The sequence below is a fragment of the Humulus lupulus genome, chromosome 2 (assembly GCF_963169125.1).
Source record: "Humulus lupulus chromosome 2, drHumLupu1.1, whole genome shotgun sequence".
Classification (NCBI taxonomy): Eukaryota; Viridiplantae; Streptophyta; class Magnoliopsida; order Rosales; family Cannabaceae; genus Humulus; species Humulus lupulus.
The window spans coordinates 285,097,068-285,169,156 of record NC_084794.1 but is presented as its reverse complement, the minus strand read 5'-3'; the positions used below and the strand labels follow the sequence as shown (position 1 = coordinate 285,169,156).

At 40.6% G+C, this 72,089-nt stretch overlaps 3 protein-coding genes across 3 annotated transcripts; 1 reads left to right on the top strand and 2 right to left on the bottom strand.

Moving 5' to 3' along the window:
- Positions 1 to 42,924: 42,924 nt before the first annotated feature.
- On the top strand, positions 42,925 to 46,272 carry LOC133815617 (uncharacterized). The gene is made up of 4 exons (XM_062248433.1): positions 42,925 to 42,961; positions 43,816 to 44,554; positions 45,041 to 45,562; positions 46,182 to 46,272. The coding sequence occupies exons 1-4, from the start codon at positions 42,958 to 42,960 to the stop codon at positions 46,270 to 46,272; spliced, it is 1,356 nt and encodes a 451-aa protein (XP_062104417.1). The 5' UTR covers positions 42,925 to 42,957.
- Positions 46,273 to 52,920: 6,648 nt separating this feature from the next.
- On the bottom strand, positions 52,921 to 54,308 carry LOC133819609 (ADP-ribosylation factor 1). Its single transcript, XM_062252899.1, has 6 exons — positions 54,133 to 54,308; positions 53,947 to 54,017; positions 53,695 to 53,814; positions 53,483 to 53,601; positions 53,300 to 53,381; positions 52,921 to 53,193 (listed from the first exon to the last, which is right to left on the bottom strand). The coding sequence occupies exons 1-6, from the start codon at positions 54,278 to 54,280 to the stop codon at positions 53,188 to 53,190; spliced, it is 546 nt and encodes a 181-aa protein (XP_062108883.1). The 5' UTR covers positions 54,281 to 54,308; the 3' UTR covers positions 52,921 to 53,187.
- A 193-nt stretch (positions 54,309 to 54,501) lies between these two features.
- LOC133819608 (uncharacterized) lies at positions 54,502 to 56,187 on the bottom strand. Its single transcript, XM_062252898.1, has 5 exons — positions 55,883 to 56,187; positions 55,420 to 55,807; positions 55,124 to 55,320; positions 54,735 to 55,045; positions 54,502 to 54,611 (listed from the first exon to the last, which is right to left on the bottom strand). Exons 1-5 carry the CDS (start codon positions 55,951 to 55,953, stop codon positions 54,583 to 54,585), a joined length of 996 nt encoding a protein of 331 aa, XP_062108882.1. The 5' UTR covers positions 55,954 to 56,187; the 3' UTR covers positions 54,502 to 54,582.
- Between the last annotated feature and the right edge of the window lie 15,902 nt (positions 56,188 to 72,089).

Genomic DNA, 72,089 nt, shown 5'->3' with positions numbered 1-72,089 from the left:
GGCTGGGTGAGCAAGCTCTCCACTCAAGGCTAGGTGAGCTTTTCTTTCCCTTTACTTGCACCACATAGCACCCATAAGCCAAAGCCCAGCAAGAAAACACAATATTGCATGAATATAATATCAACGATGATCGTAATAATCATTCAGGACTTTCAGTCCAAAATAGAGGAGTGACAGTTGTAAAAGTCACTAAGGATCACTAGCTTATCAAGATAGGTGTTTTATGAACTAGTCACCAACATAACCTACCGCATGACCATAGAGTCACAACCATGGGATTCCGCTCCTTAGCCACGTGACAAAACAGTCACCTAGGCCTTAGGCCCTGGCTCTGAGTAACTAGTCTTAGACTTGTCAAGCGCTTATAATTTTTATTGACCTTAGGGTCGGTTCAGCATTAATGCTCCTAGAGTCATTCAACGCTGATATTGATTAGATTTAATCTTTTATCAGCTCTGCATTCCTGATGCTTATGTCGTTCCTGACTCCCAGGTCAGTAATACACGACCAGTGTCGATTCTGAATAGTCAGTGTCATACACAAGTAAGCAAGATTTGCTAAGCATTTAATATGCAATCAACGTCCACATTTAACATGCCTCAATAATAACCACGCATATCATATGTAGGGTGCAGTTTTTTCTTACCTCTTGTTCAAGCGAGAAATAGAACAAGAACGACCCCTGAGAACGATCGACCTTTTGATTCCTTAGCAGTTACCTAATCATAACCAATTATAACCTCCATTAATGAAAATCAACAATAATAGGATCTTAACCCAAACCCCACTCTCGGGACCCCGAAACGTACCCACATGGTGAGTAGATTCGATCCCGGACCTTAAGGATTGAAACCAAGAGCCAAAACCCCTTAAAAACACTCAAAACGGGATTCTGAAGGAACAGAGTAGCGCCCCAGCTGTAGAGTCCAAGAACTTTACTTAGCTAGTTAGATAGTAGTAATAACAGTAATAGCTAGTAGTAGTTATAGTATGTTTTATGACTGTGGATTTTGGTTCAAGCCGTGACTTAGTTGGACACTCGTATCAACACTTGTAGATTTTATAAGTTTAACCTATAGTTTAAGAATATTAATTATAACCTAAGGTTTGATTAATATGACTGATTATGAAGATGATATTTATTATACTATAAGGTTTAGATAGACCCAATAAGATAATGACACTTGTCATATGCATGTTTAAGGAGAAATTAAGTATTTTTGAGGAATAGTTTATTAAGAGTAATATTTGAAAATCCCAGAGTCTGCCAGTAGCTTTGAAATCGTTATTAGACTTAGTCAAAGTTGTTTACTCAATTCAAATTAGGCTTAAAAAGTGCAATTACGTGTATAATATTTCAGCGTATGCCGATATATCACAGCTCTAGGGGCGATATATCGCCACACGAGGATACGAAAAACACGTAACTTCGCACGACCACTATGACGAGCCTCAGGAATATCAGCTCAGGCGATATATCACCTAGCATGGGTGATATATCGGCTCTAGGGCATGAATTTTGAATAATTTTGAAACCGAGCTCATTTTAATCCTTAACCTCTTGATAAGTCCAAAATCTTTTTGACCGAGTCTTAAGCCTCTGCTGAACGAATATTCAAATGATTTTCAATTAAAAGTCATTATTTTTATTCAAGCTAAATGAAGATCTTTTCATTCTTGAACTCTATAAATAGGACCTAGTACCCAACCATTTCTTTCATTCTTCAAGCTGAGTTCAGAGCCTTCAAGCTGTTAGTTTACTTTAGAGTGTTAAACACTTGGGTTGGGGTTATAAGCTTTATATCTTAAGCTTATTAAACACTTGAGAAGTAAGGTTCATAGTGTGTATTTCGATTTTGAGGTGTAGTTCAGTCATAGTGCATTCAAGGTATTCCTATTTCTAGTTCCTTTCTGTATTGTTTCATCAGTTTTTATAGTTTTTCTCTACTCAATTCCTAACTCGCTGTTTTCATTCGTGGTTAGGCATCTAAGTTCTTTGAACTTGAGGTTCTTGTCGGTAAGTACCTTCTTGGTGGTTTAGTTCATTCCTTTTCATCTCTTTCTTTTAGAATACTCACCTTTCTATTACTGGTTTTTAGGAGTGTTCCAAAATCCCGTCCTTGTTCTCAAATCCCAGTTTTTGGTAAGGAAAATAGGATAGTATTATATGCTTATATGATTATGCTATAGTATGTTTTTATAAGTTATGTATGTTTTGGGGCTTATAGTTGCTTAAATAGCAAACCCCAACACTTTTTATGCTTTTGGGGCTTATAGTTGCTTAGCTAGCAAACCCCATTGTAGTATGAGGCTTATAGTTTCTTAGTTAGCAAACCCCAATAGTTACCATGTACATGAGTTAGAATTATGATATCTGTTTATAGTATATGTTATATGTTTATAGCTTATGTTTATGTATATGCCTCATGCTTGTAGTAGATTTTCCTTGGTGGGCATTAGGCTCATTCCTTTGTTTTATATGTGTAAGAAAATAGTATGGCGGCGGGAAGATTCTTGGCGGCTTGGGATTGTGTATTGTGGGAGAATGGATTCGGTGGACTACGCGAACGATTCGAGGACGAAGTTGCTTAAGTCTTTTAATTATGATTTCTATGTATTTTTCCGCACTTGATCTTGTAACGAATTTATTTACAATTTAAGTTATGTTTTATTTTCAAAACAATGGGATCCCATATCCTACCTTGAATTTTATGTATTTTAACCTTGGTATTGCAGTTTTTAATAAAATTATGACTATTTGGTATGTAATTTTTCTTAAGAATAGTATCTATGTATAAGTAGTTTTAATGGTCCAAAGTCTAGAATAAGTTGGGTCATTACACTAGCACTACTCACTAGCGCCCCAGTGCTCATCTTAGAACCAAAACCGCCCAAAACCAACCCTGGGTAGTGCTGTAGCGCCCCCTTGTGGGCGCTATAGCGCTACACCCAGCATGAAATGCCCCTGAACCTTTCTCCTTCGACTCCTTCATTTCCAACTTGATTCCAATGCTTCCAAACATCAAATTAAGTGCCAAATGAACCCAAAAACCATCACCACATGTGCTAGGCATCACAACCCCAAGAACCCTTGCCAAAAACCCAAGCAAAACCAATCAACCAACTTAGAAATCTCAACTAAAATCCATAACAAAAACAGAGCAAACCAGAGATTTAATGTCTAGAATCTTACCTCAAGCTCAGGTTATGATGCTCTTCAATGGTGGAACATACTCCCAAGCCCTCAAGACTTATTTCCCAAGCTTGGTTCCTCAAATTAAGCTAAAAAATCCAAGAAGAAAAGGAGAGAAAATAGGTACAGGAGAAGTGTAATTAATGCTCTGTTTTTCTTCAAACTTCCACAGCCTTCATGGCTTAAATCAATCCTAGGGGTGAAAAGACTAAAGTACCCCTAGGTTAAATAAAGGTTTCTAAAGACTCCCAAGGGCAAAATTAACCTTTTCCACCTATTTCGTTAATCATAATTAACACCCTCCAATTCCCGCTATTCTTGATATTCTCAAATACCAATAATTCATATCCCATTACCCTTTAATTCCCGGCAACGCTCTAATCATTAAAATCACCTTGAGACTCGCCCCGAGCCCCGAACTTAAACCCGTTATGACTAAACCGCTAATTTTCACTCAAAGATCATCTCATGTCGAATAGCTCGAACAAATCCACATTATAATGTGGCCTCAACAAAAGATCACCAACATGCATACAAATATACAATTACGCCCTCAATGGGTCAAATTACCAAAACACCCCTATAATGAAATGTGGACCTACATGCATGCATTTAAAATCATATTATAATATAATTCACATAAACATGCATATAATCATTTAATGACATAATAAAGCAATTATGGCCCTCCCAGCCTACTAATCCAGCCATTAAACCACATTAGGGATTTCAGGGCATTACAATCAGAGCTCGGATGCTCGCTTCTCAAATTAGGGAGAAAAGTTATGCTGATCTGAAATGCATGAACATGGAGTTCTAAGTGGGAGACTATGTCTTCCTTAGAGTCTCACCATGGTAAGGGGTTAGGAGATTTGGGATGAAGGGGAAAGAGAAGCCCAAGAATTGTGAGACCATATGAGATCCTGGAGGGGATCGGTTAGGAGGCCTATAGATTGGCCTTACCTCCGCCATTGTCGGCTGTACACAATGTACTTTATGTTTTGACACCTCGGAAGTATGTATCAGACGTGACTCATGTATCGAGTTACTAAGGTCTGGAGCTTGAGGCAAATCCCTCCTATGAGGAACAGCCAGTCCAGAAACTAGACAGGAAGGACAAGGTCCTGATAAACGAAACCATACCTTTAGTTAAGGTATTATGGAAGAACAACAAGGTCGAGGAGACGACTTGGGAGTGAGAATCCAATGGGCGGGATTAATATCCCGAGCTGTTCAGGTAAAATTTTGACGATGAAATTCTTGTAAGGAAGGGATAATTGTAACGCCCCAATTTCCCTAATATGGCTTAGTGCTTGAATTAGGGGGCTGGGAGGCAATAATTGAATTAATTAGATGCTTATGTGTTATGAGCATGTTATTATGTGAATTATATTTTGATATGATTATGCTTGCATGCTTAAGTATATTAAATATGCATGTGAGCCTGTTTCTTATTAGAAGGGCATTATTGTAATTTTTACTCGTTGAGGGTATAATTATAAATATGTGTGATATATGATTGCGACCACATTATTATGTGGATATATTTAAGTTACTCGGCACAAGGCAATCCTAAGGAGCTAGTTAGCAAAAAAGTCACAACGGGGTAAGATATTCGGCTCGGAGTGAGCTTAGGGGTATTTTGGTAAATTACCAGGAAATATAGAGTAACAAGAATTAATTGATGAACATTGGATTGTTAGATTATTTGAGAAAATTTGAGATTATCGGGAATTTTGCTAAATGATAATTTTGCCCTTGGAGGTAACCTTTGAGGTTAAATGGGGCAAGGGGAATTGTGGTCATTTGACCACATGGGTCAATTAACCAAGCCAGCATATGAGCTTAGGCACATTCACATACAAGGTATTCTTTGAGCCTTGGGAGCACTTCACCTTGAATAACACAAGGCACTCCAAGGATTAATCAAGTTGGAATTTTGGAGATCTGGAGCCATTTCTTGAGGGATTGCAACTGTTGTTTGGGGCTACAACTTCTTAGGTCATCACCACTTCAAAAGTTCAAAATTCTGAGGTGAGATTCCTCTGTTTTGATATTCAAGTGGTGTTCTTGGGTTTCTATGGTTTTGATTTCCTAGTTGGGTTGTATGTGGTGTTTGGGGTGGTTTGATTAGTAGGTTTTGTTGCCTAGGCTTAGTATATAGTTTCTGTGGCTGGAATTATGTTAAAAACACTTGGATGGGTTAGATTTGAGGTATGTAATTGGCTAGAAATCGCAGAGTTGCAATTTGGGGAAGAACACTTGTGTTATGGGCATATTTTTTGAGTTCTGCTGACCCAGCGCGACTGTGTTAGTGTCCCAGAAAGGGGGAAATCAAGTTCCAATTGGGGGGCTCGAGTTGAGGGGTGCGACCGTGCCAGGGACCCGAAATGATGAAATGCTTATTTTTTTAGGGCTAAGCCTCGGGGCTCGAGGAATCTGACTTGGGAGGCCGCTTGAGGGCTCGAGGGACATTTGTAGCTCCCCATTAACTGGGAACCATGGTCTTAAGAGTTAGAGTCCGATTTGGAACTCGGGTTCTGGGGTTAATGTAATGCCCTGAATTCTCCGATGTGGTTTAATTGCGGGATTAGTAGGCCGGGAGGGCCATACTTGCTTAATTACGCCATTAGTTGATAAATGCATGTATATGTTAATTATATTATAATATGATGTTAAATGCATGCATGTGGGTCCACATTAGCGCTGTAGCGCTACTCTGTTCCTTCAAAGTCCCGTTTTGAGTGTTTTTAAGGGTTTTTTACTTGGGGTTTCAATCCTTAAGGCCTGGGATTGAATATACTCATCGTGTGGGCATGTTTTAGGGTACCGAGAGTGGTGCTTAGGTTAAGACCCTTTCAATGTTTATTTTCATTAATGGAGGTTATAATTGGTTGTGATTAGGTAACCGCTAAGGAACCAAAAGATCGATCGTTCTCAGGAGTCGTTCTTAATATATTTCTCGCTCGAACCGGAGGTAAGAAAACTGCACCCTGTGTATGTGACATGCAGGATTGCTGTTGAGGCATGTTGGTTGATAAATGTGAGCATTGATTGCATATTAAATGCTAGCGAATATTGTTTACTTGTATATGGCACTGACTAGTCAGGGACACTGACCTAAGAGTCACAAATGACATAAGCGTCCTGAACGCAGGGCCGAATGAAGATTAGATCTAATCGATATCAGCATTGAATGGCTCTAAGGCATTAATGCTGGACCGACCCTAAGGTCGACGAAACTTATAAGCGCTTGGCTAGTCTAAGACTAGTTACTGAGAGCTAGGGCCAGAGGCCTAGGTGATCGTTTGTCACGTGGCAAGGGAACGATGTTCCAGAGTTATGACTCTATGGTCATGAGGAAGGTTATGTTGGTGACCAGTCACCATGCACCTATCCTGCTTAAGCTAGTGAAAGGTTCACTTATCTGTTAAGCCCGATGACCCTATCGTCACAAGGCTAGAGGAAGCTATACCCAATCTAGTGACTTTTGTGACTGTCACTTATTTGTTTTGGACTGATAGTCCTGAATTATTATTATGATCATTGTTGATATTATATCATGTTGTATTGTGTTTTCTTGCTGGGCCTTGGCTCATGGGTGCTATGTGGTGCAGGTAAAGAGAAAGAAAAGCTCACCCAGCCTTGAGTGGAGAGCTTAGGTGGTGATGTGTACATACGCGGCCGCTTGACCACCACGGCCAAGGAGTTCTCAGAGGAACTAGGGGGATTACCCTATTTTTGCCGCTTAGGTCGGCGAGGTTGTAAATTTGAAACAGTAGTGACCATTTTGTGTAATAAACAACTTGTAAATGTTTTGATTAGCTCATGAGTAGTTTATATACTTAATAAAATATATCCTTTCCTTTTTATTAGTTTTCCACCTTAGCCTATTAATAACACTTAGAGCACGTTTTTAACCAAAGGACTCGGGTAGCGGGTCAAATTTCCAGTTCACCGTTCACTGTAACTGTTCTGGGGTAACCAGGGCGTTACAGTTAAGTCCTGATGAACATATATTTGTATTGTGGCTAGGGTTTTCGCCAGGCTTGGGTCAGGATTAGCGCTCGGGGTCGTTTCTGTTAGGATTAATGCCCTAAAAGCTTGTAAAGACATTTTATTAGTTTTAAATAAAAGTACAATTTTATTATATTTGGATGTTATAATTATTGTTTGAATTAATTATATAATAATATCAAGAAAATTTCCTATTCATTCATGAGAATATGATCTTGTATTAGTACGAGAGAATTAAGATCATATATAATGAATAAAATAGTCAGTAACATATTAAAGTAAGGAATCTTTAATGAATGGTTACTAGTACGGTTTGCTAAGCATATGAGATGCAAGTAACCTAGCTTCGGATTACTAATGTTGATAGACATCTTAGTAAAGGTTCTATATAAAATAGAGATTATATATGACAAGACTGATGAGAATTAATTATCTTTATAAACTTGTCGTTTGACGTAAAGATTTAATTCTTGTCATAATAGATGATCATTTGTAGATTAGTCTAAATCTTGAGTATTCATGAACTCCTGTTTATGTTTATTGGATCTTTTGATTCACTCGTTAAGGTCTCTTAGAATAATGAGGCTAATGACTTTTGTTTTGGAGATTCAATATCATGGATGGCTGGGAACATGAATTACAATGCTGGAATCCATGCTTTCCTAACGGATCGAATATTGGTTCCCTTAACTGCTGATTCTGGAACTGAATAGTTATTGAGCTCAAATCTATAATTAGATTATAGATTAATTATTCGCTAGTGAATTAATGGTACTTAAGGATCAAGAGGTAATTAGAAGTGTAAAATGGTAATTTTCACTAGCTCTAACTAACGAACCAATAATGGAGGACAGAACTACATATATTGATTATATCAATGAACTACTAGAGAAAACTCTGTAAATATAATTCTATAAAGACTTAGAGTGAAATTCCATATTTATAGTGGAGTAATCGTGGACTTAATAAATAAAATTATTAGATTAAAATTTTTAATTAATAATCTAGTTTATTGGAGCTTCGTGTTATAGGTCCATGATCCCCAGATCACCTCTGTCCTACACTGTCAAGGGAAAGGATGTCAAAAGAAAGATTTGCTAAGAGAAATTACTAAATTGCAAATGAATTAATTTTTCAGGGCAAAGAAATAATTATTTGATAATTATGGGTAATTGATTAATTGTGAATTAATTAATTATTTAACTATATAGTTTTTATTTTGAAAAACTATAGGTTAAAATTAATATTAATCTTGTTTGGATTAATATAAAGAGAGAAAATAATAAATATCTTATTTATAATATGATATTTGTTTATTTAATTTAAAATTGATATGCTAAGATAAAGTTAATTTTGAATTAACTTATATTTATGCTGTAATAAATATCTTGTCTTGAAAGTTGATTAAATAAACAAATGAGAAAATTAGGGCAACCCTAATAGGGTTGAGCGACACAGACTGTACAGTACAGTGTGTGGTGCCTAGCATCAAGGATTTTATCCCTGGGATTTGAATTTTGAATTTCAAATAAATTTGTTTAATCAGTTATTTAATTATTCTTTTTAAATATGATTTAAACATATAATTAAATGAAAATATCTAATCAGTTTTAATTTGAATTATATTTTAATTAAATAAAAATTATTTAATTAGGTTAAATATCTTTATAAATCTTATATACGTGATATTCAGAAAATGATGGATAATCAGACTCTCTCTCTAAAGTGATAGTTTTCTCTAAACCTGAAAACTATTCTAAACCTTCTCTCTGTCAAAACTCTCTAGATCTCATGTGTTGAGTACATCTAGGGAGTCACATAAATCAACATTTTGAATCATACTTGCCCACACACGTCCTTGTGTGTTTGAAGATTGGTCTGGAAGATCAGGGTGTGAGATGTCAGAACACTGGATAGGAAGATCGTTGATTTATACAAAAAGACACAAGGACACTTGATAGACTACAAAAGGTAATCCCTGATCTATTTGTATGTGATTTAATATTTATATATGTATATGATCTTGGCTAGTATTAAAATTTATTAAAATGGGTCCATATATTCCGTCGCGTACCTTTGATTTGATCATTTAATACCAACAATTTCATTATTCGCACGAGGATCTAAGTAAGAAAACTGCACTCAATGCCTGAGATACGTGATTAGGGCTCAGCCCTGCTGTCAAGTGTATTATGATTAGGGCTCGACACAATTGTTAAATGTAATATGATTAGGGCTTGGCCTAATTGTTAAATGTATTATGATTAGGTCTTGGCCCAACCGTTAAATGTAATATGACAGGGGCTTGACCCAATTGTTAAGTGTATTAACGACCCAAATTTACTAATAAGGCTTAAGTGCCTTGATTAGTATGTCGGGAGGGCATAATTGGAATATATGTGATTTAATGATTCAAAGTATGCTATATGACTATTTGAATATCTTAGATGCATGACTATGTGTATTAGTATGCATGTAAGCCCTGATTAGGTTAGAAAGGGCATAGTTGTAATTTTGGCCCGTTGAGGGCATAACTGTATATATATGTGATAATTGTTGAGAACGCATTATTATGTGGATATATTTGTGATCTGTGATTCGAGACGATCCTAGTGAGCAGATTAGCAAAAAAAGTCACGGCGGGGATTTATACCCGGCCCGGGGCGAGCCTGGGGGTATAAATGGGAATTTAGAGAATATATTGGGGTTAATTTTGACATTGAGGAATATAATTGGTGATTAATTAGGTATCGGGAAGTAAGTGGAAAATATTAGAGACACTCGAGGAATTAGCGGCAATTGGGTGAAATGACCAAAATGCCCCTAGGTGGATTAAAAGACTTAGGATTTAAGGGAGGGTATTGTGGTCATTTGGCTTATAAAGGATAGGCATAACTGAGGCTTTATGTTTAGTGGGACTTGTAGAAAGAAGTAGAAGTCTGAAGAAAGAAAGGAAAGGAAAGAAAGAAAAGAAGGGAAAGAAAAGGGAAAGGAAAACAGGGTATTTTCTCAAGGTCGGTTTGGTTTTTCCTCATCAACTCTTGAGGTATTTTGGAGCAGAAACTCAGGGGAAGCCAGAGTAAAGCTTGAGGCTAGAGTCCTTGATCTGGCTTGAAGAATTGGCAAGGGTTTAGCAAGAACAAACCATTAAGTTGAGGTAAGACTTTGGAGTTTCTTCAGTTTCTGGTTTTAGTATTGAACTAAGATGTCTAAGCTGAATTTGATGGGAACTCTAGGGAATTCAAGCCAAGGGTGTGAGGAGGAGTAAGCCAAGGAAGTGTAGAGGCTGACTTAAGGTCGAATCCCCATTAAAGGTATGAAATTCTAAGCTCTAAATTCTGAAGTTTTGTTTTTTGTGCTGAAGTTTCTGAGTTTGAGGTTCAACCGTGGTGAATTTTGAGATTAGGGATGCATGTGATTGGGTTTTGAGTATTTGGGATGCTTGGAATGAGTGGATCATCTTGATAAGCTTGTTTTTAGGTTTGGTTGAAGATTGGAAAGTTTTGGTAAGGTTTGGCTCGGGGAAATCGCAGGAAGGAAAATGCAGTGTTGCTGGTTCTGTGACTAGCGCTACATCGCTAGCCTTAGGGCGCTGTAGCGCTAGGCCAAGTATTCTGAGGGTGTTTTTGGTTCTGCTTGTAGCGCTGTAGCGCCCTCCTTAGAGCGCTGTAGCGCTACCCTGTTTCCAGAAAGGGGTTTTTGAGTTATTTTCAAGGGTTTTTGCCTGGGGATTTGGGGTTCGATTCCACCACCCCGTTTGGTGGAATTAGAGCTTCCCGAGGGCTCGGGATTGGTCCCGAGGTTAGGTTTTGGACTTGAGGTTTGGTGGTGATTCTGACCTATGGTTGTGACTAGGTGTGCGCTAGGGCTCAAGAGGAATCGTGCTCAAGGATCAAAGTGAACGAACTAGCGAATTTAAAGGTAAGAAAACTGCACCCGGTTATATGTTTGTGATGGGACTAACTGCTCCTGATATTTGTGTAATGTCATAGATGGTATTATGCCATGGGACATGTGAAAAACGGCCTAAGGGTGCCGTATACAATATTTGCGCACAGGGTGCGGCTCGGCCACTGGTAGCCGAGGACAGCTTAATATTCACTGAGCTCGGTTTAAGTGAGCCGGAGTCAATGGGATAAACAGAGGGTGCGGCCTAAGGGCGCTAACCCTAGTTGTCATTTGTGAATTGATTATTGATATGAGATGATATGTTTGGTATGCTGAATACTTGGTTATCGTAAATGCTTAAACTGTTGAGATCATGTTTACGTGATATGAGATATTGGATTGTCTGTTGATTGTTTATGCTCTGTTTTTGTGTTTTCTTAATGGGCCTTGGCTCACAGGTGCTACGTGGTGCAGGTAAAGGCAAGGGCAAGTTGGACCAATCCTGAGATGGAGAGCTGCGAGGCTGAATGTACATAGTCAGTTGTTCGGTCGCCATGGCCGAGGAGTGGATCAGGACAAGGAATACCTAACAGTCTGCTTTGCCTTAGAATGGCAAATTACCGTATTTAAATCTTGACCCTTTGTAAATGGTTTTAACCTTATTATTTTTGGGATCCCGTGTAAACAGAAAATGTTTATTTATAAGAAATGCGGTCTTTGAGACCAAAATCTTTTAACCCTAGTTCCACAATAGTTTCATTAACACGTTTTCAACTAAATGACTTGATTAGCAAGTCTAACACTTTTATAAACACACAGTGTAACAGTCTTGGCTATCCAGGGCGTTACAACTTGGTATCAGAGCGTCCTAGGTTTATGGGTTCCTGAAGACTGGCTGGACATGTACATTCGCCGCGAAATACAAGCTCGACTCAGGGTTTGGTAATTGTGTACACATGATTATGTGCTTAAATGATTTGAATGAGATATGACTGTTGATATCTGTGTGAATAATAGGGAGCATGAGATATTGATTGGGCCTGGCCCTTAATTATTGCATGATGATATTGAGGCGTGTTTATCAGCACTGCTATGCATGTGAATGAATATATGGATGAATATTTGGATAAATTTCTATGAAATTGATTGCTTGTGAATGACTGGAGTTCCAGTGATGAATCATGAAAGGATTATTACCCTGTCATCATAGTCTGATTGCCGAGTCGCTGATTGCAGATTGACTTGGATAATTATGCGTCCAAGAAAATCTACGCGACTAGCCGGCAGGTCCGGGACTAGAGATGATGATCAAGGCCAGACCCCTCCGCCAATCCCTGAGAACTGGCAGCAACTGATGGCAGACATGGAGGCTCGGCTACAGAGCCAAGATGAACAGATCTGAATTTTGCGACAGCAGGCTCCATCTGGGAGTGTTGCCCCCATTGTGCCACCTGTAGTGGTACCTGTTGTGCAGCCAGTTGAGGTTGGGAACAAGTGGGAACCGTTGTATGAGCGATTCAGGAAGCAACAGCCCCCGATCTTTGAGGGAGGACCTGATCCACTGAAGGTTGAGCAGTGGATGACTATGATTACTACCATTCTTTATTTTATGAGGGTAGAGGGACATGACAGAGTGGCCTGTGCCACATATATGCTGAGAGAGGATGCCTGAATCTGGTGGGAGGTGGCATCACAGACCAGAGATGTTACTGCTTTGACTTGAGAAGGATTCAAAGACTTGTTCAGTCAGAAGTATTATAATGTTGCCATCAGGGCAGCGAAAGTAAATAAGTTTGAGGGGTTGGTTCAGGGCAGCATGACAGTTACAGAGTATGCCCTAAAGTTTGACAGAATTGCGAAGTTCGCACCAGATCTTGTGCCTACTGATGCAGCTAGGCAGGACAGATTCATCAGAGGGCTTAATGCTATGATTGCCCGAGATGTGAGGATTACGACATTTCCTGGAGGGACAACTTATGCCCAGGCTATAGAGAAGGCTTTTACCGCCGAGGAAGCATAAAATAAGATATGGAGAGAGAGTGCAGTGAGGCAAGAGGGCCGCAGGGCAGTGCCTCCATATTCTGGTTCTAGTAGGGGCGGAGGCCCCAATGATTTGAAGAGGAAAACCCCTGATGCTTCAATCACTCCTGGTCTTGATAGGAGAGTTCGGGGTACCCAGGGTGGCCATCAAGGAGGCGGTGATACATGGAGGACTTATCCAGAGTGCACGAGGTGCAAAAGACGCCATTCAGGTGAATGTCGGGCTAAGGCCTGTTATGTGTGCGGGGTGGTGGGACACCTCAAGAAAGATTGCCCAACAGTGAAGAAGGGAGATGCAGGGAAGGTGGACAGCTTGACCCCAGCTCGCGTGTTCACCCTGACGCAGGCCGAGGCCGAGGCTAGTCCATCGGTAGTGACAGGTTAGCTTTCTAGTGCTGGCACTCCTTTTACTGTATTGATTGACTCTGGTGCTACACACTCATTTGTTTCTAGTAAAGTGATTGATAGAGTGTGTAGACCTAGTGAGTATTGTGTTTCAGGGTTTGGGACTATTTTGCCTACAGGGGAACTGGTAGTATCTAGGAGGTGGATTAGAGCACTGCCAGTGATAGTTGATGGTAGGGATTTATCAGTAGACTTGGTTGAGTTGGATATGGAGGACTTTGATATGATTCTAGGTATGGATTGGCTGGTTAGATATGGGGCTACCATTGACTGCAGGAAGAAGATGGTGACTTTCGAGCCAGAGGGAGAGGATCCCTTTGTTTTTGTGGGAGCGGTGCATGGGCCCTGCGTACCCAGGATATCGGCGTTGAGAGCCAGAGACTTGTTACAGGGTGGATGTATAGGCTTTCTGGCTAGTGTGGTGGATACCGCCATGGTGTCACCAATAGGACCGGAGGAGACCAGATTGGTTTGCGAGTTCTTAGATGTGTTTCCTGAGGACTTGCCAGGGTTACCGCCGCGTAGAGAGATTCAGTTTGTCATTGAGTTGGCACCAGGGACAGAGCCAGTGTCAAGGGCACCATATAGGATGGCACCGGTGGAACTGAAAGAACTAAAGATACATTTGCAGAAGCTTCTGGATTTGGGGTTTATCAGGCCTAGTTACTCACCATGGGGTGCTCCAGTTTTATTCGTGAAGAAGAAGGATGGGACTTTGAGAATGTGTATAGACTACCGAGAATTGAACAAGTTGACTATCAAGAATAAGTATCCCCTTCCAAGGATTGATGACTTGTTCGACCAGCTGCAGGGTAAGACGGTGTTCTCAAAGATTGATCTTCGATCTGGTTATCACCAACTGAGGATCAAGGATGAGGATATACCGAAGACGGCCTTCCGAACGAGGTATGGGCACTACGAGTTTCTGGTCATGTCATTTGGTTTGACCAATGCCCCAGCAACCTTTATGGATCTAATGAATAGGGTGTTCAAGGATTTTCTGGATCAGTTTGTTATTATCTTCATCGACGACATCTTAGTGTATTCCAGTTTAGTGGCAGAGCACGAGCTTCATCTTTGACAGGTTCTTCAGAGGTTAAGGGAGCATCAGTTGTACGCCAAGTTTAAGAAATGTGAATTTTGGCTACCAGAAGTGACATTCCTTGGACATATAGTGGGGGTAGATGGGATTAAGGTGGATCCATCTAAGGTGGAGGCGGTTAGGGATTGGCCGAGGCCAAGGAACGCCTCGGAGGTGCGGAGCTTTCTTGGTTTGGCAGGTTACTACAGACGGTTTGTAGAGGGCTTCTCGAAGATAGCGACACCGATGACAGAATTGACACGGAAGAATTTAAAGTTTAGTTGGTCAGACAAGTGCGAAGACAGTTTCCAAGAGCTGAAGCGACGACTTATTTCTGCGCCTGTGTTGAGTCTTCCTTCGGGAGAAGGGAAGTTTGTGGTCTATTGCGATGCATCAAGATTGGGTTTAGGCTGTGTGTTGATGCAAAATGAGAAGGTCATAGCTTATGCATCACGACAGCTGAAGGAGTATGAGCAGCGGTACCCCACTCATGATTTGGAGTTAGCAGCGGTGGTATTTGCACTGAAGATTTGACGACACTTCTTGTATGGGGAGAAGTGCGAGGTGTACACTGACCATAAGAGTCTGAAGTATTTCTTTACACAAAAGGACCTGAACATGAGACAGAGGCGTTGGCTTGAGTTGGTAAAGGACTATGATTGTGATCTTCTTTACCATCCGGGGAAAGCCAATGTGGTGGTAGATGCATTGAGCCGGAGAGGCCCAGGTCAGTTATATAGTTCCATTCAAATCTCAAGGGAGTTAGCCGATGAGATGGTCAGAGCGGGGATAGAATTAGTGGTAGGCCAGTTGGCCAATGTTACTCTGCAGTCGACCCTGCTAGAGCGGATCAGAGAAGGACAGTTGGCAAACGCTCAGTTACAAGGAATTAGAGAGAATGTCTTAGCGGGGGTAGCTAAGGACTATTCTATATCTGAGGTTGGTTTGCTTCGGTATCAGGGACGGATATGTGTTCCAGCTAATGAGGGGATCAGAAGAGAGATACTAGATGAGTCTCATACGACGCCGTACTCGCTTCATCCAGGTACCACAAAGATGTACCAGGATCTACGAACGTTATATTGGTGGCCCAGGATGAAGAAGGATGTGGTAGAGTACGTAGCCAGATGCTTAACTTGTCAGCAGGTGAAAGCCGAGCATCAGCGACCAGCAGGGTTGCTTCAATCTTTGGGTATTCCCGATTGGAAATGGGAGGATATTACGATGGACTTTGTGGGAGGTTTACACAGGACGGTAGGGCTTCATGACTCGGTGTGGGTGATAGTGGACAGATACACCAAATCCGCCCATTTTCTTCCAGTGAGGTCGACGGATACTGTGGATCAGTATGCTGAGTTGTATGTGAGGGAGGTTGTACGTATCCATGGGGTTCCTAAGTCTATAGTGTCAGATCGAGATCCCATCTTCACTTCCAAGTTTTGGAGTGGTTTGCAGAGAGCTTTTGGGGACTAAGTTGAAGTTCAGTACAGACTGACGGACAGTCTGAGAGGACGATTCAAGTGTTGGAGGATATGCTCAGAGCGTGTGTGATTGACTTTGAGGGCTCTTGGAGTAAGTATCTTCCCTTAATTGAATTTTTGTATAACAATAGTTACCAATCAACGATTGGAATGACTCCCTATGAGATGTTGTATGGGAGGAAGTGTAGATCACCCATTCATTGGGATGAGATGGGTGAGAGGAAGTATTTGGGACCAGTCATGGTTCAGAGAACAAGTGAAGCTATAGAAAAGATCCGAGCTAGGATGCTTGCCTCTCAGAGCAGACAGAAAAGCTACGCTGATCCTAAGCGTAGGGACGTGGAGTTCAGGTTGGGGACCACGTGTTTCTTCGGGTTTCACCATTGCGTGGGGTGAGGAGATTTGGAAAGAAGGGCAAGCTAAGCCCTAGATTCATTGGACCATTCGAGATTTTGGAAAGGATTGGTCAGGTGGCTTATAGGTTAGCCTTACCGCCATCATTGTCAGGAGTCCATGACGTATTCCATGTTTCTATGCTTCGGAAGTACGTCTCGGATGTAACTCATGTATTGAGATATGAAGATTTGGAGTTACAGACAGATTTGGCTTATGAAGAGCAACCGGTTCAGATCTTGGATCGGAAAGATAAAGTATTACGGAATAAGACGATTCCTCTTGTTAAAGTATTGTGGAGGAATAGTAAGGTCGAGGAGACGACCTGGGAGCTTGAAACAGCGATGCGGGATCAATATCCTGAGTTATTCAGGTAAATTTCGAGGACGAAATTCTCATTAGGACGGGATAGTTGTAACGACCCAAATTTACTAATAAGGCTTAAAGGCCTTGATTAGTATGCCGGGAGGGCATAATTGGAATATATATGATTTAATGATTCAAAGTATGCTATATTACTATTTGAATATCTTAGATGCATGACTATGTGTATTAGTATGCATGTAAGCCATGATTAGGTTAGAAAGGGAATAGTTGTAATTTTGGCCCGTTGAGGGCATAACTGTATATATATGTGATAATTGTTGAGAACGCATTATTATGTGGATATATTTGTGATCTGTGATTCGAGACGATCCTAGTGAGCAGATTAGCAAAAAAAGTCACGGCGGGGATTTATACCCGGCCCGAGGCGAGCCTGGGGGTATAAATGGGAATTTAGAGAATATATTGGGGTTGATTTTGACATTGAGGAATATAATTGGTGATTAATTAGGTATCGGGAAGTAAGTGGAAAATATTAGAGGCACTCGAGGAATTAGCGGCAATTGGGTGAAATGACCAAAATGCCCCTAGGTGGATTAAAAGACTTAGGATTTAAGGGAGGGTATTGTGGTCATTTGGCTTATAAAGGATAGGCATAACTGAGGCTTTATGTTTAGTGGGACTTGTAGAAAGAAGTAGAAGTCTGAAGAAAGAAAGGAAAGGAAAGAAAGAAAAGAAGGGAAAGAAAAGGGAAAGGAAAACAGGGTATTTTCTCAAGGTCGGTTTGGTTTTTCCTCATCAACTCTTGAGGTATTTTGGAGCAGAAACTCAGGGGAAGCCAGAGTAAAGCTTGAGGCTAGAGTCCTTGATCTGGCTTGAAGAATTGGCAAGGGTTTAGCAAGAACAAACCATTAAGTTGAGGTAAGACTTTGGAGTTTCTTCAGTTTCTGGTTTTAGTATTGAACTAAGATGTCTAAGCTGAATTTGATGGGAACTCTAGGGAATTCAAGCCAAGGGTTTGAGGAGGAGTAAGCCAAGGAAGTGTAGAGGCAGACTTAAGGTCGAATCCCCATTAAAGGTATGAAATTCTAAGCTCTAAATTCTGAAGTTTTGATTGTTGTGCTGAAGTTTCTGAGTTTGAGGTTCAACCGTGGTGAATTTTGAGATTACGGATGCATGTGATTGGGTTTTGAGTATTTGGGATGCTTGGAATGAGTGGAGCATGTTGATAAGCTTGTTTTTAGGTTTGGTTGAAGATTGGAAAGTTTTAGTAAGGTTTGGCTCGGGGAAATCGCAGGAAGGAAAATGCAGTGTTGCTGGTTCTGTGACTAGCGCTATAGCGCTAGCCTTAGGGCGTTGTAGTGCTAGGCCAAGTATTCTGAGGGTGTTTTTGGTTCTTCTTGTAGCGTTGTAGTGCCCTCCTTAGAGCGTTGTAGCGCTACCCCGTTTCCAGAAAGGGGTTTTTGAGTTATTTTCAAGGGTTTTTGCCCGGGGGTTCGGGGTTCGATTCCACCACCTCGTTTGGTGGAATTAGAGCTTCCCGAGGGCTCGGGATTGGTCCCGAGGTTAGGTTTTGGACTTGAGGTTTGGTGGTGATTCTGACCTATGGTTGTGACTAGGTGTGCGCTAGGGCTCAAGAGGGATCGTGCTCAAGGATCAAAGTGAACGAACTAGCGAATTTAAAGGTAAGAAAACTGCACCCGGTTATATGTTTGTGATGGGACTAACTACTCTCGATATCTTTGTAATGTCATAGATGATATTATGCCATAGGACATGTGAAAAATGGTCTAAGGGTGCCGTATACAATATTTGCGTACAGGGCGCGAGACTCGGCCACTGGTAGCCGAGGACAGCTTAATATTCACTGAGCTCGATTTAAGCAGGCCGGAGTCAATGGGATAAACAGAGGGTGCGGCCTAAGGGCACTAACCCTAGTTATCATTTGTGAATTGATTATTGATATGAGATGATATGTTTGGTATGCTGAATACTTGGTTATCATAAATGCTTAAACTGTTGAGATCATGTTTACATGATATGAGATATTGGATTGTCTGTTGATTGTTTATGCTCTGTTTTTGTGTTTTCTTGATGGGCCTTGGCTCACGGGTGCTACATGGTGTAGGTAAAGGCAAGGGCAAGTTGGACCAATCCTGAGATGGAGAGCTGCGAGGCTGAATGTACATAGTCAGTTGTTCGGTCGCCATGGCCGAGGAGTGGATCAGGACAAGGAATACCTAACAGTCTGCTTTGCCTTAGAATGGCTAATTACCGTATTTAAATCTTGACCATTTGTAAATGGTTTTAACCTTATTATTTTTAGGATCCCGTGTAAACAGAAAATGTTTATTTATAAGAAATGCGGCTTTTGAGACCAAAATCTTTTAACCCTAGTTCCACAATAGTTTCATTAACACGTTTTTAACTAAATGACTTGATTAGCAAGTCTAGCACTTTTATGAACACACAGTGTAACGGTCTTGGATATCCAGGGCGTTACAACATATTTCTAACCAGAGGCAACCATTATCAATCAAGCTTCTGGCCAGTAACTTATTTTCTAATTCCTCATACTCTTTCTGGTTGGCACATATTCGACTATCAAGTTGCCACCTAGTATAAATGTCTTGCCACGTGTCGCCTCAAAATGCCATGTCATTATGTTGTTTATGTTTTTTTTTATTAATTATTTAAGACATAAATATACATATTTTTTATTTTTCCGTTATAATTTTTTTAATGATAAATTACTTATTTTAATTACCCTAGCCATTAATTAAATAATATATATTTATATATAACTTTTTGTAATTTTTTAATTAAATAATTAAAATTTGATCAAATAAACTAGAATGCATCATATCTTTATATATAAAAAGTGTGTATCTAACTAATTCTTGATTTAACATTTTTTATTTTAAAAAAATAAAAATTATCTTAATTTTTTAAAATTATAGACAATATTTTGGTTTATTTTTTTAATATGTTTATATCATTCTTTTATAATATATGACATTGTTTATTTATTTAAAATTTATATGATAATTAAAAATATATAATAAAAATAAATTAATACATTTTCTATTAGTTGTTTTTATCTAGTATATATATATATATATAGAACATTCAACATTACAAACCTACATAATTTTTTATTTGGTAGGGGACACATATTTTTGTTGTTATTGTAATATAAATTTATAGTTTACTTTAGAGTGTAGATACATATAGAGTAGTCCAATAATCTTAGGGCGGAATTTTTGGTTTTGCATCGATAAATTTGATGAGATTAAAGGCATTGATCAATGCAAACCTATTTTGCTACATTGGACCACTTTGAGGACCCTAACTTCAGAGAGTTCCACATCTTTGAAAGAAAAATAAAATTACAAATTAACATTGTTGCAATGTTCTAAAACTAGAACTAATTAGATTAGAATGTAGATGATGCCTATTGCTATATGGTACTTACTAGTTTGTCCTTAATCTGCTTCTTATTGCTTTTAGGTTGTTGTAGTCGTTTGTTTTGAAGAAGAAAAAAAATGATGACATAGGTTTATACAAACCAAATAGTAGACATTTAAAACTAAATTTTTTTGCCATTTGGTGTTGGTCAATGCCATTTATTCAACATTGCTTGTAATGGAAAATTTGGCCAAAAATTTGTTGATGTTTTTTGCCGGACGCCTAAATAGTTTTTTCTAATAGTGTCTTTATAAATTGTACGTTAATTTTATTCACATCCTTAAAATACTTCTTTATAAATTGACTAATATCTTGTGACAATTTAACCGTAATCTCATTTATACTTATTCAATTCTCATCCTTCTTTGTTGCTCTGATTCTCTCAGTAGTAAAGTATAGACGAGTTGTGGCTGAAACTTGAAATAAGGTATTCCAGTAAAATGACTAAAACAAGTTTTAGCAAACATTGATATTTACGTGTTGTTAACCTTCTCATTTATAAGATTTATCACACCTCATCACTAATATAAGAAGCAAGTTTCCCTAAAAAAAAATATCAAGGTTTATTTTAAACTCTTAATCTTGTATAATAAATATATAATTAAGAATAAAAAACTTTGATTATGTTTATCCCAAAAATAGACATGGTGATATGTCATATCAAAATGGCATGTGGAGCTCAGGAACATTAATTTTATCAAGCCTAGTTGATTAGGCTCAACCAGAAGATGAAGAATTGCCCTCATCGGGTCATCTAATGTGGTTAAAGGTAGCTGATCGAAGAACAAGAAGATCTACATTTCAACTACATACAAACTACGTTTGTTAGAAGAAGCTCTAGTCGTAAACAATTCCCAGAAGTTGCTCAAACGACCAAACCAACCTGAATTTTAAGGGACATTTATTTAACTATAATTTGAATGTAATTTTTTTATAAGACCCACATTTTACGTGTAGGACTCATTTTATACTTGTAAGACTCAAGGCCCACTAGAGACTCTATAAATAGGGATCTCTCACAGTTATTATTTTTCATGCATACTTTACATACAAAAACTTTGTCAACCGGTATTTTCTCTCTCACGCTTTAGAAACTCAGTTGAATCTTGTTATTCTGATCTTGAGTCTGAGAACTTCTTGATCAATAAAAGTGCAAGTGAATGTGGGTCATTACCAACTCTTAAGGCCGAACCACAATAAATATTTGTATTGTTTACTATCTTAGTTCACTTCCTTATTTTTCATATTGTTTATTTGACCTAGTGTTGTTGACCAAATCTATGGTTAACATATTATGTAAACTAAACCACATTTGTGGAGCACATCAACTAAAAAATTATATATAAAATAATATTAACTAAAATAAAACTATCAAAAGCATAATAATAACTAAAATATATAAGATCAACCATTGTACATAGTTAATTAATGAAAAGCAGTAAACACATTGTATTTGCACTCAAATATATATATATATGCATCCCATTAATTAAAAAAAAAATTAATTTTAACACTTTTTCTCAATATCTTTTTTGACATTCTTTTTTTTTTCAATTTTAATAATTTTATTTTATATTATTTTCATAATTTTTAGAAAAAAAAATCTTACTTTAACAAGTTTTTATATATTTTTTTGTTTTAACATTTTTATTTAAATTTATAAAATATATATTATATATTAATTTTTAATAAAAATGGAGCGTCTTAATCAAATTTTGGGGTACAAATATAATGCTCCAAAACATTATACTAAGAAAAAAAATAGGTATATACTACTTTACCCCCTCTTATTTTACTTAAATACCCACTCACACCATTATAATTTCAAATATATCAAATTACACATTTTTTACCCGCATTTTGGGTAACGACAATTTTTATGAAAAACAATAGTTTTATAAGCACGAATCTAAGGAAAAATAAACTAACACAATATTTTTTAGAGAATTTATAACAAATGGCCCAAATTAATTGCATTTGAAGCCCAATGTCCCCATTTAAAAATTGTAGAAAAATGGCATTTTAGATGATTAATTTACTAAATTATCCCTACTGTATCATTTATATCATGTTTCTCAACAACACCACGTGAATGATGAGAGTGATACAACCAAAAAAAATTCTCAGCAAAAAAAAAAGAGACAACGAAAAGGAGAGGGAGAAGTCGATTTACAGCATTTATTCCTCCATTTATATCTATTATTTATACCATGTTTTATTTATTATTTGTTTTATCTTATACCATATGATAAAAAATAAAAAGTAAAAGCTTTTGGCATATGTGTTTAATAGTATAGCATATCTATAATTTATATGACAGTATATCATAATTATCAATAGCTTGTCTTTACATATATTATAGTATATAATTTTACAATTTTGGTATATCTTTGGTTTGTCTAATGGTATATAAGTTTACAACTTTAGTATATCTGTGGTTTGTCTACATATGTTGTGCTATATGAGTTTATTAAAAATAGTATATCTATAGTGAACACCAGTATATTAATATAAATGAATAACATCTTTTAACTAAGATATCTTTAATTACATATGGATATCCAACTTTTTGTACAGAAATATTAAAAAAAAAATTTGTTCGTATGTGGTAAGTTTACAAAACCATTTCTGTATCGCTATCAGTATTTCTCCTCTGTTTTTCCTTTCCCCAAGCATAAAGCTCCACAGCTAACTTTTCACGAAAGAATCGCATTTTTTGGTTTGTGATATCTTTTAAACTATTGTTCGACATCAAAGCTTCAACTCTCTTGATGACAAACATTCCACAATCAAATATGCATTAAACAATAGACACAAAAAAAGTCATATTTTTTTTCTAAAAAAACATGATATATGTAATGCCCCAAATTTCCTAATAAGGTTTAGGACCTTGATTAGGAGGCCGGGAGGGCCATAATTGATTTATTATGATATTTAATGATTATATGCATGTTTACGTGAATTATATTAGTATATGATGGTGAATGCATGCATATGGGTGTATCTATACTTATAAGGGCATTTTGGTAATTTGGCCTGTTGAGGGCATATTTGTAAATTGGGTGCATACTGTAATTTGTGAATGATATTTCATTATTATGGAGATATATTCGAGCTATTCAGCATGAGACGGTCATATGTAATGAATTAGCGGTTTCGTCATAACGGGGTCAATTTTGGGGTAATAGAAATGTTTATTTGGTGATAGATTGGGAATATTTGAGATCAGGGTGAAATTCTGGAAGTTTTGACTATAGTGTCCCCGGGGGTGTTTTCGGGACCCCGAGCACTAGGTTTAATTTGAGGTTACTTAAGCTTGAAGTAGCTTGTCAGATAAGAACGTACGTTAGAAAACCTTTCGTTTTCTCTCTGACGGTCCGTTATACCGTTTGAGTATTTTTAAGGAAATCTTGAGTTCTAGGAGTCGGAATCAAGCGAGGGTCGAGGCATAGCGATCCTAGGAAAGATTAGGAGCTTCTTAACCGAAGGATTTGACGGAAAACAACTCAATCAAAGGTAATCTAAGTTTGAAGTTTTAAGTTTTTAAAGTTTCTAAGCTTAGAATTGGACTTTGTTAATTGTTGAGTTTTTGGTCAGTTTGAGCCTTGGGTTTTGAGGGTTTTGGAGTATTGGGAAGCTTGGGAACTTTGATTTGATGATTGGGGAATGTTTGGGTATGTTTTTGGAGGATTTGGAGTGCTTAAAACACGTTTGGGAATGGCCGAGGGTTGGGGGCCGCGGCCCTGTTCTTGAGCGCCGCGGCCCTAGTTCGATGAAGCAGGTGTCAGGAAATTGGCCTTGCTGGGCGCCACGGCCCTTGCCTCAGAGAACCCTGGGGGCCGTGGCCCAAGGTGCTAGGGCCGCAGCCCTTGCCCTGTTTTCACCCCGTTTGCTCGTTTTGACCCCGGGAACTTAGCTATGGGCCTCGGGAGTGTCCCACTACTTGGATTAGTTTGGATTGACCTCTTGGGGGCTAGATATTGGTGTGGAACCTTTGATTATCATGTTATTGATGGTGTTCCATATTTGGTTATGATTAGGTGACCGCTAAGGGTTTAAAGGTTGATCGTTCTCAAGGGTCGTTCTTATATTGGTTCTAGCTCGAATCTGAGGTAAGAAAACTGCACCCTGTGTATATGTGACATGCATGGCTATTATGGATGCATGTTGGTTGGTTATTGAGTATGACATGCATGGCTATTCTTGATGCATGTTGGATGTTTAAATGTAAACATTGATAGCATAATGAATGTCTGGCAATCTTGCCCATTTGCATGTGATTATTAATGAGGCATGTTGGATGATTAAGTGTGATGCATGTGATGCACGAGAAACATGTGATTGGGGCATGCCATGAATGATGAATATGAGATTGGCCAGAGCTTGAGTCTCTGAGTTTGTGCATGATCATGATTATGCTAGCAACTGTTTAGTAAGCATGCTGAATGCCCTATTCTTGGATAACTGGCATATGATACATATTGATAGCATTGCTTACTTGTGCATGGTACTGACTAATTAGTCAGATTTGGCAAAGGGGCTAGTATTAACTGTGAAGCTGTGACTTATGAGTCAGGTTCGGCAGTGGTACTGGGCACTGGTCACGTTGCACTGACTCATCAGTCAGAATTGGCAAAGGTGTTGGTATCAGCTGTGAAGCTGTGACTTATGAGTCAGGTTCGGCAGTGATACTGGACACTGGTCACATAGCGCTGACTCATAAGTCAGAACGGCCATAGCGTGGATCACGCTAGCCAACAGAGATTACATCTAATCGACCATTAGCATTGAATGACTCAAAGAGCATTAATGCCGGACCGACCTCGAGGGTCGATGAATGAAATAAGTGCTTGGAGGCTAGTGGCTTACCTAGCAGCCACTCTCCCTCTTGAGTTATGTGATGCTCATTCGCTGGTTTGAAAGTTTTACGCTCAGTGTGATTATAATGATAATCATTTGATAATGCTTATGTATAGTGTTATGTTTTCTTGCTGGGCTTCGGCTCATGGGTGCTATGTGGTGCAGGTAAAGGCAAGAGGAAGCTAGACCTGTTGGAAAAACTTATACAGGATCTTTATTTATTTTCATGTATATCTGATATTAAACAAATTAATACGAGATAGCCTAAAACATGTTTCTAAATTGAATTCAAAGAGAAACAAACAATATAATACTTACAGTATACGCAGCGGAATTAAGAGTCCTTCCTTCAGTTTCTCTAACTCTTGTATCCTCTCTGTCGCAGAGTATTATCAAGAAACTGAACCGATCTTCTATTTTCTTCACGATCTTCCAATGTATCCTTAGAACCACCTAGACTAGTGTGGGCAATTCTCAACACATGAGATAGATATAGAGAGAAGAAGATAAAATAAGAAAGTGGCTTAGAAAAGGACTTGTGTTTAGAGAGAATATAAAACTATCAGAAAATATGACTTATCAAAAACCCTTGTTTTGACTTCTCTATAAGCACTCCTTTTATAGACTCAATTAGGCCATTTAATTTAATTAAAAAATCAATAAAATAACAGCCATTTTGAAGCCCTAGGTCGAAATTATCATGGGCTATAGGCCCGTGAAATTTCCCATTTGATTATAAGCCCCTTGGACTTAAAATCAAGGCCTGTATTATTTTCTATTGATTTAATTAATTAAATAATTATTTAAATCCTTTATAAAATTAATTATTTATAATTTGAACCTTGATTTAAATTTATTTATTAATTTAGATACCAATTTATCTTAATTAATAAATCTGCCATAATTTCTCTTTTATTCTCAAAATTACACAACTCTGTGAAACTATCCAAAATTGACCTGGTCAACTTTGATAATTCTAATTGATGATTAAATCAATTAATTGAGACTATCTAGATGATTTTATCCAAGGTACAATGGGGACCATGGGCCTATGAAATCAAGCTCCAATAAGTTATCATAAATCTAACAAATAAATTTACTAACTTATTAATTCCTCGTGACTCCACTATAGACTTGGAATTGCACTCTTGAATTCATAGAACGCTCTATAACAAATATAGATACGCTATTAATTATCCATTGTTACAACCATAATTGTCACTCAATCCTCTATAGACGGTCTACAATGAGATAGGACTAAAATACCGTTTTACCCCTCATTGTATTTTATCCTTAAAACACTTAGTTCCTTGTAAATGATATTTCAGTAAACTAATTTAATTACTGAAATGAGATCTCTATCATTTAACACCTTGAACCAAACTAAAAGGAAACCATCGTTTCACTTCTTCATCAGAAGCTATAGATGTTCATATCTATGATTAACACTCCCACTCAATTATACTACCGAGTTCCCAAGATGTAAGTATGGGCTAGTCCGTAGGGTAAGCTGGTAACGAACAAGTCAAAGAACTCAAATAATACAATCAGTTAGAATACTAACCACTCAGAATTGAGATTGAATTGACCTATGGTCAACTATATGATATGACTAGAATAGATAATAACGGTATGTTTACTTATCTTATCAACTGTCAATATCGGTCCTGTCCGATGTAACAAATACATCCGATCTTATCTACTTTGCTAATGTTCTGGAAAGAACATAACACTGTAATGTGTAAGTAGATCATATCGTAGATTGGCAAGTCAGTGTAAATCCGGTGCACTGACTAATCTTAGGACTAACTTATTTTTGAACATATAATCATATTTATATTCCACTGTGATTACGTCACTATAAATAAGATTAGCTATATGCTCGGGATTTAATAGAAGTTTATATTAAACAAATAATCATGAAAATAAAACATGTGAGCAAAGTGATTGACCAAGTCAAAAAATGATTTCTATTCTTTTATTGATAATAAAAATGAGATTACAAAGAATTTGGGTTTTAATTATGGAATAAAACCCCAACAAGACCATCCTTGAGTTGGAGGGCTTAGGTGATGACGTGTACACATGCAGCTGCTCGTCCGTCACGGCCGAGGTTTAAAGTGGAACTAGGGTTGAACCCTGTTTTGCCGCTTAGAACGGCCTGTTGTAAATATTTTCTGTAATAGACTCTGAAACTTTATTTTTGGGATCCCAATGTATATATTAAACGTTCTAGTGAAACGTTACATCCTAGCCAAAGTTTTTAATCCCTAAATTGCTAATCATACTTAGTTCACGATTTTGGCCAAATGACTCGATTAGCGAGTTTAGCACTGTTTACAAGGCACACCGTAACGGTCCCAGGAGTTGGGGCGTTACAATATACCAGATGACAAAGCATATATACAACAAACAAAAGTGATATACCAGAGCTTTTGTACTAGAGACAAACATCCCCATCATTTTAAAAAAGCTAAAATGTAAAGATATATACTAAAAAGTTTGGCATACATCCAATAAGATTCATTTTTATTTAAATTTTGTTAAAAAATATTTAAACTTACCCATTTTGTTGAACTTCCAAGTCTTCCACAAATTCCATATCAAAATCTCCTTCTTCAATATTTTTCCTTTCCTTGTAAAAATTTATAGATTGTAGAAGCATGGGTATCATCATTGAGTATGCAGTTACAGCTGTCATGACATTCTTCTTGTGCCCTTTCCCAGTCATGCTATCATATATTTTAATCTTTTTGCTCTTCAAGACGATTTCAACAAGCACCCAATGGTACATATCGCGTATGTAAACAGGGTTGTAGATAAAGTCAACATTAATCCATGGTGTAGGAATTCTCATTTTCTTCCCATTTGCACAATTCAGTAGGTAAGCATAAGGCTTTTTTTCCCAAGAGAACTGTTCGCTTGGATTGTTGATATATGTCTCCCAAGCTTTGTTGATGTAGCGATCACATATGGCATCCATTGTTGTACACCTTGTGTTATTATGTCTAAATTTTTTACGCAAATAATAGAACACAACATTCATATGCTGAAAGAACAATAAGTTAATATTATTAAATGCATCTATTAAGATAAAAGTGTACGCCCTGGTTTTCCCACGGGCTGTTTAGCAGGGCGAGCCTCGGACTAATCAGGTTTAGTCCGAGGCTCCCGCAGGCCGGAGGCTCTATTTCCAGGACGGACCCTTGTCAGCTCGAGGGGGTCCTGTTTCCAGCTCGCATTTGTTGCCCAGGAGCTGAGAATGACATCCGAAGGCCACGGACGGGAGCAGCTCGGGTTACGAACTGCTTCGGTCACGAGCTTCTCAGGAAGCTCCGACCCTATGGGAAGTCAACACGCAAGATAAACGTGCATATTCCTGCCATCACGTGTCCGATATCCCCCTGACTTCTCGGACACGCAGCAGGAACGTGCGTATTCAGACACCCACGGACGGGTTGGGCCGTGCGGCCCATTATCTCCTTCCATACTGATTGGACCACACTTGTGTGTCAGGTTTAGGAATTAATCATGAATGTCATAGATTTGATATGACAAATGGTAAGGTCACGGGATGACCTCCCTACCAACTTCCAGGTGCCTTCTCCTATAAATAGGGAGACCCTGGGAGTTGATAGGGGTTGGAAAAAATAGTCTTTGAAGAACTATATACTTTGTAAACCAAATACCCAGAGAAGATCAATAATATTGACTAGTGGAGTAGAGGGATTTTAACCTTCGAACCACTTAAAAACGTGTCTTGAGTCACCTAGTTCTTTCCAAAAGATTTCATATCTGCGACGGTTCTACTTTTAGTACTAATCTCTTTCTCTACTTCTCTTAATTATCTGTTGCCGAAGAACCGCGTCAACAGTTTGGTGCTTTCATTGAGAGCAAGTTCGATTAGTACTACCACAAACATCCAACTATGGTGACCACTCGATCCAGGCATGGCAACGAGACAAAGCAGCATGATGGGCAGGAGGCCCACCAGGTTGCCCTCCCTGATGAGCAAGATCCTGAAGTCCAGCAGAGGCCAGGGAAGCAGCCGGCGGGCCAAGACGACACTGGTAGTTCAGCGCCCCGGCCGCCTAATCCGAATCCATGTTATTACACTGCGGTGGAGATGGAGAATGCTCAGCTGAGGAGCCAGTTAGCAGCAGCTGGTCAGCAAATCCAGGATATTCTGAGCCGACTACCCCCTCTCACAACCAACGGTAACGTTGGAGAGAGGCAAGGCGAGGCTCCTAAGTCTCGCCGGAGTAATCGATCCAGGCATAGCCGTTCGGGTAGACTTCCTGCAGCCAACTCCACCCCTTCATCACACCATCAGGAGGCAAACCTCAGGGAAATGCCTCGGACCGGACAGCAGCAGTACAGCCGTTCGGTTAGGACGTCAACCCCTAGTTCTCAGCCTTCCTCGAGGACGCCCAGAAGAGATCGAGGAAATTCCCGGAGAAGGGCCGAGGAGAGCCAGAGACGTCAGCCCGTCCCCGAAGGACATCCAGTTCCTCATCCAGCTCGCCCAGCGCGGGACCAGCAAGCTGGCAGGGCCGAGAGGCCCCCACCAAATTTAGTCCGTCCGAACGGCACTAGGATCGCCTCTCCGGTCAGGCATCCTCCTTCTCCCATCAGATATCCGTCTCCTCAGCCCGTTCGAGACATCCCGACCTACGGGAATAGCAGGAGGGGCCCGCCGTCAGCTGGACCCTCTTGGCGCAACAGGGTGCCGGAGGAAGGATCAGGTCATGGCCGCCAAAGACGCACTCTGAGTCTGTCCAGCAGGAGTCACTGGACCGGCAGTGCACGGAGTGATCTCTCGGGAGGAGACCTGCGCCAGCGACTAAGTTCAGCACAAAGTCACCATACTACCCAGGGAAGCGACCTTCGAGATCGACTTAATTCTCACAGAGAGGGTCGAGTTGGGGATGGTAGCCAGGCCCGCTCAGTGGGGGTCCGATCCGAAGTACGTAACGATGGAAATGCCCCAAATGACCTATCTCAAGATAGGAGGGGCAACAACCCGCCTAATATGTACAACGGGTCCGGAGCTGTTGAACAGCCCCGGAATAACCCAGGATCTCAGGACAAAACCCTAGAGCGCCTAACTCAGATGGAGGAGCTGATGAAGAAGCTCATATCGGAAAAAGAAAAAGACGAATATGATTCAGGGGATGAGATGGAACTCTTCGCCCCCAATATAGCAGTGACGGCATACCCTTCTGGCTTTCGTATGCCCCACTTGTCAAAGTTCAACGGGGATGGAGACCCGTCTGACCACTTAGGGATGTTCAACACCCTAATGATGGCCCATAACATCGGACCGGAGCTTCGTTGCTTGATCTTTCCTTCCACCCTAACTGGACCTGCCAGGCAGTGGTTCAAGCAAAGTAAAAGGCAGTCAATCAGCTCCTGGAAGACCTTTTCGGCTGACTTCAAGAGGGCATTCCGCGCCTCTCAGGCCGCCCGAGTCCAGGCCGACTCCCTAGCTAACGTGAGACAGCAACCTGGTGAGACGCTGAAAGCCTACTTGAGCAGATTTGCAAATGTCGCTGCTCGAGCCAGAGACGCTGACGATAGCTCCAAACTCATGGCCATGAGGACCGGGATCCTAGTCGGCGGAGACCTGTGGAAGGATATTCAAAGGATGGGGGTCAGTTCGGTTAGTGAATTCCTTAACAGAGCCCAAGAGTGGATAAACTTGGAAGAAGCGGAAGCGGAAGCTTCAGCCGCAGGGACCAGCCAGGTCCCCGAGAAGCCCGCTGGGACGGGAACAGAGATCGTAGTGGCGACTCCCGACGTCGCGCAGAATAACCAGCCCGGTGGTGGCAAAAGAAAAGGAAATGGTGAAAACAGCCAGCACGGTCAAAAGAAGAATAAGTATGTGGATAAATTCAAGCCCGTGTTCACAACATATACCGAACTCACCCAGACCAGGGAAAATATTTTCCTGGCCAACGCTACTCGAGTCCCCTGGAGGAGGCCGGAGCCATTGAAACACCCTAAGGGAAAGAGAGACGCTTCCAAATTCTGTCGTTTTCATAACGACGTCGGGCACAACACCGACGACTGCAGGCACCTCAAAGATGAAATCGAGACTCTCATCCGAGCAGGTCCATTGGCGCAATACTCGCGGAACAGGGTCCCGGCAAGTCGACCCGCTACGGAGGTCTCAGCCAATCAGCCCAGACCTCGGGTAGATCAGGACGTCCTTCCCCCCGTGGTCGAGGGAGAGATATCCACCATCTCTGGAGGACCGCACATGGCCGGCACGAGTAGAGGCGCCCAGAAGAGGTATGTGAATGAATTAAAGGCCCACAACGGAGCGGAGTTCGCCCCGGATGTGCGTCAATCAAAACAGCAAAGATTAGAGAAACAATCGATAACTTTCACGGAGGAAGACGCAGGCCATGTCCAATTCCCTCATAACGATCCCTTGGTCATAACACTCCAGCTCGCCAACCGGAAAGTAAGGAGAGTATTGGTGGACAATGGGAGCTCGGTGAACCTCCTGTTCCGATCCACCTTAGAAAAAATGGGTCTGACTGTTGCCGAGCTTAAGGCAACCTCGATGATGCTGTATGGTTTTTCAGGAGAAGGATCAGCAGTGATAGGGACAATCGAGCTGGTTATCACCCTAGGAGAGGAGTCCCGGACAGTGTCCAAACTACTCGAATTCGTGGTCATTGACTGCTCCGCTGCCTACAATGCCATTTTGGGCCGACCTACACTCATAGCCTTCGAGGCTATCACTTCCATCCGGCACCTCACCATGAAGTTCCCCACTTCAACAGGGGTCTGTACTATCAAGGGCGATCAGCTCGCTGCCAGGGAATGCTACAGCATTTCCATGAAGGGAAAATCTAAACCCGGGCAGGTGACGATGGCCATTCAGGATGAAGGGGAATCTCAGGGACCAAAGGCAGCTCCTGAGATTGAAAAACCTCAGATTTCCGAAGATGAAAAGACCGCCCTAAGTGAGGATATTGATCCCCGTGTAGGCGAGGACAGGTCCGAGCTACAAGCTATTGAGGAGCTCGAGGAGGTGAGCATCGATAAACAAAACCCGTCACGGACGGTTAAGCTCGGAAAGAACCTCTACGATAAAAGAAAGGCGGAGCTGACTGCGTTTCTGCAAGAGAACCTTGACGTATTCGCGTGGTCGCATGAGGACATGATAGGAATCAGCCCGAGCGTCATCATGCACACGCTCCACCTAGATAAAAGCGTCCCTGCCAAGTCTCAAAAGCAGAGACGTTTAGGGACGACCCGAGCCGCAGCCCTTGAAGAAGAAGTGGCCCGGCTCAAAAAGTGTGGCTTTATCCGCGAAGCCAAATTTCCTGTTTGGGTTGCCAATCCTGTGTTAGTTCCAAAGCCCAACGGGAAGTGGCGAACCTGTATTGACTTCTCCGACCTGAATAAAGCCTGCCCTAAGGATTGCTTTCCATTGCCGAGGATCGATCAATTGGTGGATGCCACGGCAGGGCACGAGCTCATGTCCTTCATGGACGCGTACTCGGGTTACAATCAGATCGCGATGAATCCAGCAGACCAGGAACATACCAGCTTCATGACCCCGACTAATGTCTATTGCTATAAGGTCATGCCGTTCGGTCTGAAGAATGCCGGAGCTACCTACCAAAGGCTAGTTAACAGAATGTTCGCGGACCAGATCGGGAAAAGCATGGAAGTGTACGTCGATGATATGCTCGTCAAGTCAAAGACTGCCAGCAACCACGTCGCCGACCTGGAAGAATGCTTTGACATACTGCGAGAATATGGCATGAGGCTCAATCCTCAAAAGTGCACTTTCGGTGTCGCATCGGGGAAATTCTTGGGTTTCATAGTCAATACCCGAGGAATCGAGGCAAACCCCGACAAGATCAGGTCACTGCTCGAGCTTCCTTCCCCCAGGTCGCAGAAAGATGTCCAAGGCCTCACAGGAAGAGTGGCAGCACTGAACCGGTTCATTTCCAAATCGACCGATAAGTGTTTGCCTTTTTACAACCTGCTCCGGGGAAATAAGAAGTTCGAATGGACAGTAGAGTGCGAAAGCGCATTCCTCGATCTGAAGGTGCATCTGGCTGAACTGCCTGTGCTATCAAAGCCCAAGGTAGGAGAACCTTTTTTCCTCTACATGGCCGTCACTGAGGACGCAGCTAGTGCCGTTCTTGTGCGAGAAGAGGACCAGGCTCAGAAACCGGTATATTGCATCAGCAAGAGACTCCTCGGAGCTGAATCAAGGTACCCAATGATGGAAAAACTGGCGTTCTGCCTAATCACGGCCTCGCGAAAACTCAGGCCGTACTTCCAGTCCCACTCTGTGCACGTCATGACCGATCAGCCTTTAAGGCAGGTTTTGCAAAAGCCTGAAGCATCGGGACGCTTGCTAAAGTGGGCGGTCGAACTCAGTCAGTTCGAGATTTTCTATACTCCCCGAACTACCATAAAAAGTCAGGCCTTGGCCGACTTCGTGGCTGAATGCGCAGGATTTCAAGAGATTCCATCAGAAGACTCATCTCAGGTCGCCCCCTCACGCTCATCGTGGAAGATCTTCGTTGATGGCTCATCTAACGAGAACGGCTCCGGGGCCGGAATCATTCTGATATCCCCAGAGGGTCATAGATTCCACTCGGCGTTAAGGTTCGGGTTCAAGGCGTCTAACAATGAGGCAGAGTACGAGGCCTTGTTGGCTGGACTTAGGATAGCTAGTGAGCTAAAGGCGAGCTCTGTCCAATGCTTCAGCGATTCCCAGCTCGTGGTGAACTAGGTTCTAGGCGAATATCAGGCGCGGGGGCCCAAGATGGCCGCCTATTTGGAAAAAGTAAAGTTCGAACTGTCTGCGTTTGTTCAAGGATCAATCGAACAGATACCTCGGGAGCAGAACGCCAATGCAGATGCTCTCGCCAAGCTCGCCACCTCGGGCAAGATGGAAACTCTAGGGTTGGTGCCAGTTGAGTTCTTGGAGAATCCTAGCATAGACGAGGATCGGGCGGAAATTGAAATGATTGACATCAGGCCGACCTGGATGACTCCCATTCTTGAGTATCTCATCGAGGGCAAGTTACCCGAAGGGTGCAACGACGCCCGGCGAGTCCTTTATCAAGCTTCGAGATACACGCTAGTCGAAGGGGTGCTGTACCGACGTGGGTATTCCCTACCTCTCCTCCGATGTGTTCTTCCAAGTGAAGCGAAGGCCATCCTGCAAGAAGTTCATGAAGGATTCTGCGGAGACCACACTGGGGGGCAAAGCCTGGCCTTGAAGGTTCTCCGGCAAGGTTATTACTGGCCGACTCTGTCCAAAGACTCGATCTCATATGTAAAAAGGTGCGACAAGTGTCAGCGATTCGCTGCGGTTGCCCGAGCTCCTCCGGTCGAGCTAAAAATGATTTCGTCTCCCTGGCCATTTGCCGTTTGGGGGATAGATCTGGTAGGCGCCCTGCCTACCGGAAAGGCCGGGGTCCGTTACGCCGTAGTAGCCATTGACTACTTCACCAAGTGGGTCGAAGCAGAGCCGTTGGCGACAATAACATCAAAAAAGGTGCTAGACTTCGTGGTTAAAAGCATCATATGTCAATTTGGCCTACCTAAAAATATCGTCTCCAACAATGGCACTCAATTTGACAGCGATCTGTTCACCGAATTTTGCGAAAGGCACGGGATTGTGAAGAGCTTCTCGTCCGTGGCCTATCCCCAGGCGAACGGCCAGGTCGAGGCTGTCAATAAAACTTTGAAGGCGAGCCTCAAGAAGAGGCTAGATGAGGCAAAGGGGGTCTGGCCAGAACAGCTCCCCCAAGTCCTGTGGGCATATAGGACCTCACATCGGACTCCCACGGGTCACACTCCTTTCTCCCTAACCTTTGGGAGTGAAGCAGTCCTCCCCGTGGAGGTTAAAGTTCTGTCACATAGGGTCCAGTCCTACGACCAAGACAGGAACCACGAGCTCCTATGCCATTCCCTAGACGTGGTAGATGAAAGGCGAGAAGATTCACAACTCCAGCTCGCCCATTATCAACAGAAGATCACTCGTTACTTCAACACTAGGGTCAAAAGATGTGCCTTTAGCATCGGTGATTTGGTCTTAAGGAGAGTTTTCCTGGTCGGGAAAGATCCCAAAGATGGGGTTTTGGGACCAAGCTGGGAAGGACCATACCAGGTCATCGAAGTCATCAAAGAGGGAACTTATAAGTTAGCTCGACTTGGTGGAGGGGCGGTCCCGCAGACTTGGAATGCTATCCACCTAAAGAAATACTATCAATGATCCACTTGTAAGGCCTAGAAGGTCACCTTCCATTATAAATAAAAATCAAATGTTTCTCTTTATTTGCAAGTGTGATTTTAAAGTAACCACGAAAGACCCTTTCCCAGTTACTTGGGGGGCATATGGTACCTGGATATAACCAGGTCTCCTTAAGGACTTAGGTGTTAATTTTTATCCATGGATAAGAGTTATCACAAACTAAGCCTTATCCTGGTCTTAACCAGGTCATAAAACTTGGAAGTTAACTAAAATTTATTGACCGCGGTTCTTCTTTAAAGAGCCCGGGATATGGATAAAAGTTGACGCGAACTAAGTTTTCAAAATAAGTTCCTGGTCTTAACCAGGTCATAAAACTTGGAAGTTAACTAAAATTTATTGACCGCGGTTCTTCTTTAAAGAGCCCGGGATATGGATAAAAGTTGACGCGAACTAAGTTTTCAAAATAAGTTCATGGTCTTAACCAGGTCATAAAACTTGGAAGTTAACTAAAATTTATTTACCGCGGTTCTTCTTTAAAGAGCCCGGGTATGGATAAAAGTTGACGCGAACTAAGTTTTCAAAATAAGTTCCTGGTCTTAACCAGGTCATAAAACTTGGAAGTTAACTAAAATTTATTGACCGCGGTTCTTCTTTAAAGAGCCCGGGATATGGATAAAAGTTGACGCGAACTAAGTTTTCAAAATAAGTTCCTGGTCTTAACCAGGTCATAAAACTTAGAAGTTTAACTAAAAATTTATAGATCGTGGCTCTTCTTTAAAAGCCCGGGATATAAATAACGGTTAACCCGAACTAAGTTCATAAAAACAAAGGGATGAATTGTAGCCAAATGCATAAAAATATATATGTCAAAATTGCTGAGAAAATTGTCTCGAGGTGGAAACACCTCATAAAAAAAAAAAAAAATTTACAATAGAAAGTAAGAGAGTTCAAAATACTTAAAAGAGAAGTATCCTAAGCCCCATCAGTTGGCCCTTTGGAGGTCGCGGTCTCGTCCTGCTCCGCCGCGGCAGAGGCCTCTCCAGTCTCAGAGGGAGGTACCTCTTTATTTAGGCGGGCTTGGAGCTTCGGTAGCAAGAATGCCCAGAGGTCCGGCGGCTTGAAAGAAAAGTCCGCGTCTGGATTATGGGCCCAGCAGTGATAGAACAGGTCCTGCATGGACTGCTCCGAGACGGCCCGCTCGGCTTCCAAGGCGGCCTGGGCCTCGGTCTTGGCCACCTCGAGATCTGTCCACGATGCGGCCAGGGAGTTTTTAAGCTCTCGGTTCTCGGAGCGGACCTTCTCTAGCTCGGCTTTAGAGGCCGCCAGCGCGTCTCTCGCCTCCTGAGCCTCCTGGAGGGCGGTCTGGCGCTCAGCTTCCAAACCCTCGAGCTGGACCTTGGTCCTAGCAATGCCTCTGTATGTGGCAGCAATGCCCTGCAAGAAAGGAAGGATAAATTAACTAACTGGAAGAAAGAAAGAAAAAAAAGGGGGCGGCGTGTGAATGTTAAAGCTCTAAAAGATGGGGCAATTTACCGTTAGGGTCATGTCCATCGAAGACTCCATAACTCGGACCGGGCTCGTTGTTTCGATGGCCCGGAGCTCCCTCTCCCTGAGATTGTAGAAATGGCTGACGGCATAGCTAGCCGACTCATACACCGTACCCCGGAATGCTTCGGGCATCTTCTCCAGAGCCCGGGGATCGACCGGGATACGCACATCCGGGGCTGCCGCGGCCAGATTCCCGATCTCTATTACCCCGTCCTGGGTGGCTAATGGAGATCGTTGGGGTGGCGGGGGCATGGGCCCTGTCCTGGCAACAGGAAGGATCGCCCCCGCGACCTGGGATGGCGGGGCTTTCTCCTTCTCCTTAGCCGGGGATTTGGTGGAGGTCCCAGCCGAGCTCTTGGACTCGCGGAGCCTTTTTAACCTCGGCCCTGCTGGGGGGTTCCCACCGAAGACCACGCCCCGCAAACTACCTCCGGGCTGAGACATCTCTTCTGCTAAGAACAAAAAACATGGTTATTACAAGGTAGCAATCATGCAGAAATAGAGAAAAGGTTTAAAGGCAATGAGTAAGCGAATACTAAGGGAGCCCTACCCCCCGAGCTGGAAGAGTCTAAGACGATTGTCTCACGAACTAGTGCAGGTTCTAGGTCCGGTTCCGACTCGGGGCTGGACTCTTCTACATACTGCCTAGTCCCCGGGGCATAGATGCCCCTCTGGAGCGCCGGCCACGTGCGTAAGTTGGTCCCATACTCCTCAAAAAGGATCGACCTAAAAGCTAGGGTGTTATCTACTACTACGATACCCCTAGGCCGACTCTCTTGGTTGTCCAGCACGAGCTGGTCAACACAATGGAGCAAGAGCGTGTCCAGGTCCGGATTCCTCGGGTGACGATGGACGAGCTGCCTAGGATTGAACCTAACCAGCCGGGGGTCTGCAGTGGCCCTATCTACATTCTTAAATAAATAAGGATTACCTTGGCCGGAGGGACCCGCGGCTGCTCCAGATCGGACCCTCTCCTCGCCCATACCCTGGGCGACCTCCAAGGTCCTCTTCCTGTTCATCACGAGAGGAACTTCGTCACCCTCCTCCTCGCCTTCGTCGTCGGCAATCCCCTCCGCGATGATCGGTCTGTTGTCGCGGGCTGGGGGAGGCCCCCGAGGCCTCTTCAAATTCAAAGTCTGATTTGGGAAAATCAGCTTGCAGAATACCATCGTCTCGTCCGTCACGAGCACGCGGTAGTCTTTCTCACTGGGGGGCAAGTTCGCCAGTGTGTCGTATTGACCCCCGAGGGTCACAGACTTTTCGGTCCTCGCGTAGATGGCTGCAAGGATGGTTGAAGTCAGAAGTGGAATAAGGGAAGAGCTAAAATAAGATAACCTTTAGAAGGCGGGCTAGATCAAGGATCACTTACGAGGACGGTTGAAGTAGTGATGATCGCAGCTGCGGAACCCAGTTGACATAAAAAACTGGTCCTTGAAGTCGTTCGGATGGCTCTGCAGCTCAATGACCGCTACAGTATTAGGGAAGCGGGTTAAGTAATAGAACCCGTCGCCTCGCCCCCGCTGGTCCGGGCTGGCTTTGAGGCAAAAGAAGTATAGAATGTCAGCAGGAGTGGGGACTCCCACTCATGCTTTTGAAACAAATACCTCAACCCCGCCAACAGACGGTACGAGTTGGGGGGGAGCTGAAATGGGGCCAACCCCACATAATTCAGGAAGTCAGCAAAATACTGGTCCAGGGGGAGGAAGGCCCCTGCCTTGAAGTGTTCGCCGCTCCAGGCCGCGAACGACTCGTCGAGCGGCGTGCAGCTCCGCTCACCCTCCGCAGCAGGTCGGGCAATCACTGAGGCTTTCCCCAAGGGAATGTTGTGGGTGATGAAGAGTTTGGTGATCTTGGCCTGCTCGGTTATCTTCGAGATGATTCTCTCCGCCTCGAAAAACGCGTCAGGGGCCACCTTGGCCTGTTTCTCCACGGCCGGGCCAAAGTGGGGAATCGGCGAGCTGGGCATCACCGCCTTTCCTTTATCTTGTTGGGAGGCTGAGCTTCCCACGTTCTTCTGGGGCAGGTTCTTCTTCGGGGCCATCTGGTCGCCTATCGAACAAAAGAAAACACTTTAGAAAAGGCGACCCAAGCAGAAGGATGAAACAAATGTTAATTACACGAGCTAGGGTAAGCCCAGCCCGTGGAGAGTAGAACCACGCGGTTCAATGAACACGCGCCTAGGCCCTCAACAGATCCCAGATTACTCGGAATTCGTGTGTCAGGGGGCTCAGAGTAAAAATTTGCCTTGGGGGGAAAGTTTCAACAGGCAAAACGTGCAAAACCGCTTTTGAGGCGTATTCCCTAAGCTACCCGGTTTTGCACCCAAAATTCCTAAAGGTCCTACCGAGAAATTGTCCCTGAAGAAACACCATGAACCCATACTCTAAGACGGTGTCCCATGGCAGGCGTGCCCTAACCTAAGAAGGGCTGTCACCCTCTGTGTTCACGCAGCTCAGAAAACCCCTGCATGTGGCTACAGTAATATTTTTTACCTAAGCTACAGTGGCATGCTTTCAAAGTGAACAGGGTCAAAAGAACTTACAGTATGTGGTTGGATGGTGAGCGAGGTTGCTGCGCTGGTAGGAGCTTCGTTGGTACAGTGACCTCCAAGGCTTTGAAGAAACTCGTACGCTTAAGCTTCGTGAATGGAGAAGATGAGAACAGCAGAGATGAGGGTTTCGTTCTTTGGAAGGTCAGAGAAAGAAGAAGGAAATTTGGGAATTTTTTGAATGATAAGGTGGCCCGTGCGTGGGATGACCACCCCCTTTTATACAAGGGAAGGATCACGTGTAAAAGGCTCTTGGGAGACCCTCCACTCGAAATGTGAAACGACGGCTGGGCAGTAGGCTAGGCCATTTAATGCGGTTCTCGTAGAGTGTACCGTCGCCACCCACGGCGTTCCACGTATCAGACGCCTGCGAAAAGAATGGAATGCGAAGGGTTGTGGGGGAAGTCTAGAAGCCCCTACTGTGGTCTCCTGTATATGACGTCATAGACCACGAGCAGGAGCTTGGGGGGCAGATGTACGCCCTGGTTTTCCCACGGGCTGTTTAGCAAGGCGAGCCTCGGACTAATCAGGTTTAGTCCGAGGCTCCCGCAGGCCGGAGGCTCTATTTCCAGGACGAACCCTTGTCAGCTCGAGGGGGTCCTGTTTCCAGCTCGCATTTGTTGCCCAGGAGCTGAGAATGACATCCGAAGGCCACGGACGGGAGCAGCTCGGGTTACGAACTGCTCCGGTCACGAGCTTCTCAGGAAGCTCCGACCCTATGGGAAGTCAACACGCAAGATAAACGTGCATATTCCTGCCATCACGTGTCCGATATCCCCCTGACTTCTCGGACACGCAGCAGGAACGTGCGTATTCAGACACCCACGGACGGGTTGGGCCGTGCGGCCCATTATCTCCTTCCATACTGATTAGACCACACTTGTGTGTCAGGTTTAGGAATTAATCATGAATGTCATAGATAGATGATATGACAAATGGTAAGGTCACGGGATGACCTCCCTACCAACTTCCAGGTGCCTTCTCCTATAAATAGGGAGACCCTGGGAGTTGATAGGGGTTGGAAAAAATAGTCTTTGAAGAACTATATACTTTGTAAACCAAATACCCAGAGAAGATCAATAATATTGACTAGTGGAGTAGAGGGATTTTAACCTTCGAACCACTTAAAAACGTGTCTTGAGTCACCTAGTTCTTTCCAAAAGATTTCATATCTGCGACGGTTCTACTTTTAGTACTAATCTCTTTCTCTTCTTCTCTTAATTATCTGTTGCCGAAGAACCGCGTCAACAAAAAGCATGGAAGAAAACATGACAAATATACCATTCTTCAAAAAACATATACAAGAAAATAAAAAGGAGCAAGACAAATATATCATTCATCAAAAGACATACAAAAAAAAAAGAGCACAAGTAAAATATACTATCTTTCAAAATACATATACCAGAAAATAAAAAGATCACAAAACAAATATACCATCCTTCAAAATACGTATACTAGAAAATACATATACCATTATTCAAAATATATACCATTATTCAAAATACATATACCAGAAAATAAAAAGAGCACAAGAAAAATATACCATCCTTCAAAATTCATATACTAGAAAATACTTATACCATTATTCAAAATATATATACCAATATTCAAAATGCATATACCAAAAAATAAAAAGGGCACAAGAAAAATATATCATCCTTCAAAATTCATATGCTAGAAAATACATATACCATTATTCAAAATATATATACCATTATTCAAAATGCATATACTAGATTATAAAAAGAGCATAAGAAAAATATACCATCCTTCAAAATTCATATGCTAGAAAATACATATACCATTATTCAAAATATATATACCATTATTCAAAATGCATACACCAGAAAATAAAAAGAGTACAAGAAAAATATACCATCCTTCAAAATTCATACACCAAAAAATAATAATCTTACTATGTTATCTTACTATTAAAAATTTGGTTCAATAATTACGTCTCTTTAAAATGATATGTATTATTCTATATTATTGAGATAACTAGTTAATTTTTATTGCTTGAATTTTATAAGAGCAAAGTTGTTACTTGTAAGATATATATATATATATATATAAATTAGTTCATTATTTTCAAGGTTGAATAGACAATGAAACTAAAAGATATTGTGCAGAAAGACTGCTGAGTTGACAAAGTAGATCAAAGAGATAAAATCTCAAGAGAAAAAGAAAAGTTAAAAATTATACCATGAACTAATTAAGCATTCCTAGAACTAAGCAATCAGATAAAATATATAAAAAAAATTCAAATATCTCAACTAATAACTCCTAAAAATGCAGGAACCTAGATGGAAATCTGAAGTAAATGATTAAATAAGAGTCAAAGAGACAGAAAGATAGAACTTACAAAGGGCTTAGAGGATTCAACAGCAGTCAATTTGAGGTGTTAGTTTCGGTCTTCGACAATGGCAGTGAGTGACTTAGCTCCGGTCTTCGACAATGGCGGTGTGATTGGCTTAGCTTCGGTCTTCAACGATGATGGTTGTCAGAGATGTCAATGATGTTCGTGGTGATGTTAGGATTGAGAGCTGAAAGTTGAAAGTTGTGAATAATGAAAAGGGAAAGGTGGTGAATGTTAAAAATTAGGGATTTTGAATAGAAAGGTTATTTTTGTAATTTTGGTACTCTAATTAATTATATTTGGCCATTTTGTTAAAATTTTCAAAACAGAGACATTTATCTAATTGGTATCTAAGTTTGGGGCTATCATTCTCCAAGCCCCTATTTTTTATGTAGTTTGGCCTCAATGAATAAAATTTACGTTCACAAGTCTCTCTTATTAATAATTATTCAAATATCCAAGATCACATGAATTAAAATCAACTGAGTTTCTTAAGCATCGAATTCTATTTTCACACTTTGATAAAGTTTACGGATAATAATTTCACTCTTTGAATAAATGCACAACGTGGCCTCTTATTTATAGGCTCATTAGTATTACATTTAATTTAAATAAATAACTAATCTTCTAAAAATGTGTATAGGGTTATTTCTCATTAATTTACAATTAATAAGCATTAAAATACAAATAAATTAATATTATTCGAAATAACCTAGTCGTTACACGTCTCCTTAATTAGCTCTTCGATTAGACCTCTTCAACGATCACCTTTGCTCGACCAGCTCCTTTCCCACGTATGTCTTGGTCGTGCACACATTCTTGCTCAAGTAGATAACTAATTACATCTTGACTAGACAATTTCCATGTCCCCATATATTCAGGGAAATTTTACCCTTTATGCATCATAATATATTTAATTTTTTTTAAATGACAACATAAAAATTCTCCCCATATTATGCCCCCTCTTATATTTTGGACACAAATACCCTCCTCCCCTCCTCACTCAAATTTAACACTTCACTCTCTCTATCTCTTTCTGTCATCCCTCACCATTTTTTCACAGTTCGGAAGTGGAACGGATTGGAAGTTTCTTGGCGTTTTTAAGAGAAAAAATCATGGGTAAGTATCTTTTCATTAATTTACTTATGAATATGAAATGCCATAGTTAGATATTAGATTTGAACTGTTCCGCAGTTGAGTTTGTATTTTTTTCTGCAACTTTTGAACTGTTCTTCGGATCGGATCTGAGATTTCCAAAATCGATAGTACATCGATGCTCCATCGATTCCCCATCGATTCCATGTCGATGCTAATGCGAACATCTAAATTAGATGATATTTTCGATGTAATATCGATGGTGTATCGATGTTGCATCGATGTCATATATGTTGATTTGGTTCAGCGTCGATATGGCATGGATATGGCATCGATGTGGCATCGATATTACATCGAAATTGAATCGCATACATAGGGCAACCATCAGCATCGATGCCACATCGATTCTACATCGATTCCATATCGATACTGAGGCAAATTTCGACGTTAGTATCGATGTAATATCGATGGTGTATCGAAATGCCATCGATGCCATATATGACATCGATGGCATTTCGATACACCATCGATATTATATCGATACTGAGGCAAATATATAATTTCGATGTTGGTATCGATGATGTATCGATGGTGGTATCGATGTTGAATCGATGCCATATATGTTTATTTGGTTCAGCGTCGGTAAGGCATCGATGTGGCATCGAAATGGTATCGCATCGAAATGGCAACCATCAGCATCGATGATGCATCGAAATGTCATCGATGTGGCATCGATTTTGAACTACAATACTGATTTTCATAGGCATCGATTTTGAACTACAATACAGATTTTCATAGGCATCGATTTACCATCGATTCTTCATAGATTACACTTTATTTTTATAATTTTCTTATGTTTTTTTTTTGTAAATTTGCAGGTTCCAGAGTTAATATAATTGTTTCTTACAACGGTGTTTGGGAACAGAAAGGAGAAAAATGGAATTTCAAAGCTGGTTCGAACACTATAATATATGTACCAATTGATGTTGGTTACATAGAATTATTGGAGAAGTTGTATTCAAAGTTGAAAGTGGATAGGTCATTGTTTGACTTAAAGTTGGAAGTGCCGTTTACATGCAATGATTTTAGTGTAGATCCCATTGAAATCACAGATGATGAAGGAGTTAGTGCTCTTATTCTTGAAAATTCAAAGTCCTTAAAACATCGGGTTCCTTTATGCGTTAGTTCGATTGCAAAGAACATTGCTCTTATTGATCCATCTCCTAGAGCGAGTGTTAATATGGAAAATCATAATCAATCATGCACGGCTATTCCACAAACAGCTACTGGGCCAAGTGTATGCATGGGAGGTCCTAGTCATAATGAAACTTTTTTTCCCCCAACAAATCTCCCGCATGATGATGGGTATGAGTATGAGCCTTATGTCAATGACGATCCAGTTGCCCTTTTCGGTGATGATGATGAAAGAGTTGAGGGGTGCAGTAGTTCTGATGATAACTCAGAGGATCAGTTGTCGATGCTACATGTGGTTCAAGTAGATAATTTAAATGTACGACCATTGCCAAGTCGTCAAGAAAGCCAAGGACGGAGGACTGCTGGATCAGAGAGCAGTCATCCAACTACACAAGATGATGGAAATAGATGGAGTTCTCCAGCGTATACTGCTGAAGATATCCCATGCCCCTATTATGTTATCCCCACGTTATCTGGGGTGAGTTGTGGAGTAATAGAAGTTGGGAAAGTTTTTGAGAACAAGTTAGAGTTGAAGACGAAGGCACACTTGTATGCAATGAAGCAGAACTTCGAGTTTGTAGTGAAGAAGTCAGGTACTGAAGTTTGGTATATCACTTGCAAGGATCCTGATTGTGGGTGGAGATTGAGGGGGAAGAGAATTCCTAAATCTGATATGTTCGAGATAACTCGTTTCACCAACAAACACACTTGCTCACTTGACCTCCGACATAAAGGCCATCGCCAAGCTGCACCTTGGGTTATTGGTCATTGCATAAAGAAAAAATATCAGACTGGATCGAATGCGTACATGGCAAACAACATAAGAGAGGACATTAAGAATGATTATGGCATTGAGTTGTCATATGGAAAAGCTTGGAGATGCCGAGAGAAGGCTCTTTCTTATGTCAGAGGGACACTGGAAGCATCCTACCAGAAGTTACCATCGTACCTGTTCATGCTTCAACAGAAAAATCCCGGGACGTTGACAGATTTTGTCACTGAGGAAGATCGATTCAAATATTGCTTTTTCTCACTCGGAGTTAGTAGAAGAGGGTTTCGTACATGTCGTCCTGTGTTATGTGTGGACGGTACCTTTTTAAAGACAAAATACGGTGGGCAGATGTTATGTGCAGTCGCACTGGATGCAAATAACCATCTATATCCAGTTGCATTTGGTATTGTGGATAGTGAGAATCATGATTCTTGGAAGTATTTCATGTCAAAGCTAAAAGAAGCGATTGGGGAAGTCGAGGACCTGGCGTTTGTATCTGACAGGCATGCAAGTATTACACATGCCTTGGAAACTATTTTCCCCGATGCCTATCACGGTGCTTGCTACCACCACATTAGTATGAATGTGGTTGCTAAATTCAAGACTGATCATTGTCATGTGTTGATGTATAATGCGGCATATGCTTTTAGGAAATTCAAGTTCCACGCTAACTTCGAAAAAATCAAATCAAAAGACCCAGCCATTGCTCAATACCTAGAAGGAATGGGTTTTGATAAGTGGTCCCGTGCTTACTTTCCTGGAAATAGGTATGTCATTGTCAATTGTGCTTACTTTCCTTTCGATGGTACATCGATGCAGCCTTTCGAGTCCACATCGATGCTCCATCGATGCCATGCCGATGCTGATGCGAACATCCAATTGAGATGTTATTTTCGATGGTGTATCGATGTCAAATCGATGCCATATATGTTCAGCATCGATATGGACTCGATGTGGCATCGATTATACTTCAGTATCGATTATGCATCGATTATGAAAGAATCGACATGGCATCGATATACCATCGATGGAGAATCGATGGAGCATCGATTACTCACTGTATGTCATCGATGGTGCATCGATGGAGAATCGATGGAGCATCGATGGAGAATCGATGTGGAATCGAAAGAACATCGACCCACAAAATTTTTGCAGAATTTGCAGAATGCACATAGAATCAAACCCATTTTAAGCTACATTTTTTGCAAAATAAAGATTAACAATCAAACCCATTTCATCGATTTATACATTACGATTCAATTTTTTTTTTTTAAAAAGACATGAAAACCGAATGTCTTACCTTACCGTGGCCGGAGATGGAGAAGACGGTGGCGACGGCGACTGTGGGGAGAGAGAGAGCTTCGCCTGAGATGGTGAGAATGTGACCCGAGAGAAAATAATGAGATAGAAATGAGAGAGTTTGGCTGGGAAGATGGAAGAATTTGGTTTGGCTGGGAAGAGGAAAGAGTTCGGTTTGGCTGGGAAGAGAGAAGGTGAGGGGTCTTGATATGGGTATTTTTGTCCAAAATTTTAAAATGGCATATATATGAGAGATTATTTTATGGTGGCATTTAAAAAAAATTAAGTATGTTATTACCCATACTGTCTAAAATTTCCCTATATTCATTTGACACGTGTCTCAGACTAACTGCCACATCATCAGGTTACAAATTGGGATAACACACCCTTTGTTATTTAAATACCTATTGACACCTTGTAACCTCGATAAAATCAAATTACATTCATGTGTTTTATCAAACAATTTAAAATACACACTTAAATAAATTAATTTTGTTATGAAGATGGAATACCTGTGATATCTCTAACACTATTTGATATATTGAGGGGTAAATTTAATATCAAATCTCATAAATTATAATTTAATATTAAATTACACTCATCATCATATGCCACATCATATGGTATTGGATACCTTAAAACATCTTCATTACATGTTATGCTGCCAATATTAGGAGAAATATCAAATATAATATTTTATTTAATTAATACCACCTTAACTAAAAATAAAAAGGAAAACACAAAGCAACATTGCCAAAAAATAAAGTTGAATATATAGTATTTTTTTTACTTTGGGACCCACTTGAATATAACCAACTTGGTACCAGCATTGCTAATGCTCTTATAAGCTCACCTACCAATATTATAAAGGGTTTATATATTTTTGGACTCTCTATTTTGTCTCATTACCTGTTTGGATCCTGTTTTTTGACAAATTATTTTTTGGACCCTATAGTTTGTAAAATGGTTAAAATAGAACTCTAAACTCAATTTTAATGAAGAAAAAATTGAATATAACAATACATTTTTTAAGCAGAATGATTTTATTTTTGTTCTGAATTGTTAGTTTGTTAAATTATTTGTGAATTTAGTTAAGAAAATATTGACCAAAATCGGGTTTAGGGTTCTATTTTAACAATTTTACAAAATATAGGATCCAAAAAGTAATTTGTCAAAACACAGGGTCCAAACAGGTAATGACTAAATACAGGGTCCAAAAATGTATAAACCCTATTATAAATATTTATATATATATATATTTCGATCGTTGTCGTTTGCCATGCCCACTGTCGTTTATTTGTTTGTGTTCATTTTAATGTCGTTTAAGTTGGTGTCATTCCAATTTTTTTAGTTGGACAAAAAAAAAAGGAAAAAGAGTTCACATGCATGAATCATTATTGTCCTGTCTTTCATTACATAAAATTAGTAAGTGAAAACAAAGGAAGACACGCACAGACCCATCTGGACTGCCCTTTTAAGGAATCTGCTACGAAACACACAACACAACCATTGCTGCGAGGCTAAGTAAAGACAGTCATATAAATATATATATGTATACATATTATATGATTGACATGGTTACAACGAAGAAGGTTTCATGGCCTATTGACAATTTGACATCTGTTAAAAGAGTGGTGCCTAATTATACATTATATATGTGTATATTATATATGTGTGTCTACAGCCTAACCAGTACACCTTTAATAATTAGTATATATATGTATATATATAGGCCAAGTTAACAGTATCCAACCCAACAACAACTCTCCCCTTTTCTTTCTTTCACTCTCACATATATATTTTGTTATCAGAATTGGATTTGGTTAACAACCTATATAGCAATTTATATATTATTACTTCTTTGAATAATTAAAAACAGTCTAGATATTATGCACTGTATTTGATTGGAATACCAAACTCTGCTTAATTTGCTTTGCTTTTTCTATTTTTTTGTATTTATATTTTGGGGTATATATATTCAGATGCCTAAATGGTATACACTATACAGCTTGAATGCACTACTATACTGCTCAGAGGTTCAAGTGTGGGGTCTTCCAACTCTCATTTTAGGCCCTTAAACAGCCACTGCTTATATATAAATATATACATATTTGAATATATATCATTAACTATATATATAATATTGATTCATGCGCTAAAGATAACAAAGCACTTTCAAATAAAGCTTTCTTTTGAGGGGTTTCTTCCAACTTTCATCTTTCTCTAAACTTGCCCTCTTTCCCTTTTCACAATAGAAAAAATATAAAGGAAAGGCCAATTGGTTTTAGTACCTATCTATATCTAACTTTCAAAGATATTATTATGGCATTATTAATTATTATAAATACTTATATACATGCATGGTAATTGGTTTAGTTTAGTTTAGTTTAGTTAACCTTGTAGTGTATCCTTATCCTTTCGTTATAAGAATATTATTACGGGGCATCATATGTCACCACATAATGTGACAAATTGTATCCACCCCAAATTAGAAAAAGATTAATTTATAAAATAAAGGGCTTCAAAATTAAAATTTTACTAGGGCTCAATTTTAGCTATGGTACTTGTGTCGTAATTAGTATAACTTAATATCGAGTTCTATGTATTTTATTTTAAATTTGAATGTATAAAATCTAATATTAAATTATATTAATCATAATTTATTGCATTATTGGTAGTCAAATGTCATATACCAATCGTGTTATATGTATATATATATGGAATACTTTTTAATGGTTATTACTCATAGATAAGTACTAACAATTATGATGATGTGGTAACATAGTGACTTGGTATAGCAAGTCACCAATAGGTAAATATTTTTTTTCTAGATTAATTTCGAATTTAGTTATTTTTCTTTGTCATAATTAATGTTTTTTCCAACCAATGAACGAAAAATAAAATTTTTACAATATTATATTTTCATAATAAATACATGTTTTTTTATCAGGTAATCCTTCTAAAAATAACTATAAATATGAATCATTAATCTTAATTCAATAATTAATATTAAAGTAACCATCCTGATCCAGAGTAATAAACTTTAAAAGTGACCCACACATATAACTTAAAATATTGTCAAAAGAAAGAAAGGGACTGACCGCTGTACCATTGAATAATATTAATAGTAACACATGCAATTTTACTCACATTAAGTATGAAAAAGTTACAATATTATGGAATAAAGAATACATTTACATAATAAAATTACATCAAGTGTATATGAACCAAATAACAATATTATGGGATAGATTAAACAATTTCAAAAGAGACTATACATCACATATAATATTTATATATTTGGTGGCTCTTGTACTTTAGCTTGCATTCCCTTTTTTTACTTTGACTGAGAACTTTGATTAAGTTTGAAAAAAAAGCATCTTCCACATTAGTTAATTTATATATAAGTAAATATTTTGAATAATACCATATATATATATGTGAAGGGTGAGAACAAGAAAAAGTAGAGAATTAATTAAAGTAGAGAGGAGATCCATCACAACTGGGAGTACACTACATTTCATTTCCGTAGGCATTATTTTATAGAGTTAGAGAGAGCATCTTTGATTTGGGGTTAAAGAAAAAATCACAAGAATAATAATACGCTAATAGTATATATATGATAAAGTTGGAGCAATAGTGGTATACTTATATAATGAGAAATGTTAAGGGCGTTATTGGTGTCCAACATTACATGAAATTAGCATATCGCTATTAATACAATACAATATCAGAACCCACATAATTTGAATATTTATAATTAATATAGAGTATCATTAATCATGGAGAGCCACTTCATGTGCTGTTAGGTAACTTAACATGTAAAATAAGAACATTATACTATACTACACATAACAAAACTAACCCACCTATTTGAGTCAAATTCAAAAGTAGAGGACAATAGCACTTATGCTCTTTCCTTAGTTTCACATCCATCATCGTAAAACTACATACCATGTCATATCAATAGATCCCAGCCGTCCATTTAAGAAACACATATACAAATCATAGCACTAGCTGGATCCCAGTTGTCCATTGCTATAGCTACTTATTTCTTTAGTTCTTCCCACTATAAATATCCATGGCTTGTAGTTTCATATATACTCACTACAAAAGTACCATACGTACTACTGTAATACCCCAGTACCAGCCAGCCTTACTCACTCAAACATCTTTCGTAGGCCTTAAGAAAAGTTTTGAAGAAGAACACCTATTAGGTATTATCATTATCATGGGAAGGCATGGAAAGTCTTCACTATTCTCGTTGTGCAGCTTATTCAGTGCATGCTTTTCTAGTAGCAGCAGAGACGATACATACTCTGAAGAAGGTGTTTATATTCGAAGAAGAATATGCCCGAGTGAGGAAGACCGCGGTGGCTGGATTGCTGAGCCTGGTATCGACCGCAAAGCCTCGGCCTTCATCGCCAGATTCTATGAGAGTCGAGTTTCAGACCCTGAGAGGCAAACTTTGACAGCCTAAAATCATCAACATCATCACCAATATCATCATCATGGAACAGCTGCTGTTCTCTACCTGAAAGTGTCACCTGGTCATATTGTATTTTGTTTCCACTTTAGAAATGTAGTAGTCTCATAATTCTTCAAGCTTTACGCTTCCATTTTTTTCTTGTTATTTTATCCTCTCTCTCTCTCTCTTTTTCTCATGTCGTTTTTACTTGCAAGTTGTGCATCTTAGCCACTGAGTTCCAATAATGCAGACATTAATAATAATAATATATATATACCTTCTTATTAATTTCCAGTCTTTTCTACTTGTTTTTCCAGTCTTTGAAGATAAAAACAGCCCAGTTTGAAATTATTTATCATCGATCACTAAGAGTGCAATTAACTATATGACAAAAGAACAAGATACATTCATGAATGACAGATCAAAACAGGTGTATAGTTTTCAATTTCATGGGACTGAACTCAAAGCATATATCTAAGATATTACAATCATCATTAGTGTATATAGATAGTGTTGAAACTGTATCTAGAAAATGAGATAATTAATTCCATTCTTTTTTATCTGTCTAAAAGCTTTGATCTGTATAAAAGCTTGGCTACAAGCTTTGATCTGTAATTAACTGTATCTAGAACAAACTTTGCTAAAAGCTTTGGGTGCTCCAATCCAACCCTCCAAATTTTGTTTGAAAAGCCACACAATTCCTGACATTGTTGAGTGCATATATATACTATAGTCATGATCATTCCCCAACCATCTGCAATCAGTAACTGGTTTTTGGCTCAAAACCATGCCTAGTAGAGCTTAATCTGCAGCTTAACATGTATAATATGGTGCATGAAAAGTTACAGTTTTTTATTATGAATCAAATCATAATAAGAAGTGTCTCTTTCATGTCTACATATTCACCTGTTCAATATTAAATAGTTTATTTAATATGGGATTGATATTTCAACAAAGTGCTACAGTACATTATTAGTACAAGAACCACAAAGTAGTGAAGTACGTACAAAAATATCAATTTAATGTTCTTTCTTTTTTCTTTGGGTTTGGTTGCATCTTTTGCTATCACGTTTTCTTCTTTCTGGCTTTATATTCCTATATTCTTTCGCAGAAGGTACATTAATTGTATATAATAATGCATATTGCTCTATTAAAATTAGAAAAATTATAATATAAAAAAATGGTAGAAGGTATACTACACAATTGTTTAACTTATTTCACCTAAAACAAAATACTTGGAATATTAAGAAGCCATGTTCAAAACAACAGAGAAAGATTTTTCACCACAAAGATCAACATCATGAATAGAAAACATTTATGAATAGTTGTGTAAGAGAGAGCTTGAGAAGGTGCCAGACAGCCTGAGATGGGGGGATTGTTTTCACTGTCTGGTGTTTTTTTTCCTAAGGTCTTTCTTTTGTCAATCAATCAATAAGTATGAATGATCACAAAAGATTCTCAAATATTGGACATTTTGATCTTAATATGTAAAAAAATATACCATGTTGTATTTGGAAATATTCATAATATATAGCTAGGTGGAATTTAAGTTTCTTGCCTACCCTTTTCTCACACATAAGTAACAGTGGGCAATATAGGAAAGAAATCACCACCTGAAATACTCCAAATAATTTTATACCAAGTTATAATGATTTTCTTTCTTTTCTTAAGCATTAAGAAGAAGAGTGTGGTCAAGGAACCTTATGCCTTATCAAACTCATGGTGTCCAACTAATGGCTACTCCCAGTAAAGCTACCACCTTGAAAAAAACAAAAAAGGTGACCCTTTAGGCTCATAAATCTTTATAGGGAACGCTAGTGGTGTAGGATGAGGTATGAAGGTCACAACACAAGACCCATTTGCTCATTTTATTAAGAAAAACAAGTTAACTCTTCCGATGATTGCCTTTTTGTCTTAAAGATCTCTTTTTTAAGTTCCTTTAGGCCTTGGAAACGAGTGATGGATGGTATACTTTTCTCTTCCACTGAGGGGTTAATGGGCTATTATGCCTTTTTACTTTGCTTGGTATTTTCTGGTGTACTTGTTTACATGTTTAGGTAGGCATTGTATGCGTGCGTAGGGGGGTCCCAAGTGGATGGGATACCCCCATTTCTTTTGGCAATCTAATCCCACCGAACACTGAATACTCCTACCCCAACGTCAACATCAACTTTAAGATTCTCATCTCCATGGACAAATGCACGCCATTGCAGTACTAGCTTCGGAATCTTACTCTCATTCTGCTCCATCTGACTGGAATTTAGATTTTTCAATGGCTAATAGTCATATGTTGGAAATACATGTTCATATTCTATGATGAAATATCAAATCAAACCATAATAGTAATAATAGTCAAGGAACACATGGAATGGAATAGAATGAAGAATTTCAAAGTCACATGACAACTTTGAATATCATTTGAGTAAACAAAAGGAAAAACAATAACTGCTGGGGCATGAAAACCTGTATAACCAACCAGGCACTCTCCCTCTCTATGACTCTCCCAAAGTGAGTGATCTAAGCCTGGTAGAAGAAAAAAATTTGAACAAATTTAAGTTAAGTAGAGAATAGTAGAATTATCATAAGATTATATCTATCTATAGTGCAGACATAGGATAGGAGTACCAACCTTGCTAGCAATGTTGTTAGAAAGCCAGTCAAGGCCCTCATACAACCCTTCCCCAGAAGTGGCACATGTGCTCTGAATGTACCTGGAAATGTTTAAGTTCATAGGAAAGATAGTTGAGTTCATAGTAGGATTAGGATAAGAGAAGACAGAAATGTTGAAATTGAATATAGCATTAGCATATACCAGTGGCGTTGTCTAAGAGAATGAAGGCCAAGCTTATCAGTAATTTCAGCAGCATTCATGGCATTGGGTAGGTCTTGCTTGTTAGCAAACACAAGCAGAACAGCATCCCTTAGTTCATCCTGTTTGCTCATCATCATTATATTAAGATATTAGCTATGATATATAATAAGATAATATGTCAATGTGTTATATGTATACATATATGTATATACCTCATTCAACATCCTATGTAACTCATCTCTAGCCTCAACCGCACGATCACGGTCATTACTATCGACCACAAAGATAAGACCTTGTGTGTTTTGAAAATAATGTCTCCATAAAGGTCGAATCTGAACATGCATAATCAACAACAGCAAAGATAAATATCATCGCATATTCATGTTCATATGATTAAGAGTATTAGTATGAAACTATGAATGAATCATAACATATATTCAGAAGAAAATATAATATTAGCTTGCCTTGTCCTGACCCCCAACATCCCAGACTGTAAAGCTAATGTTCTTGTATTCCACAGTTTCCACATTAAATCCTGCAATGCAGGAATAATTATGCATGTATAACTGAGAATATGATAATCCAATTCAATCAATAATCATAAAAACAAAGATATATATATATATATATATATATATACGAATACATACCAATGGTGGGAATGGTGGTGACAATCTCCCCTAACTTAAGCTTGTACAAAATGGTGGTTTTACCAGCTGCGTCCAGACCCACCATTAGAATCCTCATCTCTTTCTTCGCGAACAATTTGCTGAACAATTTCCCGAACGAAAGTCCCATTTTTTTTGGTAATTCAAATCTGAAATGGATGAGATCTAACAATCACAGACCTTATTTTGGATTTCAGATTTCAGATTTTTCCTTTCCTTCAATTCTCTATATATACCCCACCTTCCCTTCCTCCTTTAATATGGACCTTATTTTAACATATTTTTATTTAAAAGGGCTTTCTTTATTTTATTTTTAGAAAAATAAAATAAAATCTTGATTGTAGCTTTCAATGAGATATTACAAATTTCTTATAGACCCATTTCAAGTAAAGGGCAGCCACTAACAAAGCCACCTCCTTTCTTTTCAATTTCTCATTCCTTCTTCTTCACAGATAGTCTCTCTGCTCAAATCAAACCAAACAAATCACAATTCCCTCATTAGTTATTATAGTAAAAAATATATTTTTATTTTTATTTTTATTTTCTAATTCACACGAGTGAGTAAAAAAAATTATACTACTTACTTATTAATTCATAAGTAACTATCATTGTAGTTCCATAGAGAGACATATTTAAGAAACGAGGTCCAAAACCTCTATACAATCCCCACCATCCATCTTCTTTAAGCAGTATTTTTGTGGTCTTCACAATTGAGGGTCTCCCCCCAACCCCATCATAGTCATCCATTACCTGAAGCCTTGTCTTTATTGTGTCAATGGGAGTAGTGATGACCGAGGAACAAGCCCCTGCTACCATCCCTGCACTAGCTTGAACTGTCACCATTTTCATATGACTTGGTCTCTTCTCTCTTTCATCATCTCCATACCCCAAACTCCTACAAACCCAATTCAAAATATTTATAGATTGTACTAATAGAGACATGGATAGAGACATTTAGTTCAAAAAATAGCACCTCCACATAATGTGTTGAGCAGCACCATACACACCCCACCATAGTGCAGATGCTGGGGACTGAGTCACCACTGTCAATCCAAACCCTCTATACAGACCTCGAATCCCCTCGGCTTTGACCACCTTTCGCGTGATATCCAATGCCCCATTGCAGTTGATAGTCCCGGGAAGTCCTTGCACCATTAGCCTCTGACATATCTGATATAAACATACACACACGCATAACATCAAACAATGGAAAGACTAGTTAGTAGTAGCAATAGATTGGGTAAGAAGAAGAGAGTTAGTTCCACACACCACATCCAATGGCACAAAGTAGACACAAGAAACCAAATTGGAGAACATGCCAGCCACCCCATTGGCAATGCCCACACGTGTAACCTCGGGCAGCATGTCTAAGCCTTGTGTGTACTTCATCATCATGTGTTTAGATACTTCAAGAGATGTCAAATGCAAGACTCTCCCAGGTAATGATCCAATGGCCGAAGTCCCAAAACCCCTGTAGAGGCCAACCACACCGTCCCTCTTCAATACATGGCTAAACACTTTAAACCCAGATGACCCAGAAGAAGAAACAGACTGAGCTACTTGCATTCTGGTCTTGACCAGTGCTGTTGGATGCAATAGACCTTGCTGCACTGTGAACAGTACAGCCCCAATCATATGGAACCTCCACTTATCCAACCTAACATAAACAAAACTAGAACTTTGTAAGTCTATAAACTTGTATGTAAATATATAAAAAATGAGTGAATGGAACCTGTCCCAGTTGATGTCAGTGTCAGCCAGAGCTAGCTCCTGAGGAGACACGGCCTCAGCTTCCATGGCCATTTGATTACTTACCAAACAACCATTGAAGGACTCTGTTTTTCCTGTGTTATATAACTCGCTTTATGTTACAGTTCAAGCAAACAGAAAATTTGAGAATGTTCGGGTCGGTTTTTTCATTACTGCACCTAACCAAATCATGACATCATCAATATTTCTTTCTTTCTAGGGCAATAAACCAATCAATACTTTGTCAAAAAAAAAAAGACAAAACACACAAGGAGAAACCAACCCATATTTGGGTTGGGCCTTATAAATCCTAGAATCCAAGCCCAAATGAAAAAAATTATATAAATATTTAACAGAAAAAAATAGAACATTTTAGTTTGAGTTTGAAAAATACTATTCTTTGTTGTATTTTGTTTAGGAGTGTTCATCAAATAAATTAGTTGGGTTATAACATAATTTAATCATCACAATGTAAAAATTGGGTTGCAAAAATTTAACTCTAACCTGTCCAATTAAAAAAAAAATTGAACTCATCCAATGTTTTAGGCCGCTTGGATAGGTTAACCCACCCAAACCACTCATAAGTTTTTTTTTTTTAAATATTCAAATAATTAGATTCAACAAACTAAAAGTATAATATATATCTTCCAATCCTTAGACATATTATTCTAGATTAAAACTTTAAAACATTACTCTAAAGTCATTTTTAAAACTTTAAAAACAATATTTAATATTACATATAATATAGGTAATGTTGCGTTCGATTCAATCACAATAACAAGAACAATATCTGGACAAGAAAACCAATTAGCTAAACAAGATAAATGCAGTAAGATAACAAGATGGAAATAAAACTCAACACAGGAAATGTAACGCCCTGGATAGCCAAGACTGTTATACTGTGTGTTTATAAAAGTGCAAGACTTGTTAATCAAGTCATTTAATTAGAAATGTGTTAGTAAAACTGTAGTTAAACTAGGGTTAAAATATTTTGGCCACAAACGCTATAATTCTAATAATCAAACATTTTTACATGGGATCCCAAAAGTAATAACGTTAAAAGACAGTTTACAAAATTTCATGACAAAAGTACAACTACTAGCCACTCTAAGGGCAAAACAGACAATTAGGCTTTTCCCGTCCTGTACCGCTTCTCAATCGTGACGGCCGATCAACTGACTATGTACATTCAGCCTCAAAGCTCTCCATCTCAGGACTGGTCCACTTTACCCTTGCCTTTACCTTCACCACGTAGCACCCGTGAGCTAAGGCCCAGCAAGAAAACACAATAACAGAGCATAATCATTAATCAAACAATCAACTCATACAGTGTAATCATATACTCAACAATCCACAATATTCACATAATCAGGTATTCAGCATACCAATCTTACCAATCAACATTAATAATCAATTCACATGTAATAACCAGGGTCAGCGCCCTTAGGTCGCACCCCCTATTTATCCCACTGACTCCGGCCCGCTTAAACCGAGCTCAGTGAATATTAAGCTGTCCTCAGCTACCAGTGGCCGAGTCGCACCCTGTGCGCAAATATTGATTCCAGCACCCTTAGGTCATTCATCACATGTCTCATGGCATAATACCATCTATGACATATACAGATATAGGGAGCTCTTTGTCCCAACATAATCACATAATTGGGTGCAGTTTTCTTACCTTTAGATTCCAATAGCTTTATTCAATTCAACCCTCAAGCACGATCCTGTCCGAGCCCTTGCGTACACCTAGTCACAGCCATAGATCAGAATCATCACCAAACTTCAATCCCAAAACCTAGCCTCGGGACCAATCCTGAGCCCTCAGGAAGCCCTAATTCCACCAAACGGGGTGGTGGAATCGAACCCCGAGCCCCCGGGCAAAAACCCTAAGAAATAACTCAAAAATCCCCTTCTGGGAACAGGGTAGCGCTACAACGCCCTAAAGTGGGCGCTACAGCGCTACAAACAGAGCCAAAAACGCCCCAAGCATCCAAGCCTAGCGCTGTAGCGCCCTAAGGCTAGCGCTACAGCACTAGTCACAACCAGACATCAGCCTGTTTTCACCTCTTCGAACTTCCTCGAGCCAAAACTCTCCAAAACCCTTCCAAACCTCAACCAAACTCCAAAACAAGCCTACTAACATCTATATCTCACCCCATATGACCCAACCATACAAAACTCAATCACATGCACCCCAAAATAAAGAAACCACCATAGTTGAGCTTAGAGCTCAAAAACTCAACAGAAAACAACAAAAACCTCAGGACTTTAGAGCTAGAATTTCATACCTTCAATGGAGATTCTCAACCTAGATTATTCCTAGTGTCCTTTCAGCCTCAAGCCCTTCACTTCCTCAAGCTTATCCCCCTTGATTCCATCCAAAACTCAAGTTTAGAAAATCATCTCAGCCAAAACCAGAAACACAAGAGAAGAACCTAGAAACTTACCTCAGTTGGATGCCTAATCCCTGCTGAACTCTCAAACTTGATCAAGGTCCCAAGTGCAAAGCCTTAGCCTGAAGCTCCTCTGAACTTTAGCTCCAAAAAGCCCCAAGAATTGAAGAAGGAATCTCAAACCGTGAGAGAGAAGAGACCTCTATTTCTTTTTCCTTCTTTCCCTTCTTTTCTTCAGACTTCTAAAACTTTCTACATATCCCACTAAGGCAATAAAGCCAAAACTAACACTTATCTGATTTTAAACACCAAAAGACCAAACTGCCCTCCCAATTAAAACTAAGCTTTTGAACATCCTAAGGGCATTTTAGTCATTACTCCCACTTCCCGCTAAAGTGTCTCTAATATTTACCGCTTACTTCCCAACACCTAACTAATCACCAATTATATTCCTCAATCTCAAATAATCCCCAATATACTTCTTAAATTCCCATAAATACCCCCAGGCTCGCCCCGAGCCGGGTATAAATCCCCACCATGACTTTTTCGCTAACCCGCTCACTAGGATCGCCTCGAGTCACAAGTTACAAATATATCCACATAATAATGTGGTCTCAAAAATTTATCACAAATATTTACATTTATGCCATCAACGGGCCAAAATTACGAATATGCCCGTCTAACCTAATCAGGGCCTACATACATACTAATACACATAGTCATGCATCACATATATCCAAGTAATCATATAACATGCTTTTATTCATTAAATCACATATAATCTAGTTATGCCCTCCCGACACACTAATCAATGCCCTTAAGCCCTATTAGCAAATTTGGGTCGTTACAGGAAATACGTGGTTCAACCCTATATCAAGAGCCTACATCCATGAGAACAATCTTCAATGGTTGGTGTACGCCCTGATTTTCCAACGGGCTATTAGCGAGCTGAGATACGACCTAAGTTATATCAGCCACGTGGATCCCCCATGACCAGAGCTGTTGTCGTCAGGTCCTACCTCGTTAGCTCGGGGTATCCAAAGGTTCGCCAAGATTACGTAAGGACTGAGTCTGGACTGTGAAGGCCACAGGTCGAGGAAGCATCCAGCTCGTGGTACGAGCTAGAGTTGGAGGCTATGAACTTTTATAAAGTCAACCACGCAAGGTAAATGTGCATATATCAGACATCACGTGTCTGATATATCCCTGACTTCTCGGACACGCAGCATGAACGTGTATATTCAGGCACCCACGATTGGGTTGGGTCGTGCGGCCCATTATCCCCCTTACCTATTGATTAGACCACACTTCATGTGTCAGGTTTTAGGAATTAATCATGAATGTCACAGAAGTGACATGATAGGCAAGAAGGTCACGGGATGACCCCCTTACCAATTCCTAGGTGCCCTCTCCTATAAATATGGAGACCCTGGGAGTTGCAAGGGGTTGGATTCTATTGTGTAAAGAAATACCCTGTAAAAGAATACCAAGCATATAGCAATAATATTGGCTGGTGGAGTAGAAGGATTTTAACCTTTGAACCACCTAAAAAACGTAATTGTGTCACCAGTCCATTTAAAAGATCATTCATCTATTTCGGTTCATTGTTAAGCACTAATCCCTTCCTCTTATCTTCTCAATTACCTGTAGGCGAAGAATCGCGTCAACAGTTTGGTGCTTTCATTGAGAGCTAGTTAGATTGGTGCTATCGCAAACATCCAACTATGGTGACCACTCGATCAAGACACGGTAACGAGGCGGAACAACATGATGGGCAGGAGGCTCATCATGCTGCCATCTCTGGTGAGCAAAATCCTGAAGTCCAGCAGCGGCCGGGCAAGCAGCCGGTTGGCCAGGATGACACTGGAAGTTCGGCGCCCCGGCCACCTAATCCAAACCCAGATTTTTACACTGCGGTAGAAATGGAGAACGCTCAGCTGAGGAGCCAACTAGCGAAAGCTAGTCAGCAGATTAAGGAGGTGCTGGCCTGACTACCCCCTCTTACAACCGACGCTTACGTTGGAAAGAGGCAAGGCAAGACTCGTAAGTCCTGCCAGGGTAATCGGTCCAGGCCTAGCCGCTCGGACAGACCTCCGACATCCAACTCTATTCCCTCATCGCACCGTCGAGAGGCAAACTTTGAAGAAATGCCTAAAGCCGAACAACAGTATAGCCGCTCGGTCCGAACTTCAACTCCCAGCCAGCCTCGAGCGCGCCCAGGAGGGCTCGAGGGAATTCTAGAAGGAGGTCCAGGGAGGGCTCACAACACCAGCCCGTCCTGCGCCTCGTCCAGATCGCCAAGCGCGGGACTCGCAGGTTGGCAGGGCCGAAAGGTCCCCACCTAACTTGATCCGCCCTAACGGAACCAGGATTGCATCTCCGATCAGGCATCCTCCGTCTCCAATAAGATACCTGTCTCCTCCTCGGCCCATCCGAGATATTCCAGCTTATGGAAGCAGCAGGAGAAACGCCATCCGCAGGACCTTCCCGACGTAGCAGGGCGCCAAGAGAGAGCCCGGATCCTCACCCCCAGAGGCGGACTCCGACCTTTTCTAACGGGAGCTACTGGACCGTCAGTTGCCGGAGCGACCTTTCTGGCGGAGACCTGCATCAACGCTTAAGCTTGGCGCAAAGTCCTCAAGCCACCCAGAGGGGCGACCTTCGAGATCACCTTAACTCTCATAGGGGGGAACCAGTAGGAGGTGGCAGCCATGCTTGCTCAGGGGGAAACCTGTCCGAGGTGCGTAACGGCGGGAATTCCCCAAATAACCTATCTCAAGATAGGAGGGGCAATAACCCACCAAACGTATACAATGGATCCGGAGCTGTCGATCAGCCCCGGAATAACCAAGGAAATCAGGACAAAACCCTTTAGCGCCTAGCTCAAATGGAGGAGCTAATGAGGAAGCTCCTGTCGGAGAAAGAGAAAGACGAATATGATTCGGGGGACAAGCTTGAGCTCTTCGCCCCCAGCATAGTAGCAACGGCATACCCACCCGGTTTCCGTATGCCGCACCTGTCCAAATTCAACGGAGACGGAGATCCGTCGAATCATCTGAGGATGTTCAATACCCTGATGATGGCCCATAACATTGGCCCCGAGCTGAGGTGTCTGATATTTCCCTCCACACTGACTGGACCAGCCAGACAGTGGTTCAAACAAAGCAAGAAACAATCAATCAGCTCCTGGAAGACTTTCTCTGCTGACTTCAAAAGGGCATTCCGAGCCTCCCAGGCTGCCCGCGTCAAGGTCGACTCTCTGGCTAACGTGAGGCAACAACCCGATGAGCCTCTGAAGGCTTACCTGAGCAGGTTCGCGAACGTCGTTGCTCGGGCCAGAGACGCAGATGACAGCTCCAAGCTCATGGCTTTGAGGACTGGAATCCTCGTCGGAGGGGGACTCTGGAACGAAATACAAAGGAAGGGAGTCAGCTCAGTAAATGAATTCCTGAATAGGGCCCAAGGATGGATCAACTTGGAGGAAGCCCAAGCCTCGGCTGCAGGAACTAGCCAGGTCCCTGAGCAGCCCGCTGGAGTGGGAACGAAGGTCGTGACAGTGACCCAGAACGTCACACAGAATAACCAGTTCGGTGGAGGTAAAAGAAAGGGGAACGGCGAGGGCAACCAGCACGACCCAAAGAAGAATAAGTTCGTAGACAAATTTAAGCCGGTCTACGCGACTTATACAGAGCTCACCGACTCTAGGGAGAACATCTTCCTAGCTAATTCTGCTCGCCTCCCCTGGAAGAAGCCGAAGCCGTTAAAGCACCAGAAGGGGAAGAGAGACACCTCCAAGTTTTGTCGTTTTCACAACGATGTTGGCCACAATACTGATGATTGTAGGCATTTGAAAGATGAGATCGAACCTCTCATCAGAGCCGGCCCCTTGGCTCAGTACGCGCGGAATAAGGTTCCGGCAAGCCGACCTGCTCCGGAAGTCCCGATCAGCTAGCCCAGGTCTCGGGTAGATCAATATGTCCCTCCTCCAGTGATAGGAGGAGAGATATCCATAATCTCGGGAGGTCTGCATTTGGCTGGCGCGAGCAGGGGTGCCCAGAAGAGGTACGTAAACGAACTCAAGGCGCATAACGGAGTAGAGTTCGTCCCGGAGCAGCGTCTGCCAAAGCAGTAGCGACTAGAGAGACAGCCAATTATTTTTACTGAAGAAGATGCCAACCACGTTTAGTTCCCTCATAACGACCCCTTGGTCATAGCAGTGCAGCTTGCTAATCGGAGGGTCAGGAGAGTGCTGATCGATAATGGGAGCTCGGTAAATCTTCTATTCCATTCCACGCTGGAGAAGATGGGTTTGACTGTCGCCGAGCTGAAGGCGACCTCCATGATGCTGTATGGTTTTTCGGGAGAAGGATCAGCGGCTATAGGGACTATCGAGTTGGTGATCACCTTAGGAGAGAAGGACCTCGGACAATCTCCAAACTCCTCGAGTTCGTGGTCATCGACTGCCCCGCTGCGTACAATGCTATTTTGGGCCGACCCACACTTATAGCTTTTGAGGCCATCACTTCCATTCACCACCTCGCGATGAAATTCCCTACTTCCACGGGAATATGCATGGTCTATGGCGATCAGCTCGCTGCCAGGGAATGCTACAGCATTTCCATGAAGGGAAAATCGAAACCCGGGCAGCTAGCAATGGCCATCCAAGGTGGAGGAGAGGAATCTCAGGAACCTTTAACTGATCCTGAGATTGAAAAACCTCAGAGCGCCGAAGGGGAAAATATCGTCTTAAGTGAGGATATTGACCCCCGAATAGGCGAGGATAAGTCCGAGCTCCAGGTCATTGAAGAGCTCGAGGAAGTAAACACCAATCCACAAAATCCTTCACAAATGGTCAAGCTCAGGAAAAACCTCTGTAGCAAGAGGAAAGCGGAGCTGATCAAATATCTGCAGAATAACCTAGATGTGTTTGCGTGGTCACACGAGGACATGGTGGGAATCAGTCCAAATGTCATGATGCACACCCTTCATTTGGATAAGAGCGTTCCTGCAAAGTCCCAGAAGCAGAGGCGCCTGGGAACAACTCGGGCTGAGGCCTTAGAGGAAGAAGTAGCCCGGCTCAAGAAATGTGGCTTTATCCGTGAAGCCAAGTTTCCAATTTGGGTCGCCAACCCCGTGCTGGTCCCGAAGCCCAACGGGAAATGGAGGACATGCATCGACTTCTCCGACCTGAATAAAGCCTGCCCCAAAGATTGTTTTCCCTTGCCAAGAATTGACCAATTGGTGGATGCCACGGCGGGGCACGAGCTCATGTACTTTATGGACGCGTACTCAGGCTACAATCAGATCGCCATGAATCCGGCAGACAAGGAGCATGTCTATTGTTACAAGGTCATGCTGTTCGGGCTGAAGAACGTCGGCGCTACATACCAGAGATTAGTAAATAGAATGTTCGCCAACCAGATCGGGAAGAACATGGAAGTTTACGTTGATGACATGCTGGTCAAGTCAAATACTACCGACAACCATGTTTCTGACCTGGAAGAATGCTTAAAGATACTACGGGAATACAGCATGAGGCTTAATCCACAGAAGTGCACTTTTGGGGTCGCATCTGGAAAATTCCTCGGGTTCATCGTCAATACCCGAGGAATCGAAGCAAACCCCGACAAGATCAGGTCATTGCTCGAGCTTCCCTCACCCAGGTCGCGCAAAGATGTCCAAGGCCTGACAGGAAGGGTGGCAGCCTTAAATCGATTTATTTCAAAATCCACCGACAAGTGTCTGCCATTCTACAACCTGCTCCGAGGAAATAAAAAGTTCGAATGGACAGAAGAGTGCGAAAGTGCTTTCCTCGACCTGAAGGCACCCGTATTTTTCAAACCAAAGGCAGGAGAGCCTCTTTTTCTCTACCTAGCTGTCACAGAGGATGCAACTAGTGCCGTATTGGTCCGAGAAGAAGACCGGGTTCAAAAATCGGTCTACTACATCAGTAAGAGACTTCTCGGGGCTGAATCCCGATACCCGTTGATGGAAAAGTTGGCGTTCTGTCTTATCACGGCCTCCCGAAAGCTCAGGTCGTATTTCCAGTCCCACTCAATACACGTCATGATCGATCAGCCTTTAAGGCAGGTTTTGCAAAAACCTGAAGCATCGGGATGCCTATTAAAGTGGGCTATCAAACTCAGTCAGTTCGAGATTTTGTACACCCCACGAACTGCTATAAAAAGTCAGGCCCTGGCCGATTTTGTGGCAGAATGCACAGGATTCTGAGAGGATCCTGTATAAGACTCACCCCAGGTCACCTCAGCCCAAACGTCGTGGAAGATCTTCGTGGATGGCTCATCCAATGAGAATGGCTCCGGGGCTGGAATCATTCTGATATCCCCTGAGGGACATAGATTCCACTCGGCGCTGAGATTCGGATTCAAGGCCTCCAACAACGAGGTCGAATACGAAGCTTTGCTGGCCGGGCTAAGAATAGCTCAGGAGCTAAGGGCGAGCTCCGTTCAGTGCTTTAGTGACTCCCAGCTCGTGGTAAACCAGGTGCTGGGCGAATATCAGGCACGAGGAACCAAGATGGCTGCTTACCTGGCAAAGGTAAAAGTCGAACTGTCTGCGTTTGGGCGAGGCCATTCCTGAAAAAGGCAAACTTCCTTCCCAACTGAAATTCAATGTTCAAGGCCAACACATGGCCCAATCTTCAACTTCTAATGATCAAAACGTCAAGGAAGTAAATGCCATCACGACGAGAAGCGGTAAAACTTTGCCAGACCCACCCATAAAATCCAACTCTCCTAGTATTCCAAAAGTCATTCCTGAAAATCCACCACTCAATGCCATTCCAAAGGTACCATTTCCCCAGGCTTTGAAACCTGTTGGGAAACTTCCTGATAACCGAGCTGAACTCCTTGAGCACTTGACACAAGTGAAGATTAATCTTCCTTTGCTTCACATCATTAAACAAGTGCCTGCTTATGCCAAAATCATCAAGGATCTTTGCACTGCAAAAAGGAAGCACCATGTCAAGAAGACTGCTTTCTTGACCGAGCAAGTGAGTGCGGTGATTGAACAAAAGACACCGCCTAAATACAAAGATCCCGGTTGTCCCACCATTTCTTGCCAAATTGGGACCCATGAAGTCAGCCAAGCCTTACTTGATCTTGGCGCGAGTGTCAATATCATGCCTTATTCTGTATACTCGCAACTCGGTCTTGGAGAAATGAAGCCAACATCTGTTGTACTACAGCTTGCTGATCGTTCCACCAAAAATCCTAGGGGTATCGTTGAGGATGTATTGGTTCAAATTGAAAAATTCTATTACCCCGTGGATTTTATTATTCTTGATACCCAGTCTGTGGTGAACATGGAGTCTAAAATTCCTATTATCCTCAGAAGACCATTCCTTGCTACTGCAAATGCTTTGATCAATTGTCGGAATGGTCTAATGAAGATATCGTTTGGAAACATGACTCTTGAAGTCAATATCTTCCACATCGGGAAACAACCCCGAGAAGATGATGAATGCTATCAAACATTCATGATTGACTCTTTAATTCCCGAGGAGGTTCAATTGCGCAACAACTTTGATAATCTTGATGAACTCCTCCTTCTGTCCGACAACGAAAGTCCAAGCTCTATTGAGTCTACTCTTGCAATATCAGATTGCATAGACTCACGCAATAGACAGACTCAGTTTTGGCAACCTCGCTTTGAAGAGCTACCTCGCGAGAGGGCACAGCCGAAAACTTCAGCCGAAGAGGTTCCAATTGTTCAATTGACCCAACTTCCCGAGGGTTTGAAACATGCCTTCTTGGGAGACGGTGAAACCTTTCCAGTTATCATCTCATCCAACCTTCAAAATTCTCAAGAATTGCAGTTACTCGAGCTACTGCGAGCACATAAATCTGCGATAGGTTGGACGCTTGTTGATATCAAAGGTATTAGCTCGTTAATTTGCTCCCATCGGATCAATCTGGAGGACGAGGCTATCCCTCGAAGAGACCCTCAAAGGCGACTGAACCCCACGATGAAAGAGGTTGTAAAAAATGAAGTTTTGAAATTGTTAGATGCCGGTATTATTTACCCGGTAGCAGATAGCTAATGGGTCAGTCCAACTCAAGTTGTGCCCAAGAAATCTGGTGTCACCGTTATCCAAAACGAAAAAGGGGTCCTTGTCCCCACAAGAACGGTGACGAGGTGGCGCATGTGCATTGATTATAGAAAATTGAATGTCGCCTCCCGCAAAGATCATTTTCCACTCCCATTCATTGATCAAATCCTTGAACGTGTAGCTGGTCATCCTTTCTATTGCTTTCTTGATGGCTATTCTGGCTATTATCAAATTGAGATTGCATTGGAGGATCAAGATAAGACCACTTTCACTTGTCCCTTTGGCACGTTTGCTTTCCGGCGTATTCCATTTGGCTTGTGTAATGCACCAGCTACTTTCCAAAGATGCATGATGAGCATCTTTAGTGACATGATCGAAAAATCAATGGAAGTATTCATGGATGACCTAACCGTTTTTGGAAACTCCTTTGAGACATGTCTTCTTCATCTTGAAGCTGTTTTAAAACGATGCATCGAGAAGGGACTTGTCCTCAATTGGGAGAAATGCCACTTCATGGTATCTTCTGGCATAGTCTTAGGTCACATTGTTTCTGAAAAAGGAATTGAGGTTGATCAATCCAAAGTCGACCTTATCTCCAACCTGCCAACTCCTAATACTGTCAAAGATGTTAGTTCATTTCTTGGTCATGCTAGTTTCTATAGGAGGTTCATACAAAAATTTTCAATGATTGCTCGTTCGCTGAGCAACCTCCTAGCCAAAGATGTTACCTTTGAGTGGACACCTAAGTGTGAGGAATCATTCTGAGCGCTTGTCAATTCGCTCCCGATTGGAGTCTTCCTTTCGAGATCATGTGTGACGCCAGCAACTTTGTTGTGGGAGCTATGCTAGGACAACGAAGGGAAGGGAAACCCTTTGTTGTCTATTATGCAAGTCGAACTCTCAATAGTGCTCAAATGAACTATTCCACTACTGAAAAAGAGTTGCTTGTCGTTGTCTTTGCCCTTGACAAATTTCGATCTTATTTGATTGGATCGCCTATTACGATCTTCACAGATCACTCCGCCCTTAAGTATCTCCTTTCCAAAAAGGATGCTAAGGCGCGATTAATACGGTGGATCCTTCTCCTGCAAGAATTTGACATAACGATCAAAGACAAGAAAGGTGTTGAAAATGTCGTCGCGGACCATTTGTCCCGACTTGAATTTAGCGATCCCGCTGACGGTCCACCTATTCGTGATGATTTCCCCGACGAACAATTGCTTTCTGTTGCTAAGTTGCCGTGGTACGCTCACATTGTAAACTACTTAGTAACGGGTGAACTCCCATCTGAATGGAGTTCACAAGACAAACACAAATTTATGGTCGAGGTGCGTAATTTCTTTTGGGATGACCCATACTTATTCAAGTATTGCCCCGACCAAATCATGCGAAGATGCATCCATGACGATGAGGTGTCTAGTGTGCTGAATTTTTGCCACAATGATGCTTGTGGTGGTCACTTCTCTGTGAAGAAAACCGCTGCAAAAATCTTGCAATACGGCCTTTACTGGCCCACCTTGTTCAAAGACACCAATGATTTTTGTCGTTCTTGTGTAAGGTGCCAAAAGTTAGGATCCTTATCCCGTCGGCACATGATGCCCTTGAACCCAATTCTTGTTATCGAAATATTTGATTGTTGGGGGATAGACTTTATGGGACCGTTTCCACCTTCTTTTGGCTACCTTTACATTCTTCTCGCTGTGGATTATGTTTCCAAATGGGTCGAGGCTGTACCATGTCGAACCAATGATAACGCTACAGTTGTCAAATTCTTGAAAGAAAATGTGTTATCAAGGTTCGGTACTCCTCACGCTATCATCAGTGATCAAGGCACTCATTTTTGCAACCGATCCTTTGAGGCTCTTATGCGCAAGTACGGTGTACTTCATAAAGTTGCAAATGCCTATCATCCACAAACCAATGGTCAAGCCGAGTTAGCCAATAGGGAGATAAAACACATTCTGGAAAAGACGGTAAATCCCGACCGCAAAGATTGGTCTACACGACTTCTAGACGCTCTTTGGGCATACCGCACTGCTTTCAAGTCCCCTCTTGGGATGTCTCCCTATCGGCTTGTCTTTGGAAAATCCTGTCATTTACCTGTCGAGCTCGAGCATAAAGCATATTGGGCTATCAAAGCCCTAAACTTTGATCTGAATGCCGCAGGTATCAATCGCAAACTCCAGTTGTCCGAAATTGAGGAGTTGAGAAATGATGCATATGACAATTCCAGGATTTATAAGGAAAAATTGAAAATCGCTCACGACAAACAAATCCTGTGAAAACACTTTGAGCCAAATCAAAAAGTGCATCTGTACGACTCTCGCTTACACTTGCATCCCGGTAAACTGCGATCGCGATGGACTGGTCCATTTGTAGTAAAGCAAGTATTTCCCAACAGTTCGGTAGAGGTCGAGGATCCAACCGATGGGAGAATTTTTTGCGTCAATGGCCAAAGGCTGAAGCATTACATTGAGAGTGTGAGTCGTGTTGACGAGGTCCTTCTTAAGGACCCAATCTATACACTCGGAAGTTCTGAACGGTTTGTTGTTGTTCTTTTTTTATTTTTCATTGTCTTTATTTTTCTGTCTTTCTTTTATTTTTGTATGCTTTTCGTTTTTGTATTTTGTTTTGGGGTATTGTTACCAGGCTATTTTTGCTCTCACCTTATGGACATGGTCATCATCCAGGTGTTCTCTTACCTTATCTTTTTCATTGCTTATTCATTCATTGAGGACACTGTTTGATTTTTGGTTGGGGGTGGTGAGCATGCATTGGCTTTCATTTGGAAAATCTTATTGTTAAGTCATTAGCATTCATTCGGAAAACATTATTGTCTTGTTGAATTTTTAAGTCAAATTTTCTCAAAATTATCCAAGCATAAGTATAATTTGTTGGTTTGAGTCAGTTCTTACTATGTTTAGCTATTAAGAAGTGATTTTCAGAGTTCTTTTGTGCACTTTCCAAACATATGATAAATAAATTGGTTGTTAACACAAATAGTTGAGAGAAATTTCAAGTTTAAAGTTTTTCATTTCTTGGTGAGTTGTGAGAGTTGAGAAAACAACTTTTTGAACTTTTATTGATCATTTGAGTTGGTAAAGTCACATCTTTAGAATTTAAAACATGACATTTACTAGAGGGATATTTTTCATTTAAGATAAGTATTTGTAATAAATCTGTGTTTTATTTATTGTATTGTATTTGTAATTTCCTTTTTATTTTTGTGTTGTCTCTTGTCAAAAAAAAAAATAATAATAATAAAAAAGTAAAAAAAAAAAAGAAGAAAAAAAAATGAAAAAATGAAAAGAAAAAAAAAAGAACAAGAGCAACACTTCCTTCTATTATTTTGTAATTGTTAAAAAAAATAAAATAAATAATAGTATATATATTTCTATTACTATTATTTTGTGTATTTGTATTAAAAAAAAAATTATTATCATTATAGTTTACTTTCTTATTTATCATTGTTAGTTAGTTGTCATTTTGTTCTTAGAGTCTTCTCATGTAAATCCCAAAGGTTGTTTGTCATTTGAATTCCAATAAGTTGATTTGCCTATCTTGTGACCAATATTTGTTCAGATTGTTTGTCCTAAAAAGTTTATCTTTTCTCATTTGAGTGTAAACTGTTACATTTCCAACTCCAAGAGTGTAATCCTTCCCATACAAATACTTTCAATGCCCGTGAGGAATTTGGAGTTGAGATCTTTATACTTTAGAGATTTTTCGATACTATTTGTGTTATGGCTAGTGATAAAAAGAATATGGTTTGGTGCACACACACACAACTCTGAAATCGCAACTATACTAGCTTAGATAGTAATTTCTGACTTCTTACTGATAATTTGAAAATGCTTGGATGATTTTGCTTGGTTTGACTTGATTATTTAACTTGAAAATTTTCTTTTTCGCTTGAATTGCTAGGGACTAGCAATAAGCTAGTTGGGGGTTGTGATTAGTGGTAAAAAAATATACATTTATTGATTTTAATAGTCAAAATAAATTAAGTTTTAATTAATATTTTCATGGAATTAATATGATCTATTTTATAAATGAAAATATTTGATTATGATTTAATTTATTGTTATTTTGTAGGAATTAAAGTTGTATTTTGGCACTTTGAAATGAAAAAAAAAAAAACAAGTAAATCTGAAAACAAAGAGGAAAGAAATGGCATTCTTGAGGAATTATTGCTCTAAATTTGGCCCAAGACTTCATCATTCCTCAGCCCAACGCCCCAAGCCACTGCTGAGCCGAGCCACGCCGCCACCTAGCCGAGCCGAGCCGCCTGCCACCCTGACATCTGCGCCTGCCAGCCGCCTGACATTTGCGCCTGCCAGCCGCCTGCCATCTGACGCCTGTCAGCCGCCTGCCACCTCCTGTGGGTGTGTGCCTCGGGCCGCGTGCAGCAGCTCACTCCCTTAACCAGCTCCGGCCCTTTTTTTTCCCAGCTGCCATTGTACTCCCAGCCCAACTTTTAAGCACTTTGGGCCTTGCAAAATTACCACTTTGAGCTTCAAAGCTCATATTTTTTGGTGTTTTTGAAAAAGAACATTTTGACCATACACCAAAATAGCTAGGTTAATATTAATAATAAGATTTGATTTTTCAAAATCATATTTTATTATTAATATTTCAGATTTATTTTGTAAACCCCAAATTGTTATTTAATTTCTTTTTAGTCCTTCTCTCCATCTATAAATAGGGACACTTTCTTCACATTTGATATGTAATTTTTAGAGTAGAGAAACTATAGCAAAATTTCCACTCACTTTCTTCTCATATTTTCTTCTTAGAATTTTGTGAGAATCATGAGCATAATGGCCTAATCTTCCTAGGAAGGTTAGGGATGATTCCTTATGCAAGTGATGTTATTTTGCTACTTTGATTTACTATGTTATTAATGTAATATATTTGAGTTATTTATGTTCTTTCATCTCTATCTTTATTTTGTTATCTTTATTTACTTATGCTAATAGTATATAGGATTAGTCATGCTCTTTCTATGTGCTTCTAATGAGTAAAAGTAATATTGATACATAATTTTATGTCTAATCTTCTGTTGCATTATTGCCCTTGGGTATTTTGTCATTTTTAGATCTTTCATAAGATTAACATTGTGCTTTTAAAGTAAAGAACTTTATAACTCAAATGAACTTTTGTTAGAAAAACTATAGACTTTAATGTTATATTTTCCAAGTAATTGTTGGGATGTGAACTATTTTCTTGTGTATTTTGTAAATCAAGTAACCAAGTAACTAAGCAAGCATATGGATGATTCTTGAAACCTTTCCATTTCTCAAACTCTTGATTACATCTTACATTTATCTCACCTATCTCACTTTATCATTTCATCAAAAAAATACAATACCAAAATCTCAAACCTCTTTCCATTTACAATTTTATTTACTTCTTGTTACTAACTTTTTGTGTTATTTTCTACTAACCTTTTGATTTTAGGTTACCTCCTTGTGGATCGACCGCCCGATTATACTACAACCACTGCTTAGTGGTTGCCACATTTTGGGCGTTAAACAGTATACAAGTTAGCATTTATCCAAAAACAACAAAGATAAGGAGGACAAAATCCAAAAGACATATATCGTAAGGGATCCTACCCCCCGAGCTAGGAGAGGAATCTATGGTCACGACCATCGGCCCCGGAGCTTCTGTTGGGGAATCTAGGTCAATGATTACGCGAGCTGGCTTAGGCTCTGGATCCGAAT

Bases quoted from the DNA above. Each gene is read 5' to 3' on its own strand.
- LOC133819609 (XM_062252899.1), bottom strand. From the start codon at position 54,280: ATGGGACTTTCGTTCGGGAAATTGTTCAGCAAATTGTTCGCGAAGAAA. The intron at 54,018-54,132 runs GTATGTATTCGT...CCTGCATTGCAG, and splicing joins CACCACCATTCCCACCATTG to GATTTAATGTGGAAACTGTG. The intron at 53,382-53,482 runs GTATATGCTAAT...AAACATTTCCAG, and splicing joins TCTCTTAGACAACGCCACTG to GTACATTCAGAGCACATGTG.
- LOC133819608 (XM_062252898.1), bottom strand. From the start codon at position 55,953: ATGGCCATGGAAGCTGAGGCCGTGTCTCCTCAGGAGCTAGCTCTGGCT. The intron at 55,321-55,419 runs GTGTGTGGAACT...TGTTTATATCAG, and splicing joins ACTTTGTGCCATTGGATGTG to ATATGTCAGAGGCTAATGGT. The intron at 54,612-54,734 runs GTAAGTAGTATA...TGATTTGAGCAG, and splicing joins AGTTACTTATGAATTAATAA to AGAGACTATCTGTGAAGAAG.
- LOC133815617 (XM_062248433.1), top strand. The intron at 44,555-45,040 runs GTATACTGCTGA...TTCTTATGTCAG, and splicing joins AATAGATGGAGTTCTCCAGC to AGGGACACTGGAAGCATCCT. The intron at 45,563-46,181 runs GTTCCACGCTAA...TTTTTTAAAAAG, and splicing joins TATGCTTTTAGGAAATTCAA to ACATGAAAACCGAATGTCTT.